This window comes from Aulonocara sp. 'chitande type north' Nkhata Bay, linkage group LG4, assembly GCF_057382095.1.
Source record: "Aulonocara sp. 'chitande type north' Nkhata Bay isolate Kocher_YH1m ecotype deep benthic linkage group LG4, A_spYH_male_GT1.1, whole genome shotgun sequence".
In the NCBI taxonomy this organism is placed as follows: Eukaryota; Metazoa; Chordata; class Actinopteri; order Cichliformes; family Cichlidae; genus Aulonocara; species Aulonocara sp. 'chitande type north' Nkhata Bay.
This window is the reverse complement of record NC_141347.1, coordinates 3,050,594-3,122,682: the sequence shown is the minus strand read 5'-3', so window position 1 is coordinate 3,122,682 and position 72,089 is coordinate 3,050,594. Positions and strand designations below refer to the sequence as shown.

Sequence of the window (72,089 nt, the reverse complement as noted above, 5' to 3'; positions counted from 1 at the left end):
ATATCTGTGAGGTCAGACACTGATGTTGAGCAAAAAGGCCTGGCCACATTCTCTGCTCTAATTTATCCCAAGGGTGTTCTGTCGGGTTGGGGTCAGGACTCTGTGCAGGCCAGTCAAGTTCTTCCACACCAAACTCACTCATCCATGTCTTTATGGACCTTGCTTTTAACACCGATGCACAGTCAAGCTGGAACAAGAAAAGAGCCATACCCAAACTGTTCCAACACAGTTCAGTGCATGAAATTGTCCAAAAATGTCTTGCATACCTAGGTGTTTGATTTTATACACCTGTGGCCAATAATTTGCATTCTCCACTTATACTGTAAAGAGTTGGGGAAACAAGGATTTGAAGCTAGTTAGTTGGCGTTATTTAAGTAGAACAGAAATTTTACCAAGTGCAATTGGGATCTCTATCTGGGTTACTTGCTGTCTGACCTAATAATCCTGCAGCTGATCCGTACAAGCCCAAATTCATATTGTTTTGAGCACCCCTTGACCTATAGAGACCCAGCAGCCATGTTAACATCAGGTTTAACTATACAGGAATTATCCTTTAGTTATTTTGAATTGTCCAGTTGAAGTTCCTCTTAACGGGCTCTTTCCTTGCATGTTCCTGTACATCTACAATTACTTTGCTAGAAACAGCAGGGACAGTTAGGAGTTACTGTATTCCCCCAAGTAAAAGTCCTTTTTTTGTTGCTGAGACGTTGTGATTATTACACTGTGTAGTGTTTTTTCTTTAAAGTTTCTATGGCAATGAGTTATTTTGGAGTAAAACAGAAAAGAATTCAGTGTATCCATGAGGTGGTTCTGCAGCTGACACGGTCATTTTGATGTATCCCTATACAAACAAACATCGGGTTCATGGCTACTGTGCCTCATTAGCTGGTTGTTGTTTACATCTGCATTGCTTAATCTATTGGCTGACCACCCAGATGGAACACACACAGAAACACACATTTCATTACTGACACAAAACCTCATACGGCACAAACACAAATGGTCAGAACGAAGTGAACTCTGAAAAATACAAAACACACACATACAAACACACACATACAAACACACACATCCCTCCAGTCATAAAGTCAACAGACCAAAACTACACCATACAGCAGAGTTGAGATCAGACTCTAGATGTGCCGTGCTGATCCTGCTTCTTGTTTGTGTGTGTCTGTGTGTGTTAGTTTAATCAAATGCTAATTAACCATTCATTTGTGTTTTTACTCTGTTTTACCAAATGTTATTAAACAAGTACAAACTGTGGAACAATGTCAGAATAATGTTCCTCAATGTAAAATTGTGAAGACTCGAGAGAATTTGGAGAAATTTTTGTGCAGAAGGGAGAATCGTGAAAATCTGTATTGTGATCTGCATTAAAAACAGATGTGACTGTGTCATGTAAATCACTTAATGAGCTCAGGAACACTTCTGGGATTCACTGTCTGTGAACGCAGTTCACTGTGCAATCCACAAATAAAGATTAAAGCTCTGTCATGTAAACATGATCCAGAAACACTGGATTGGGCCAAAGCTCATTTAAAATGGACTGAGGCAAAGTGGAAAACTTTGGTCAGAAAAATCTATATTTGATTTAGATTTTTGGAAAACATGGAGAGGGACTTGTTATCAGCACTCAGTTCAAAAGCCTGCATTTGCGATGGATGGATGAATGAATGGATCTCAAACCAGACAACACCCCAGGTGCAGGCTGTGTAAAGATACCCCTGGCCAGGTGGCCAGCATTGTATACAGAAACATCTGTGCCAAATATGGCCTGGAAGTCCCGAGGTCAAAATAGGAGACGCCCCCAAGGGTGGTGGAGAATGACCGAGCTAGGATCCTGTGGGACTTTCACTACTTATGGAGGGAGTGAACCTTCAGTCTTGACCTGAGCGTTGAAGTAACCATGTTACTGAGATGTGTCTGTTGCCTTTCAGCCTTGCCAATTACTTACTTGTTCCTCTCTTCTGTGCTGAAGCCCCAGAGTTCCCCTTTTGAGAGAAATCTGTGTGAGAGAGAGCAGCTGAGGAGATTCTGTCCCTGTTCATGTGTGACTGGAACTCTGAGCTCATTAATGGACTTTCCTCTCCTAGGACCTTGTAATTAGAGATGTTGGATTTGTCGCCTCATGAAGATTGTGTAAATAGTCACTTTTCATAAGCACTGTAAATAAACTCACTCAATCTGATCTGCAACATCCTGCATATTGAGTTTGTCTCATTTGTTATGGTAATTTTAACAAATTTTTGAGCTTTTTCCTACTGACGTTGTCATTCATAGAATTATCTATTTTTATGGTGGCTCCACAGTAAAAGAATAAATAACAAAATAACGTAAATGATTAGCCAAAACTTTTATTATTACACTACAGTCTGAGCAATGAGCTACCAGAACTTTTTCTGTAATTTTCCACATTTATTTCTTACAATTACAGTTTAAGTCCACAGTGTCATGCTGATGGATTTCTTCTAGAGTTGAGTGGATTGATCCCAATGTCGGATCCAATACCGATGCTGGTATTGGCATTGGACTGATACTTTGTCGTAGCCCACTGAATTGTGTTAAATAAAGTTTAAATGTTCATTTTGTAGCCTAAAGCACATTTAAGCAAAACAGTGGTTGACCCAAAGCGTTTTAGAGACGGACACATTTACATTCCAGGTGTCCAAAACCCCAGTTTCAAAATAAATAAAAAAGGTGAAAGGTATGTTTTGTTGTGTTAACCCTTTAAAGCCGGTCGGAGCGGACACTCTCCATTTTGCGCAACTTTTTTAAAATCCCGGTAGCACTGCAACCGCTTAAGCTAGCGCAATAATCTTTTTGCATATGAAACCAGAGGAGTTGTACTTACATCTTATGCCATCAGCTTGTCCTCGGTCACGGTTTCCTTCCACATATAGCTTTGCAAAAACTGCATAAAAAGCACTTACAGCAACAAAAACATAATATTCCAGAAACACGCTTTGCCGATCCGATCAGCTGTTTGTAACACTTCCTACGTCCATCAGCGTGAACTATCGCATGACCGCATGACCTGCCCGAAACCGGAAGTGACGTCATTTTGCGGAAATGTAGTTTTTTACCATCGTGGCCTTATGAGCCTATACTGGTGTTTTTAAAAGTTATGTTTGACTTCATGACTTTCTGTGTCGTTTCTGGGATGCTGAGGACTCATATTGCACTGCTGGAAAGTTTATTTTGATGCACATGCTGTTATTTTGCAAATTTGCACTATAATATATTTTTTCGTTTTTCCTGCAGTATATGAAATTTGGTGTATCTCAAAAATAAAACTATGAAGACACTTAAAATAAATTTCCTTTGGTGGGAAACTAGTTTGTGCAACTTTTTTGTATTTACAGTTTTGAGGGATAAGCCTCTTAAATTTCTCTAACTACAAATATATGTTAAAAAAGCAAAAACGATTTTCAATTTTTTTGTAGTTTATTGCACTTTTTTGCAATTTATGTAATTACTATGCACTTAATGCAGACATATTATTAAAATGTGGGCTATAATGGTTGTATTGATGTATAGCAACTTGAAATGCTCCAAAAAATGGCTCCACAGCATGTAAAAATATAATATAAGCTCTGGCGGACTTGGATCTATGGTAGGTCTTAAAGGGTTAACTAAGTATTGTGGAAAATGATTTAGTGATCATTAAAATATGTTCACACTTTGCAAACTGATGTCTCATAAATCATGACACACTGATCTCCCCGCTGCCTCTGTAGGTTGAAAATATCAGTATCACTACTGGCAATATTGGTCTCATATTTACTTGGATTACTACAAACATTTTCAGTATTGCACAGCACAGATTTTTTCCCATTAACTTCGGCAGCATTTCCCAAAAGGTTGATTGTGTTCATCTGGATGTAGCGTTTGTGGGAGAAACGTTTCGTCACTCATCCAAGTGACTTCTTCAGTCTCAGCTGACTGCAGGTTTCCCCAATCTTATAAACGGTATATTTGCATAATACCTGAAACCAGCGCACTGAATGAACAATGGGCTGTGAGGTCAGTTAATCATCATTAATCATCATTAATATGCAAATTCTCATGACCATTGATCAAAGACCATTGGTCAACAGTACCATTCACGGAAAGTTGGGAAATGGCTGCAATCACAGCATTGTAAGATGGTGACAGCTGTACCCTCCTTGATTTAGAGATGGTCTTTCCCTTTTCACATAAATGGCCTCCTTGACTCCAGCGTTCCTCCCTGTCCAGGATGTTACATCCTCATCCTTGGAAGAGTGTCCACTGGCCTGTAGGTGTAAAGACTGCAGAGTCCTGGCCTCACGAGGTAGCTCTTCTGTGTTGTGCCATCCTCTTAGCCAGAGGTTGTTTGGTTTCCCTGATGTATAAATCCTGGCAATCCTCCTGGCACTTAACAGCGTACACTATGTTACTCTGTGTCGGGGGACCCGATCAATGGGGTGGACCAGTTTTTGGCGCAGCGTGTTTTGGGGTTTAAAGGGGCTTATAAGGTTGGGGAAACCTGCAGTCAGCTAAGACCAAAGAAGTCACTTGGATGAGTGATGAAATGTTTCTACCACTGAAAACGCTACGTCCACCTTACCTGGATGATTGTCATCAAGACATTCAGCAACATTTCTTTATCATGAAGAAAAACTGAGAAATACTCCTGTAAGTGCACTTATCTGAAACATTCAGTATGTAATTAAACACTAACAGAAATGTTTGCTGGTCTGGCCCTTTCAAGGTAAAGAGGGCTGTATGTCACCCACAATGGAAAATAAGTTTGGCTTTCCAGATTTATAGTTTAAAACAGTTTTGTTTTTTTACCATGGTTAGAAAAATAAACATATAGTATCGGTTTAATCGCCCCAATCTCTTCTCGCTTTCCTTTCCATCCACGCTCAGCCCCCTCCTGTAGCTCTAGCTTAATGGCTAGATGCTGAAGATAAGTACCACAATGCAGACTTTATTGACATCTCCAATTTATCTTCCCAATACTCAAAGAGCTAGCAATGCCTATGGTTATGCCAAACACTGAAAAGCAGACACGGAAGCAAATGATTTTTGATGATTGCAAACAAAGCTGAAGTGTTGTGGATATTCCACTGACGTAATCTTAGCCTCTGTGACTTGCCAAAACTCCACACTCAATACGCACACATGCACAAACTTCTGCACATGCTTTATATTTTGACTTTTTCCTTCCCTGCCTTGTTTCTCTTTCCTCATAGTCGTCACAAACAACAGTTGCTGATTTTTCACTGTCTGTAATATTGTTCTCCAGCAGCCTTAAAAGACGCGCCTACAGTGTTTGTGTGTGTGTGTGTGTGTGTGTCTGTGGTCGTTGTTGGCACAGCATATCTGCAGTGGAAAGAGCTGCGGGGAAATTTTGACACTTTTCCCTCCATAAAAGAGGCTGTGAAACCTGGAAGTCTCTACTCCCTCCTGAGGTTCCACTGAGCATGTCTGTCTTTTATCCCACCTCTGCAGAGTTTCTTCTAGTTCAGCTCTTCCACTGTCAGCACAACAAAAGTGAATACAACTGCCCTTTCTCAATAAAAAATCCTCGGTATGCCAGATAATCCTCACAATATACTTAGATTAGTTTTCACTGAAAATGTTTCTTCAGTGGAAAGTTTAGTTCTAGTTACAGCTGATCCCCCTCAGTACTTAAGTAATTAATTCTGTCGTTACCATTAATCAAAGAGCAGCAAATTGTTAGACAATACACGTTATTTACTATATTAGGTTCAGTCATAAGTTTTTTTGAAATGATTTACCTCATCATTAGTGGTTTTCTCAAACAGACACAAATTCAACAAGGTGCAGGAAGCACTCCTCTGAGATTTTGGTCCATATTGACATAAAAGCATCAAACAGTTGCTGCAGATTTGTCAGCTGAACATCCATGATAGGAATCTCCAATTCCTCTGACTGTGGAGACCATTTGAGTGCAGTGAAGTCACTGTCACGCTAGTTGCTATTTTGAGATGATTTCAGGACTGATTGTGGTCTGTGAGAGTAAGGAGCAGAAGACAGAATGCATGTGTGAATAAGAAGGAGACAGGTGTAACAGTGAAGCTGCAAGGAGTAGAAACTGAGATGGAAGAGTTTAAATATCTGGGGTGAACTACTTCAAGCAACACTACACAGGTGAAGAAGAGAGTGCAGGCAGGGTGAAGCTGGTTTAGTGAAGGGGGTGATAGCAGCAAGAGTGAAAGAGAAGGTTTACTGCAGAGGCCTGCTGTGATGTGTGATTTGGAGACACAGACACACAGCACTGACAAAACAACAGGATTAGAAATGAGTACATCAGATTGACAGCTCAGGTTGAGAGCTTAATAATTTGCAAATCTTCGATATAGTCAGCAGCATGGTGGTTAGCACCGTTGCCTCACAGCAAGAAGGGCCTGAGTTTAATTTCATACTTTTAATGACTTTTAACTTTAGGTTTTACAGGAAGCAAGTGAGTTGGTGATGTGAATCATGTTTTGAAGTTTATTGTAGGTCTTTACCTTCACAATATAAAAAGCTTTGAGGCGACTCTTGTTGTTTATTAGCACTGTGTAAAAAACGAATAAAATTAAATTGAATAAAACTGAATTTTCACTTTTATTTTAGTTTATGATGAGCTAGGAGTAAAACTATAGGTGATCAGTAATACTGATCAGTAATAGAAGGTTTAATACAAAAACAAAATAAAATGAATCATTAATCATATAGTTTAACACAAAGTAACAGATATAATCATATTTTCAGCCCAAAATTATAGCCAACGTCTAATAACAACAGCACAGTGTGCTTGTTTAAGGCGTGCAGGTGGTGAGAAGCAGCGGGGGGACCAGAGTATGTGCTAATGGGCTGCTCTCAGCACAGACAATAATAACAACAACAAAGTGCAGAGCTGAACGGGCCCCCTTCAACCGTTTCCAAATGTCATTCCAGGCCTGGGTGTAATGAGGCTCAGAACAGAGTTGAATGGTTGGTAATTGCTGAACAGGGGAAATGGTTTGTCACCATAGCTTCCTTTAGTTTCCCAGCTTCCTCTGTCTGTGAGTATGTGTGTCTGTAGACATCTGTCCTCTCATGTGTCAGATTTCTATCACCGACCTGTAAGCCTCTTGACCTGATTGTTGGCATGCTACAGGGAATGGGCACAGTGCAGTTCCCCCTAAACGATAGCAAAAAGAAAGAAAAAAGAGCTTACGCATAGTTTTGCAGATCAGACCAGCAGATGTCTGAGTTGTCCTGCAGGTGCAGAGGGAAGATATGTTTTTGGCGAGGAATGATGAGGAGGAAAGATAAGAGGAAAGGTTAGAATACTTATAGTAATAAAGTAGTTGGATAAAGCATGGATCACTGCTGCCAGTGGTCACCGATGGTATTGCAGTAAAGGTGACTACAGATACCCAAAGAAAATCTTCCATATAGACCTCTAAACAAGGTCAATATATTATTTTATTTCATGCATCTTCTCTGATAAAAAAAACATTCCCACATTTTCCAGGATGTAAAGTTATGGGATGAGCAGAAACCATCAAATATGTGACGATTAGTCTAAAAAGAGAACCTTCATAACAAATCCCTTCTGCACTGCAGCCTTGTCAGAAAATCTTACATTAAAAAGACGGAAGTTCTGTTCCAAAGAATGAAGACTGCAATACCAGCTCAATGTTAAGTTATTGCTTGTCTTGTTTTTTCCACGTGTGTAACATGACGTTCATCAGCAGAGGTAATTTGCAAAGCATCTCAAGGTCTCAAGGTTCTTTATTTGTCACATGCATAGTTATACAAGTATAACACACAGTGAAATGTAGCCTGACACGCTCCTCGACATGTGCAAAAATTGGGGGGGGGGGGGTGTAGAGGAAGAACATTATATATATATATATATATATATACATATAGTATATACACTGGGTGAATGTGCAGTAGTAGCAGCAAGCAGGTGAATTCTGTACATTAATATGAATAGACATCTGACTATTTTACAGGATAGACAATATAAACATATTTAAAATTAAAGGAATTGAAATGTACATTGTGCCTTGGTTTAGAGTGTCTGGAAGAGTCCTGTCTCAGTCAATTATATGGTAAATGGCCTGTATTTATATAGCGCCTTACTAGTCCCTAAGGACCCCAAAGCGCTTTACATATCCAGTCATCCACCCCTTCACACACACATTCACACACTGGTGATGGCAAGCTACATTGTAACCACAGCCACCCTGGGGCGCACTGACAGAGGCGAGGCTGCCGGACACTGGCGCCACCGGGCAACAGGTGAAGTGTCTTGCCCAAGGACACAACGACCGAGACTGTCCAAGCCGGGGCTCGAACCGGCAACCTTCCGATTACAAGGCGAACTCCTAACTCTTGAGCCACGATCGCCCTGATAGGTGATGTGAGAGGGCGGGTGTGTGTGTTTAGGGCACGGATGGCTTGGGGATTTTAACATTTGCTTGTACAGTCAAAGGTGGAATTACTGGGACATCCGACTCTCAAAAGGAAAAACCGCACTAATTCAAAAGACTAGCTTGGGGATAGAAGCTCCTCTTGAGTCTCTCTGTCCTTGCCCGGAAGATGCGGAACCTTCTACCAGATTGCAGAAGTTGGAACAGTTTGTTGCCAGGATGGGACGGGTCCTTCAGTATCTGCGCTGCTCTAGTCCGGCATCTCCTGGTGTAGGTGTCCTGGAGCGGGGCGAGAGCAATCCTGCAGCAGCGTTCTGCTGTACGGATCACTCTCTGGAGAGCTTTTTGGTCCTTCACACAGCTGTTCCCAAACCACGATGTCATGTTCTGTGTGAGGATGCTCTCCACAGCGCCTGTATAGAAAATCCTGAGGATCTTTGGAGAGACCCTGAACTTCCTCAGTTGTCGTAGGTGATACAGGCGCTGCCTAGCCTTTTTGGTCTGGACCTGAATGTGGGCAGCCCATGTCAGGTCTGAGGAGATGTGGACACCAAGATACTTGAAGGACTGCACCCTCTCCACTGGAGCTCCATTGATGATGATGGGCTTGTAGTCTCTGTGCTGACCCCTTCTGAAGTCCACCACCAGCTCCTTGGTCTTGCTGACGTTCAGCTGGAGGTGGTTGTCCTGGCACCACGATGCCAGATTCTTCACTTCATCCATGTAGGCCGCCTCATCGTTGTTGGAGATGGCACCCAACACCACTGTGTCGTCAGCAAACTTCACAATGGTGTTGGAGCCATGGGTGGCCACACAGTCTGAAGTGTAGAGGGAGTAGAGCAGTGGCGAGAGGACACATCCCTGAGGTGCTCCTGTGTTGATGGTGATGCTGTTGGAGAAGCACCTGCCCACCCTCACCACCTGAGTTCTGCCAGTGAGGAAGTCCAACACCCATGCACACAGACGGCTGTTAAGTCCCAGATCCCTGAGCTTTGTGAACAGTCTGCAGGGCACTATTGTGTTAAACGCTGAACTGTAATCAACAAACAGCATTCGCACATAGTTACCCTGTTTCTTGTCAATGTGGCTGAGAGTGGTGTGTAGGACGTGGGCGATGGCATCCTCTGTGGATCTGTTGGATCTGTAGGTGAACTGCAGCGGATCTGTGGTGTCTGGGATGGAGGAGGAGATAATGTTCTTCAGCAGCCTCTCAAACACCTTCATTACTACCGAGGTCAGTGTAACTGGCCGGTAATCGTTCCGGGATGAGGGTTTGCTGTTCTTGGGCACAGGGATGATGGTGGATCTTTTGAAGCATGTGGGGACCACAGACTTCGCCAGGGACTCGTTGAACATGTAAGTGAACACACCTGCTAGCTGGTCAGCACAGCAGCGCAGCAGACGGCCGGTGATGCCGTCTGGCCCCGCCGCTTTCCTTGTGTTCACTCTCCTCAGTGCCGCTCGGACGTCATGCTCCGCGATGCTGGTCACCGGTCTCTCGCTGATGACGTCACTGTCCTCGGTAGTCAGGCGGTAGATAGCATTAGCCGCCTGGCTAACCTCGAAACGGGCGTAGAACTGATTCAGCTCGTTGGTGAATGCAGAGTCGGCGTTGATCGGCGCAGTGTCCCTGGCTTTGTAGTCCGTAATGGTGCGTAGTTCGTGCCACATACTCCGTGTGTCGCCCTGGTGGAAGCGGGACTCCACACGTTCCCGGTACCGGCGTTTGGCATCTCTCACCGCGCGCCGCACACCGTATGAGGCCGCTTTGTAGGCGCTCATATCGCCAGTGGCGAGACCCGCGTTGTAGGAGGCGGTCCTGGCGTTTACTGCAGTGCGGATCGATCTGTCCATCCACGGTTTCTGGTTTGGGAATGTGGTGACTCTCGCAGTGGGGATAATCTCCTCCGCTAGCATATTGACGAAGCATACTGCTACTTCCGTAAACTCGTTGATGTCGACTGCGCATGCTCTGAACATGTCCCAGTCTACGTCGTTGAGTGCGTCCTGTAGCGTAGCTTCTGATTGGGCAGTCCACCGTTTTACCTCCCTCTTGGTCACGTCTTCCCTCCGTATGCTTTGTTTATACTGGGGAATGAGGAAGATGGCGTTGTGGTCAGACTTCCCAAAAGCCAGGTGTGAGACAGCTTTGTAGCCCTGCTTGTATGGCGTGTAGCAGTGATCCAAAATCCGATCCCCTCTCGTTGGACACGAGACATGCTGGTAAAAGTTTGGCATGACTTGTCTGAGGTTCACTTTGTTAAAGTCTCCTGCTACAATGAGGGCTGCGCCCGGGTCCTTGTTTTGAAGCGAGCTCAGCACATCATGTAATTCGGACAAAGCCATACCTGTGTCCGCTTGGGGTGGGATGTAGACTGCCGTGGCGATGACTGAGGTGAACTCACGGGGCAGATAGAAAGGGCGGCACTTAATGCTCAGGAACTCCAGATGTGGTGAGCAGCCGCTGGAGAGAGTAGAAATGCTCCTGGCATCACACCACTTTCTGTTTATCATGAAACACACTCCCCCACCTTTGGTTTTGTTCGACTCTGCCGTTCTGTCCGTGTGGAGCACAAAGAATGAATCCGACGGAGTTACGGCCTGGTCCGGCACGGTGGGGGTCAGCCATGTCTCCGTGAAGCACAGAATGTTGCAGTCCCTCATGTCACGTTGGAAGGTGACCCTTGCTCTTAGGTCATCGAGCTTGTTCTCCATGGATTGTACATTGGCCAGTAGGATACTGGGCAGTGGTGCGCGATGCGCCTGCTGTCTCAGTCTGTTCCTAATACCAGCGCGTTTTCCCCGGCGCTTCTTTGTTCTGCGCCTCGGATGAGCGGCCCGTCCTTTGTTGTTCTCCGCGCCGCGTAGAATCTCTGGCGGCCAGGAAGGGTCAGGTTTAAAAGTGTCCAAGATTAGATGTGCAACCTTGGCACCGATGTTTACAAGTGATCCACTGTCGTATACTATAAGACTAGAGGATTTTGGGATGTAAACCAGAGCAAAAAATTGGTAAAAAACAAGAAAAGTGGATAGTCGGAGCGGAGCGGTCAGGAAGGCGTCCGGACGTGGCCGCGCCATCTTTCTTCACTTCTCAGCATGCGGTGCTGTGTCACAGTGTTCCCAAATATCCCTGTTTGTGTGAAACCCCCCAAAAAACAACTTCTTCACACTACTAGACTGATTCATTTTCTGAACAGACGTTGTCCCATAGACTTTACAGCAAAATAAAAAAGGTAAATTGTGGTTTGTGTGAGGTGCTGATGTGAAACTGGAGGTTTGTAAAGAAAGGTGATGTAGAATATTTAATCTTAGAGCTTTGGTATTGTAATGAAGTCTCTGCCTGGGTGGTGTGTTTGTAAAGAGCAATTTCCATGTCATATTTGATCAAATGTGATGTTGTTGAAAGAGTGCTTCACTCGCGTCTCGAGTGTCTTGGCTGCCTTACACTCTCTGTAGTAGCTTCCCAGAAGAAAATCAAACAGCTTAAGCACATGTCAGCGACATCAGCACATATAAGAACCATATTTTTTTGAAAATGGATATGCATGTTAAAACTGGCAAGAGAGTTTTGCCTGTGTGAATTGGATGTATGAACTCAACATAGGTGCTTCAGTCTCTACAACATTTGATATGCAGCTTAAAACACCACTGAATACTTTTGTGTAGTAAAATGTAGCCAGGGGGATGTTAATGTTAAGACTTTCTCATAATTCAAAAAGGCCTTCGGATCTCCTCATCCCATCTATCATCTGTCCGTTGTCTTTACTGCTTATCACATTGATTGTGACCGTGGCTGGGCCAAGAGGTGGAGTACACCCTGGTTTTCTCACCTCTTTAAGGAAACAAAGTATTGCTAATTTCACTGAACAGAACCTGCAAATTTACCAAAGTGCAGGCAACAAAGTTAATGTTCAAGATGATAAACAAAGTTGACTAATTAGCACCTAAAAGTGATCTGGTTGAGACCTTCAGGAGACACTTTCAAATTACTGCTTAGTGTCCCCAACTGATTGCTGAAGGTTGCAGGCTGTCACTGTGAAATCAGTCGGTAAACCTATATTTACACAAATCTACAGAACTGGGTCTTATGGTACTATGTATCATTGTATATAAAAAAATATATAATGTCATTGGTTGTTGACAGTTGCATGATTTAATATTATTTATAATAACAAATAAAAACAAAATATATAAATAAAATTACTGCAAAAGGTGAGAAATTGTTTTTGAACTCTACAGTCGAATGAAATGAAGGCATCCACTTGTTTTTCTGATAAGATTAAAGTAGTCACTGTATTTGGAAACGTAGGTTTTGTTTGTTATTAAGAAAATGAGCGCAAGGCCATAATTTCCCATCCAATTGGGTCTATTTCTCTGGTCTTAGTTATTTTGTATCCGTGGCTCTCTTCCACAGCATGTCCTGTTTTGCTCCCCTCACCCCCACCCAGTAGCAGGAGATGGCCCTGCCCCTCCCTGAGCCTGATCCTGCTGGAGGTTTCTTTCTGTTTAAAGTTTTTTCTTCCCACTGTCGCCAAAGTGCCAGATTTTCTCTGTATTACTGTTCGGTCTTTAGCTAACAATATAAAGGTCCTCAAGGCAACTGTTGTTGCGATTTGGTGCTATAGAAATAAAACTGAATTGAATTGTTAGCTTTAGCTTTTTAGCAAGAAATTATACAAACCCACCATGTGCTTTTTTTATATGCAAAACTGAACATTTAAAAGCCAGCTGGAAAGATCCTCTTCAATCATTCTATGCATGTAATGTTTGGATATGAAAAAAGCTTTCTTTCTGTGAAATCTGTTTTCATTTAAAAACTTGTATAAATACACAGAATCTAGCCCCAGTAATACTGTAAACTGCATATGTGCCTGACTAAACATGCAACATCAATTACTTGACTTTCAGTATCCCGAAATTACTGATATGTAGTTTGGTGTAAGATCAGTCTGCATCACGTAGATCTGTCTGTCCAGCATATTGTTATTCTGAGCCCGTGTAAAAGAAGGCAACAACTTGGCGTATGAGAGAGTTGCCCAAGCACATCTGGTCTTGTGTGTTATTGCAGGTTCATACACGTGTTGGGTCTCTGTAGTCATGGCCTGTGTGTGTGTGTCTGGAGCAGAGCTGCAGGTGAACGCCAAAGGCTACCATAATCACAGGTCAGGGTCATTACGTTTTTTGGTGTGTGTGTGAGAGAGGGAAATAGACGAGGGTGTTCTGAGGGTGAACAGGTGGTGAGCTGGTGTTCAAAAGCAAAAGAGAGAGTGTCCAAGAGACAAACGGTGCTTAGCTGCAAGTATACCATGAACTAGATCAGATTTTGGTGGTTCTAATAATAATTAGTCCTTTGCTTTTATGTATTTGTTTTTTTGCTCTTGCCAATGAATTGTGACAATATGTGCTACAGTAAACAGATAAACCTTTTGCAGGTAGCCCCATGAGATCCTACTTTTGTAACACCTCCGCCCCATTCATGCTTTAGCTACCTCAGTGCTCTAGTGCCACAGATTAAATCCAATGTTACTTAGAATCAGTCTCACTGGAGACCACAAGTGCAGCTCTTTGCAACACTCCTCAGCAAGCTCTTGAGACCAGAAATACCTGGCACTGTGTCTTATGAAATGATTGTTTTAGTGTTTGGTGCCATCATTCTTTGTTTTCTCTCTTTCATCTAATTCAGTTCATTTTCTCTCACCCTGGATCAAGTACGGCCATTCATCAAAGCAAACTGGTGCATGACTGTCCTTGGAACAATCTGCTCAATAACTAGCAGATATAGAGGCTGGAGGGGTCGCAGTAGAAGGTATAAGTTTGAATTTGTCAGCCAGACGACTCTGCTTCATGTCCTGTTTGGGAACTTTGCTTTTAACTTAGTTTTGTCTCCAGTCATTCTTTTTTTCTGCTTTTACCCACTAGTAAGATAAAGATAAAGGCCCCACAGTAAAACAAAGAAAACCCAACAATCACACGACCCTCTATGATCAAACACTTGGAGACAGTAGGAAGAAAAAACTCCCTTTTAACAGAAGGAAACCCAGCAGAACCAGGAGACATGACAAAAGACACGCTGTTCGAAAGAGCAAGCGATGAATAAAAACTAATGATTAAAAAAACCCTGGGAAACCCTGAGCAGCATAAGCCTAATGCAGTGCAACTAAGGGAGGATTCAGGGTCATCTGATCCAGCCTCAACTATAAGCTTTATTGAAAAGGAAAGCTTTAAGCCTGAAGTAGAGAGGGCGTCTGAACCCAAACTCTAAACTCAGGGCTGGTTCCATGGAAGAGAGGCCTGAAAGCTGAAGGGACTGCTTCCCATTCTACTCTAAAAACCCAGGAGCCACAAGTAAGCCTGAGACTGAAGTGCTCTACTGCTTTTGTAAGTGTGCATACGTGAAGAGTCTTACCATTGTGCATAATTTGGGGATTCCAGGGGATTTGATAAGTATTTACAGTGTTTGACAGTGTTTGACAGTGTCAAATGTTTCAACTAGATGCAATGTGTTTAACAAGAATGAATGATGATGAATCAATGCTTGTCAGTACAGCGAAGTAAAACAGAGCTGTGCTATAAAACTATAAACTGTCTCCTACTCTCCAAGGAATGCTTCTTAAAACGTTAAGGTGGATGGAACCCGTTGTAAATCTACCTAACCTGCTGCATTTCTAAAACAGCGCAGCCCATGCAGATATACTGGTAACATTTGGTAAAGGAATTCCAGTAAGGCCATTTGCAAATATGGCAGTTTACCCTTAAGACCCATATGGAAAAAAAATATTAAAAACTTATATGATTTACTCATGAAAGTGGCCACTTTCTCATTACTTTCATATATTGTTTTAGTAAGTATCCAAAACATACAAGTTTCATTTACATAATTTTTCAAGGGATCTTATATCTGTTTTCACTCTTGTATACGTTTCATACAAGTTTCACACAAGACAGATACAAACTTTATAAGCTTTATATATATCTTTTCCATATGGGGACCTAGCTTGAAAACTGAATTTGATCTGAAAATGAGTGCAAGGCCATAATAAAATTGGTGTATACAAAAAGAAGGTAAGACATATTAGCAGGTTTACCTTGCACATTGTTGTCTATAATATCTAATCCACATGGTTACCTTTGGTTTAATTTTTGTGTTTTTTGATGTTGCTCAAGCATTTTTTTTCTCTAGGGGAGTAAAATGAACTGCAAATTTACCACCAATCAAATACAATAAAAGATAGTGTGAAAAATACCTAACTGTGCTTTTGCTTGAAACAAAAACAAAACACTCTCTTTAAGATTCAGGTTCAAGGTTGGGGGAAAAAAAGAACCACCTGCTATATTTAGCATCAGGACCAATGCCGCCAAACTTTGACCTTTCTGACCCAGGGCCAGGTGTCAGGGGTCAAATGTCATCAAGCTGAAATGACGGTTTATTTTTAGTGCAAACAAGACTGCTATTTAAGGCTACATAAAGAGGCTGGTCAGATAATTATACCACCGATTGGTCGGCTGCCATTTATCCACCCACCATACAGGTCAATTGCAGCCATATGTGGACAGAGTAGGGGGTCTGCCCCACTGCCACCATCTCTGTGTGTGTGTGTGTTTGCATTAATTTTCTCCTGTGTAAATGTTGACATCTTTCCTGTGTTGCAAATGCACACAATGATCGCATCGTCTCTGGATGTATATATATATATATATGGCTGCACTGTGTTGATGGAACCATTTCTCTTAGGCAACCTTGTATCACAGTACGTGTGTGTGGTTTATCCGTATAAATCTTAGTATCTCTCAGTTGCTCTGTTGTTATTGCAGCTTCAGCTAACGCTCTTCAATTTGGCTTCAGAACTCAAAACATGCTGTCGACCTTGAGGCAGCTGTCCTCCCACTGTGGTGGAAATCAAATCTCTCTCAAAGGTTTGTTTACGCCGCGCCCTCTCGAACCACCCAGACTCTGGGCTGACGATGACAGTTTACAGTATGTTCCAAGGTAGGATACGGATTAAACTGTCCGCCAGTGTGACTGAAGAGCATGACAGCCACATGAAAGAAAGCACATCAGTATGTCACTCAGTTTTTGAAAAGTGCATTTCATAAGCAAATTCAAAAAGAAATACAGGGATGAGTGAAGAGTTTCAGTATCGATGTAACTGCATAATTTAAGAAAACTTTCTCACCTGTGAAATAACTTGAAACAGCTACAACAGCTATTACTGACAAAATTATGAAATTATGTCACAGTTTCTTTTTACAGGTTTAGTCTTCAATTCAATTTAGACAAAATAAAATTGCTACATGTAACATGTGAAAGGCCACAGCCGGAGAATGATCAGCAGCAGTTTCAGTTCTGTCTCATTACAGTGATTTTTATATAAATGCTCTGATAAAGTCACAAAGTTAGTAACTTAATGTCAAACACAGAATGAGCCTTGCTGAGCTAAAAAACTCTGAAAATGAATCCAAATAAATGGTCACGTTTCTATGCTTTCAAAAAAACCACCTTATTAGTACATTTTAGGTTTGTACATTGCATAGATTGATCTTAACTCTGGTAAGATTTTTTTTAACTTTAATTAATGGTATAAAATGTGACCTTTCCAAAAAGGTGCACAATTAGCTGCATTGTATTGACTAAATTTTCATTCATAAATTTAATAAATAAACCCGTGCCTCAATTTATTGTACTTACAAGTACCTACGAGTTGGAGGAGACACAAACCAAGCCTTAGGGAGTTCTGGTATAAAATTTGCACAAAATCAACATGTGGATCCATCTGCTGTGCAACACCTCGGTAAATAAGTGAACAGCTAAAAGTGCCCACTCTTACTGCCCATGCAGAGTTTGATCTATTTTACATAAAGATGGATTTCAATTCAGTTCCTTTCAACGTTATTTATATAGCACCAAATCAAAACAATTGGTTCAAGGCACTTTGCACTGTAAGAGAAAGACTCTACGATAATACAAGCCCACAGCTAACCAACCAACCATAAATCAAATAGAAAAACTTGTCGATGCATGAAAGGTTTTGCTTCAAGTTGGATTAAACAGTCAAAACATAATAATCAAAGAATAAACTAAATATGTCACACAGTTTCTTTCTTTTTGTTTATTTATTTTATGTTTTTTCTGGATCATCATAGCCCACCTCAAAATCTGCTACGGGTGTTTGAGTTTTACAGCTCGCAAACAATGGCTGTCAAAAAGGCACACACACACGCATTGACACTAGAGGATACACTGGTTTAGACTTTTACTCACATTTCTGAGATGACATTGGAAGTGTAAATGAGACTACTAGTTAATATTAGCTTGTTTGCTCAGCCAAACTGGCAAATATTTCTACATTTTAGTCTTGTAGCTTGGTCTGCTATATCTAAGTTGCTTCACATCCATTAATGGTGTTGTACCAATCCATCCATTTCATCCTTAAATTGTGCCTCTAGATTAAATATGAAATGGTTGTACTCTCTCCTTCTTAAAGACTTCTTTGTTGAATCACCACAGTTAAAAATCACATATTAGTCAAGCAAGCACAGTTTCTTTATTAAATAAAGTAATGAATAAATAAAAGACATTGTATACACAGTGTAAAAGTAAATAATAAACGGTCATATAACTGAGTATGCTGGAATAATGTGCGCTGGACAAACAACTCTAAGGTAATTTTCCAAGGCAGGAGAACCTTATGCTACCTATGAGGCATGGTGATAGAGGTGTCATAGTTTAGGGTTTGTTCACTATCTCAGGGGCTGGACCGTTAGCACTCATGGATTTAGCTACTGAAAACGCATTTGTAATCCATTCTTTCAGCCGTTTCCATTTACTGAGAATCCGTTCTTGGGCAAGAGAAGGGATACACCCTGGGCAGACTGCCAGTCTAACAGAGGGCTCCATTTAGGATCGGTGCATTAACAAGATAAATATTCTTTAAATAAGCTAGTAAATCAGTGCAAATATAGCAGCAATATACTTTTTCCTGAACCATGAATTAAGTTTATATAATAATATAAGTACAACGCATACAAATGATTCGCCATGTGTCCTGGATAAATCTCATCTTGTAATGTATGCTGACAACTCCACCATGTTTTATTCAGCCAGTAGCCACTCTCAATTGACAAGCATATTACAACTAGATTTGCTGAACGTGTTTGATTGGATAAGTAAAAACAACATGATTTTAAACGTGTCTAAATCCAAATCCATGTTAATAGGAAGTAGAGTACGCTTAGTCAACAGCCCACAACTAAATCTTTCCATAGCTGGATCGGTATTAGAACAGGTCACCCTGATTAAATTACTTGGTGTTACCATAAACCACCACCTTTCATGGTCTCAGCACATCAACTCTGTTATTAAGAAAATGGGACAGGGCATAGCTATAGCTAGGAAATGCTCTTTTTATATCACTTCTTCAATTATGAAAGATGTCATTAATGCACTAGTATTATCTCATCTAGAGTATTGCTCAATCATTTGGTCAGCAGCTAATAAGACAGATCTGAACAGACTTCAGTTAGTCCAAAATAGGGCGGCCAGATTAGTGTTAAGGTGTTCATATTATACAAGTATTGATAAAATGCACGATAAACTTTCTTGGCTTTCTGTACAAGCTAAATTATACTATGGCTTACTTGTATTTTTAAAGAAAGCAATACTGGTAAACACACCACACTTTTTTTATGCTCAGTTGCAGCATCCAGATGATATACATAATCATGCTACACGATTCTCAACCACAATTTAGTAACTCCTCGAGTTAAAAGAGACTTTTTGAAAAACTCTGTTATATTTAATGCAATTAGAGAATTGGCTTCTATTCAGAATTTTAAAAATCACCTAAAAGCCTATTTAGGCAGTTTTTAATTTATTTGTAAAAATTGTAGAGGGTAATGTCACTTGTAATGGAAATTGTGTATTTTGTTTGGGTGTTTTTTTTATAATTTTTTAATATTTACATGTTTACATTTTCAGAATTTTAAAACCTTATTGTGGATGTAAGAGCCAAATTATGTGGACAATTTACATCCAACTCATTGTGTAACATTTTATTTGGTGGTATTTGATGGTTTGGGCCCCAGGAAGACTGGCAACCACTGTTGTGGAAGCTAATGGGGTTCCTTATAAATAAACAAACAAATAAACAAACATTATATATTTTTTAACATATATATACTGGTTTTGTACTAGTTTTTATTTAATCTGATCATGAAATATCCCAAATGGAGTAGAGCTGATTGGGATTCAGTGATACAACAAAAATTTCACCTTTCCAGAAACACTCTTTATTTCTCTGGACAATCCATGGCCTTTGAACCAGAAGTGGACTTTGCTTTTAATGACACTTCTTTCTACTTGTATAATTTTGTAAAGTCTCTGAGCATAAACCTCACTGGACAGCGCCTCTCCCTCCTTATGAATTCCAATGAAATCCCAGAGTTCATCCATAATAAATGTGTAGCTGTATGGTATACTTGCAAAATGTCTTTCCAACTCAGCCAACTTGACTATACTGGTTTCTCGTCACAGCTCAAATTTGCATATTTGCAAACTGCATCATCGACCCTGAGCAGTGAGGCTATATTGGACAAAAAAAAGTATGGAAAACACCTAGAAAACACAGAAACACACAGAAACACAGAAACTCCTTAGAATACCAGAAAGAGCTGCCTGACTGAAGTCCCACAACACTCTAGAGTTGAGTCATAATTTTACTTCACAGGCTTTGTAATTTTGGTCTTTCTCTAATTTTGTTTTCTTTGGTCAGTCTTTATTTCATTCTCTTTTCCGTTGTCTCTTTCCCCTTTTAGTTACATCTTATTCATTTGGTTTCTTGATTCTCGGTTTCACTTGTTGCCTTCACTCTCTTTACGACCGTCATTAGCTATAACTGCCATTCTCAGTGTATAAATCAGCAGTCAGTTTCACACCAGAAACACAATAAGAAGAAATGTTGCTCTTATAGTGGCAGTTTAGTGATTCTAAATATAGCGGAGGACTGTCTCTCATTAATGACAATGATGGTTCTTTTGTATTAAAAATATAAACAGATATATGACAGCACAGAATTATATTAAATGGAAAAGACACAAATAAGTGAGTGAAAAGGTTGAAATCAGCTTGTTAGATCTGCTATTATAGACAGAATATTGGCAGCTTCCCCTTTTAAAATATATATAATATAAATCTATATATTTGTAATATTTGACCCCTGCTTTTTAAAAAATACCTGAGTAAAGGTACCTCTCTTTTCTCTAACAACATCTGAACCTGATTACAGTTTGAAAGAATAACTTTTAGCACATGACAGCAGGGTCACTTTCAGCAAGAGTGTCTCTGACATGAAAATGAAAAGCTCATAGCCTTAGTGGTGTGTTTTAATCGTTCTACAACTATGAACCTGATGGTCGAGCCTCGAAAAACTAAATAAACCTCACTGAAACTCAAGTTATCAGCTCTGCCAGCGCTGCAAGTATAACCTCATAGTGGAAGAGATACTGCAGATGAGTCATTTTTTGATACAGAAAGACAGGTTTTGGAAATTACTGTTGTTATTTTAAGGCTCTGACGGTTATGGAAGCAGAACTTTGATCACTGAAGCACTGAACTGAGGGGCTTACACCCTGCCAGCATCAAACAGGGAACAGGGACTCTAAATAGAAATAAGCAGGTGGCCATTGGGTGGAGGTGGTGAAACTTTGTTTGCATGCAGCACAAAAAGGTTTGTCAATAACATCGAGAGTAAAAAGAAAGTCTCTATTACAGATTATGAACATGAAACTTTTTTGTGACACTACACATGGCAACTCCAGTTTAAGCTTTAATATCACAAATGAAACAAATACTTATTCTTTTCTCATGTCAGTACGTACACAACTGATGATTTGTTTTCACACGACTCTGTACAGTCTTTTAAAAAACTAAGTACAGCCTTAATGCTTCAATCAAGGAATCTAAAGTGTCATTAAATCAAATGCACCTGATTGACTGATCATCAGCAACTGAGACCACCTCCACAAAAGCAGAGGTTTTGGAAAGTTGCTGGTCTGAAGCATTCAGGCATTTGTATTTGTTAGCACAAAGACATAATATTCCCAAGAGTGGACCTTCTAGCAAATTTACCCAAAGATCAGACTAAGCAATGGTCAATGAAATGGCAAAATTCAGACTTTTAAGTCTTACTTTTATGTTAAAAGTTCCAGACAGTAGGCTACAAATATAAAAACACTGATCAAATCTCTCTAAAATCAACAACAGTCAACAGGATAGCTTTCTCTAACAACCAGAAGTTTTATGGCAATGCACCCAACTATTGGTGAGTAACATTAATTACTCTGTTAGATCAAAGGCACCTCACTTCTTAAATTTCTACCAAATGTTAGCTTTGGGAATAAATTGCACACTGTCCCTGTGGAAAGTGGGCTGCAACTTGAAATGCAGCAGAAAATTAACACATATATGTCTTTAGTATACCATGGCTGCACTTTAGAAATGCTTGACTATACTAACAAAGTATGGAGCCATTCAAACATGTATTTTTGTGCTAGAACTGGCAAAATTGTAAATTGTAGTTTGAACCTAATTTGCAAATGATCGTAGCTTCGTTTTAAAATGGTTTGATTTCAGTGTCAATGTACAGTGTAGATCCTGGCTCTTCAAACTCCATCCACTATGGCTTGTGGTTATGGTTATGTAAACAGTTATAATGACATTAAAAAAAGATCTTTGTTTGTTCATGCTCCATAAACTTTAAAATGACCTCAGTTGCAACAATGAATGCAACAACTTATTATCATATTAACTGACTCCTTTAGAGGCAGTGCAATGTCGCAAGTTTAGGCCAGGGTGGCAAAAAATGATGTGTTTGTGCAAGTTCAAATGTTTGTGCTTGAATGAAACTTTGGGTGTATCCTTTGGCTTTTGAGAGTTCTGATATTAGTCAGAGGCTGAACTAAAGATAAACGGCTACATGGCTTGCTACAGCTAAAGTTGGTACAGTTGATGGATTGATGGAAGCAAATAAACAAAAATAATCCAGATGCCAAATTCTCACAAATGGTCCAAGGCAAAATAATAATTAAAACTGCCTTCATTGCACAGCTTTCTATTCCATCTTGTACCGAAAGCCTCAATCTGCTGTAGCAGAATCTCCAATAAGAAAAACGAAGTGTTAAGAGGGGAAATACAAGTTTGTAATAGTTCCAAAAATATTTTGAATCAAAGAGGAAACTGTTGTATGTTGTGTTCTAAGGTTGTGCTGAGTTCTACTTTGCCCACTGATCCCTATCAACCAAACAGACGGCTGGCGCTCAGTAGCTCAGCTTCCGCAGTAATTACTGTGTCCCCCGAGACACTGGGAGAAACTCAGAGCATAGGCAGCGTCTCACTGGGTGCACGAATGAGTGAGTAAGAGTGACTGTGCATGGGAGGAGAAGGTTGCTATGTGTAGATAAGATCCATGTACATCCTTACTGTATGCTACAATAGGAATGCGTGCTTGCACTTGTGTGTGTATCAAATGTGCTTCTGCTCTGAAGTGAAACCCCAAAGAGACTGTGCCAGAAAATTGAACCCACAGAAAACTGAAAATACCCATAATTCCCTCATTTGCCCACAGAAGGTATTTAGTTTCCCCTTTACAAACAGCCCCCAGCTCCCTGCCATCTGAACACTGAAAGCTGATACACACTGAGGTTAAGCCAGTGAGACAGTAACCAGTGTGACAAATATCTGATGTGTCATAATTGCGCTTTCTTCCATTAGCCTTGTAAAGTAGGTGGGGACGACCTGAAGGGCAAAGCAGGCCGCGTGATTGGTGGATTAAGGTTAAATAGCTTGTAGAAATATCTGTCATTGGATCTGCATCCAGTCCAGCGTGTCTTAGTGAATTATATTCTGGGGTTTTAATAAATAAATAATGAATGATCAAAATATTTTGCGACATAATACATGGTATGTAGAGTCTGTGGTTTTGTGAATCTAACATAAGTCATTTTCACAGAAGCCCTGAACTTTTCACCTAAAAGAGGTGCACAAGTGAGAAGGCGTATGTGTGATACGGTTGGATTGCACATTAGTCAGTTTTTAACCTGCTGGCTCCTTAGTGAAGAGTCTGTGCCATGTTGTATTGCGCCAGTGTGCAAATAGCACAACTAATCGTCCGTTTCATTCACCACTAGCGTCATGTGCTTTGCTTCCTGCACTTTATCCGGGCAGCTCCCTCGCCTAAATCACACAGAGTACTTCGAACACGTCTGAAGTGAACCATTTCCAGCTGTGTGCTTCATGTGAGAAAAGGACTGCAACAAAAATATCATTACCCGTTTTTCAACAAAATGACCAAGTTCATGCTATAAAGTACTCTGATATTTTATGTAATGTGGAAGCCTCAGTACCTAACAACAGAAATACTCCATTGAAATCAAATGAAGTACTTGTTATTTCCACTGTGAATCAAAAATCACCATCCATCCATTTTTGTAACCATTAGTTAACTGGAATTGCAGGAGTCTGGAGCCTTTTCAGTTTACATTAGGCAAGAGGTGGGGTACCTCTTACCTCCAGGAGAGGCTGCCAGTCTATCAGAAGGGCAACACAGACACAGACAGCCATTCTAACTCACATCCACACCTACGGCCAATATAGAAACACCAATTAAACACGGACATCTTTGGACTGTGGACAGAAACTGGAACACCCGGAAAAACAGAAAAAGAACAGACATACACAGTAAAATGTGGCAGCTGTGGCTCAGGAAGTAGAGCGGCTCTGTGGTTTGATCCAAGGCTCCTCCAGTCTGCATGTCAAGGTGTCCTTGGGCAAAAGATTGAACCCCAAATTGTCCCTGATGTATCCACTGGTATGTGACTAAAGAATAAAGTGCCGTATGAGTTTGTGTATGTGAATGGGTGAATGTGGCTTGTACTGTAAAAGTGCTTTGAGGTCACAGAGTCATAAAGCTATTTAAGAAGCAATCCAAAACATACAAAGTGGACACAAAAACTGGCCAGTGCACTCAGATAGATCTTCTAAAAGAGTGTACATCACTACGTAATTAAGGTCTCCGTATAGTTGTAGAGCAACAGCATAATGTGACAGTCAACGCAGACATGAATGAGCCTTCTCACTCAGCATAGAAAGTGCTTCAAGAACTGAGGTTTTGGGAAGAAAACGATAATTTGATTTAGCTGGATTAGGACTAAATCACAGGTTATTAATTACCCAAAGCAAAAAATTGTGAAATCATAAAATCTAGTTTTATGTTATGCTAACATTTCTGCTTTATACAGAGTGTCGAGATGGAAAACTAACTTTTCTGTGCCGGCATGCAATACTGAGTGTGTAAAGCCATACGCAGAAACGTGTGTGAAGCGCAACAGTGCATGTGCACTCATCAAAGTGTGTTTCTCTTCAACTAATTGCCGAGAGCTTGGAGTCAAGGCTCAAGGATAAGATAAGATGGCAGAAACCAAATGCTGCTGCTGTCGGTAAATAACCACGCAACTGCAGCTTTCCTTCCTCAGAATCCAAGTTTTCCTGTTGGTCCGTGCATCGAGTGAGCGACCGACTCTGAGCTATTCTGCAAAAAAGAAAGAAAGAAGATACATTATGAAATTTCAAAACTGAATTGGCATAAACTGAAGCAAAAGAAAGCATTTGTGAGGGAAGCATTTCCTTTTCCCAGTCTTGAAAGATAGGCTGACTTTGTGCAGATACAGGGTTTTTTTGGGTCCGACAATGGCGAGAAGCATCTGGTAACACTTCTGTGTAATTGCTGCTGAGAAACCCTGAAGATCTGAGAGGAGAAGAAAATTCCAACATGTTTTTCCTCCGTCCGTCTCCTGCCCCATTCGCCTTGTCTTGGAATTTCACTGGAGTTTGGGCAAAAACAAAAGAGACGGGTGTTCTAAGTGGAAAAAAAAAACTCTTGGATTAAATACAAGGAGGGTGTTTTTCAGCAGCTTTTCAGGGTGTGTGCACTCAGGAGGAGATTTACAAAGTGCAGCCGTGACAAGAATTAAGTTGGTACCAATTTCTTTTGTTGCAGTCACTGCTCCTTCTAGAGCGGCGCTAACTGAAAACAAATGATTTTTAATGAATAATCGCTCAAACTTGAACTGATGTCTTTTTGTGTTTCGGCAGCACTGTGATCAAGCAAAGTTCTGAAGTTTCATTACTACCTACAAATTGGGTACTTTTAAGATTTTTGAGTGTACTTTTCAAAAATATGGTTACATATCTTGACAAATGGACTAAACATAAGAAGTGAAAAAATGTCTGCTACTCTTGTTTAACTGCTCATAAAAACAACAATTTTTAACATTTTTGATCAGTTTTTAAAACATATATAACAGTTTTTTGTCAGTATATTATAATGTTGTTGCATTGCATTAATAGTTGAATTTCACAGAAAGTCTCCTCATCCACAGAATGATAAGTGTTGTGCAAGTTTTGCAATATTATATATGCATTAGATTTTTTTCCCGTTAGTCGTCGTGCAAACCTTGTTTAAAACTAGCAAACTAATTACCTGTTTAAACTAATTACCTGTTTAAACTAATTACTGGTTTAAAGAGCTTCAGTATGAAAAGTCTTCATTATTTATTGCCCATGGTGGCATTTACACATTTAATTAATATTGTACTTTTTTATACTTAAGAATTCATCCTCTGATGCTGATGGGTGTGTTGAAGTCCTCAGACTGAATATTTTCATTTGTTCCCACTGACCCATTTAATCAATCCTGAACCAAAGTACATGGTTTTCACTTCAGTAATATTAATTTTTGTCGTTGTTGTGAAGCACTAATTACTAATGTGCCTGCCTTCCTGGGTGTCGGCTGCTGTACTTCACAGTGCTTTCCCACGCTGTCAATCTCAATACTGACATCATTACTCTAGTCCAATCATCTTCTCGCCCGCCTTCTTTGAGCCAATCAGCCTCTGCTTCACGTGGTTTAAATCTGTGCTCTTCATCATGCTTCCTTTCAGACTCTCAGACTTTCAGACTCTCTGTTCTATCACCGTTGGGATTTTCATTCTGCTGTGATGGGTCATTGGAGTCTAATCGCCAAATACATTCATTTCTCTATCTCAATAAATCATCTTGAATTCTTCCAAGTGATCTCTCCTTATAGAAACTGCTGGTTAGGATAAATATAAATGAACACAGTTGTTCCTTGAATCCTTGCCAATGATGATATACCTGTAGATATAGTAATATTTTGAATTTTTATATATTTATTTATTTTATTTTTATTAATTTCATTAGATATTTTTTTCTTAAAACTCTTATTTTGAAATTAGCCATAAAGCATTTACGAGAAAGTACCGCCAGGTTGTAACTCAGGGGTGGGCAATTCCAGGCCTCGAGGGCCAGTGTCCTGCAGGTTTTAGATCTCACCTTGGGTCAACACACCTGAATCACATGATTAGTTCGTTACCAGGCCTCTGGAGAACTTCAGGACATGTTGAGGAGCTAATTTAGCCATTTAAATCAGCTGTGTTGGTTCAAGGACACATCTAAAACCTGCAGGGACACCGGCCCTCGAGGCCTGGAGTTGCCCACCCCTGTTCTAACTAGTCACTGGTCCATTTTCTTATCCGGGTGCCGGTCACAGGAGCAGTAATCTAAGCATCTAAAATCAGAGACACACAGATTTTCTTTTGCCCTAGCCACCTACTTTAGCTCTTTTGAGCCTAGGACATTCCCAAGCTGGCTGGAAAGACAAATTCATCTAGGAAGCACCCAGATATCATCGTGCTCAACAGACCCCCGTAACTACAGCTCTGCCTGTCAATCTCTCACTCTGTCTCCTACCTTGTGAACAAAAACCTGAGATACTTAAAATTCTCCATGTCCTTCCCTCAGCTCCTTCCTGACACTTTTCCAGCTAAGAGCCATGGCTTCAGACTTTGCTACAAACCACCCCAGTGTGAGACGGGGGTCCAATGAAACTAAAACCTTGTAGACTTGGAGACAACTAGAATAATCCAACTACAAGAACTCAGGATCACAAATGAGTGCGCAAAGAAACAATGTTAAGCTCTAGTTTCCACAATGACAGCGCTAAGACTGTGCAGTGTATCCATGGACTAATGTAATTAGTCCATTGCAATAATGTAATGTAATTACTGAATTTAAGAAAAAGGAAAACTTTAAAGGTCTTGCTTAACAAACTACAGAAAAAACTGTGCATATGTCAGTCAAACATTTCTGCAGTTTTATAGAAAATATGATGTGAAATAAAAGACAGCACACCAAAAGCAAGAAATCGTATTTCAATTTGGATGAGTTCCACTTTAAGGTAATCTTCCCGTGTAATCTGCGCTGCTCCCAGCATGGCTATTTATAGGTCTTGCTGTGGAAGTTCTAATTCACGTCCAGTATGCACGATGGGTAAGGCACAGGAAGAAATGCTATACATTTTTGTATCAATCTTATACCAAGTAAATATTTTGCCAGTACCAAAGCTGATACTTCTAACTTAAAAAGGCAGGTTTAGGGGAGAACAGTGTGTCGTGACTTATGAGATGAACTGTCTGCAAATTGTGAACATATTTAAATGACCCCTAAATCACTGTGATTTTTACTTTCTATAAAAACAGAGTTTTTTGGAGACCTGGACTGTGAATGTGCCTATCTCTAAAGGACTTTGGGTCAACTTTGGTTAGAAAAGCCTCGATCCTATTGTGCTAGTATCACTTCAATAATAATGTCACCATTGGGGTTTTTTTGTTTCTTTGTTTGCCCTCAGTAAAACTTTAAGATCCTAACCGAATACAACCAGTTTATGCAATTTTGGTGTTTTTAAAGAAAAAACATTTATTCCATTGTTTCATTCCATTTCACTAATACCCAACAATAAAACAGAGTGGGGAGATAGGGGTCTTTTTTACTCTGGTGTAAGATATCCTGTGACTCGATCTGACGGGCTGTTTAGCTCACAATCTGCCTCGTAGTGACATTTTAATCATGAGATCACACGGTTGGACAAAGACTAGACCTCCTTTCAACACACACACAGACACTGACCACACACACACAGATACAGCCCGCAATCACCAAAATAAATACTTTGTGCCCACACCTAACCACATTTCACCAACATAACCAACCACACCAATGAGCCCACCCTGACTCTGCATCCAAATCTGCCAGCCCAACTGACTCTAATTTACTGTTTCATGTCTCTGTGTGGCACCAGGGTGGCAGAGTGGCAGGGTGGCACCACTGGGGATTTGTGGGTGTCTCCGTTGCTGCAGGGGGGGGAGGGCGGCATGTGCCCACAAGCTGTCTGCCAGGCATCAAAGACCGCTTTCATTTTGTTTGGTGAAAAATGCTGATTTTTACACACTGTCACTTCTACTGAGAGCTTTGGGAATTACTGTTTTTAAGATGGGGTTTAACCCGTTATCACTTTTGTTGTACAGTTGCCAGAAATCTGCATGAATGCTGGCAAGAATGTGGATACCTGTTTTTTTCCTTTTCAAAATAGTATTTATAGCAATGGAAATGCTGAGAGAAGAAAAGAAAAGGGTGGTCTTTGGAAGAGAGGCCGCGAACCACTCAAAACTAACAAAGAAGTATCTCTAAAGTTCTTATCCAAAATAGTTAGTTTACCAAAATGACAAAAAATGTACCTTATCCTCCAGAGCACTAAAGGGAATTTAGTGCTCCGGCATCCGGCAGGATGTACGATTTAAAACTTCATACAGAAAGAAAAGAGAAAAAAGAAGAAAGCTGCTGTTCATTTCTGATATATGCACATTGTCTCCATTGGTGCTGGTGGCATGATATAGCAGTATAGGATCCCAAGAACATATGGCCATGTTTAAAAATTCAGACAAGACCGCATAAGGAGGTAGAAACTTCCTAAGATTACTAGAAGATTGTAATTTGTGGACCTTTTACTAGCACTTGGGGAAACTTTGAATATACAGTGGGTCGTATATTTGTGACAGGACCAAAAGCTCACCCCATCTGTCAGTTTGACATGTCGTAATGTCAAAATACTAAACCCAAGACAAATAAGGTACTGTATGCATGCTATAAGGAACAGTATGGATGTGTGTTTGAATGCAGCTTGTAGAGAGAATATGCTTTTGAGTCTGTTTACCTTGTGTGTTGCATTTTCTTTGCTTTTAAATACAGTTTGGTTAGATTTAGGAAAAGATCACATCTTTTGTTGACCTTTTTTTTTTAAAACTCTGGTTAAAAATATAAAGATACATAAAGGTGCATTCAGATGACAAGCGTTCCTGATCAAGAGTCCATATGTTACACACTGGGAGTTAGACTGGACTCAATATTGGTGAGGCAGCAATAGTTAGTAAATCTCAGGTCTACTGAATCCCAGATTTACATGTGAATAGTGGAAGTATAGATTGGTATTGGATTTGATCATCACCAGGGCCTCAAAAACTATGAGTTAACTCTGAGATGAGGGAAACTAAGAGTTTTCTCTTCCAGATAGAGACTCGGTGACTGGGGTAAGAGACCCTGTCAAACTAACCTACCTGCTGTTAGTTTCTCTCTGACTCCTCCACTCCTGCTGCACCAGAACAAACTGACAGCCATTTAGCGTTTAATTTCCTCAAACAAACAGTCAATGTCAAATCACATATCTGACTGCATAATTATCTCATACAAACACTATAGTCACACTATTGAAAAGCACAGCATGATCAAAAGTTTTGGAAATATGTGCGATTAACTTGCAGTCTTGTTATCTTCAAAGTGGTAATTCGAGGATGGGGTCTGCGAGACAGCTGCCATCATCAAAGCAACTTATGGATCAGTAATGGATAAAATGGATCAGTTTGCAATTGAATGGGGTCAAGTTGGCAATTACATCCAATCTTTTTCCAAATCACAACAAGGTACTTTATATTGTAATGTAAAGACCCTACAATAATCCAAATCCAGGCTAACAGATTAGATGTGATAATCTTCAGAAATCATAACATTTCTCCACAAAGATTGATTGATGTAGTTAGAATGTAACTTCAAAGTAACATGAACACTGTATAATAGACACAATGCAAACACATACAACCAAGCAGCAATTGGCTACTGGCCAAGTTCCCAGTTGCAAAGTGATGCATTGGAGACAAGTTGTGCTCAGTGTTGCAGTCCGACTCAGATTGTTAGCAACATGTTGGCAATCTGTGTTAATACATTAGACAGCAGTTATTTGCAAACTGTCACCAATCCGTGTGAGAACGATTGCAGCCAGTATGAGTTGGATCATAAGTGTTTGAGGACAGTGTGTTCGACCTTTGGGTGACCTTTTAGGACTAACAAGTCCCTAAAAGTACTTGGAAACTGTTGCTGAATGTGAAAAATTCAGTGCAGTCCTATTTTTACTGTAGTGTCACTGAACCATTGGCTTATTATTTCTTAGCATGAATTTTTTTGGGCCATCAATTTGTCCTTAATGTGACAGCAGAGCTGGTGAATATTGCAGATTTTATACTGACTCCAAATAAGATGTATAGATTGTATATTTCTAACTCTGTGACTCTGGAAAGTAAAGCATTCATCAAGTTGTCCACCAGTTCATAAATCACTGATCAGTGAATAATTTATTGGTTGAGTTGTAATCGCTTGGATCTCTAGTGATGGAAAAATATGTCACACTGTAAATATATGATGTTGAACAGCATTTAATCAATATCTACAAATGTAAAGTTTCAATGTCATATCTGCAGTTGTTGTCACCTGCCGCCTGTCTCTGTCCAATTACAGCTGAATGGTTTAAATGTAAACCATTCATCTTACTAAACCAAATGAAAATCTGGTTGGATTCCAGCTTTAATCTGTTAAAGAAAATTCCACTTTTCATCTCGCTCTCTTTTTTTAAAGATATGATGGTCAGCACTGATGGAGATTTACATTTCAGTTCAGCTGGATTCAAATTTTGGCTCTGCTCTTTACTTCATTATAAAATCCACGCACAATATGCTCAATATGCATGTGCTTAACTGAGAGTAAACTTTCTGTAACAGGGCCCTATATAGTTTGTCAGTTGGTGCTGTAACAGTTTAAACATTAATGTTAGTTTACCATCTTTAGCGTGGGTTGTAATTTTGATATAATTAAGTTAGTTGCCATCTGTTCCACTGTTTAGGTAGCACTAGCTGTGGGAATTTTTTTTTAACCTTTGCTACTGTTACAGTTGTGTTTTAACAACGCTGACCTTCATCTTTTACACAGGGTGACTGAGCAGGAGTTGATAATTCCCTTGATTAGAAAGACGTGTAGGAAGCAAATAGTTTTCACAATAAAAGCATGACTGTACTAATTAATTACTGCTGTATAGCTTAGCTTTGAGTGTATATGCTCTGATGCCAAGCAAAATATTAAAAACAACCTACGAGCAATATGATTCCACAACAAAAACATTACAGACACATATACATTTTCAGTGTTGCTGTCTTATCTCTAAGAAATGTTTTCTGTTAAAATTGTACGAATGTCTTGATTGGTGTGAATTTATCAAAGCACAATTTCACTTAGTTCCAGTGATTTAGAATTATGAATATTCCAAAAATATAAACTGAACTTTAATTATGTTTTTTTCTTTGTTTGTTTTTTGTACCCATTTGTAATTTCCATTAAAAGACCGAAATCTGCTTTTATAACCTGAGAGTAGAACCAGCACCCGATGATTTCAGCTACCGAAAAGTCACAAGTGCATATGTTTTTTTTTTCCTTTTTCTCGTTTATTAGCAAATGTTCCTTAAACAGGAGCAAATATTTGACTGTTGGATGACTTTCAGGTGTAATTACTAATTATCTTTTGATCACTGATTAGCATTTACAGTACCAGGATGTAGAGTTAAAACAAACTACAGAGTGTGCGTGTGCTGATGGAAATAAAGTAACACGTCACACTGCAAGATCTGGCTTCTTCAAGTGTTTTAATGTTTTTGTGAGCTCAATGGTATATTAAATTATATATTGGTGGAAACCTCAGATTCTCTGAAATTTCAAAACTGTTTTCATGGCTTGATATTAGTAAGGGTAAGAGACAATGTAAGCTGGAAAACTCAACCTGACATTTAAAAATTTTAAGGCACCCAAACTTAGTAGTTTGCTCCATTGACCAGATATTTCAAATTATAAAAACTTTGTCTGTTTTAAGCTGAAATATGTTGATTTTTCTTATTTGTCTGTGCTTTGGATGATACAGTTATTTAACCACGACCGAGTCAAAATTAATACATACTTTTAATTACATTATTTTAAAAGAACTTTATGATCAAAGCTTAAAAAGATATTCAAACTCATTAATAATTACCCCTGACACGAATAAGATTTTAGATCACAATTAGCCATTTAGAATATTAATAATAACACACTTGTGTTAGCTCTATATGTTATACTGGAACATATTTCTCTTGTTTACAGTCTAGTGTGTTTAAGGAACATGAAACTGTAGTACCGAAGAGAAATTGCCTCATTACACCCACTGTTGATGGATCTGTACACACACAAACTGCTGCCTGTCTAATCAGAGATGCTCTAAAGCTCTAATTTTATCTGCCCTCTCGGCCTCAGAAGGATGGAGGACCACTTGCACTCTGTGATTAAATGACTGCCCACACAAACAGACAGACACATGTGCAGTCAGGCAGACAGGTAAGAAACAAGCAGGGTAAGCATGCAGGTGGGCAGAGACAGACAGGTTTGGTCTTCATTACTACAACCGCAGGCTTTTGGGGTAAATTAGTGTTTCTGTGTGCTTGCACAAACAGGAGATCTTTACCTACAGTAACTGGAGGATTGTTGCAGTGAAACATGTAGGGTTGTACAAAGGTTCAGAAAAACCTTGTTTTCTGGATCAGTGTGTTACAGATAGAAAAGGTGATGCAAATATGGTGTATGGGCAAAAGTACTGGGCCATACCTCTTAATCACTTAATTAAAACAATGCCACTGAAGTTGTTTTTTTGGAGTTGGCCTGATTAATTGGTTTCAAGTTTCAGTGAAGGGAAACTGTAATGCTTCAGCTTACCAAGACACTTGAGATAATTCCACGCTTCCAACTTTTATGGAACAGTTTGGGGAAGGCCTTTTCCTGTTCCAGCATGACTGTTCTCCCGTGCACAAAGCACTTTATAAGATAAGATAAGATAAGATAACCTTTATTAGTCCCACACGTGGGAAATTTGTTTTGTCACAGCAGGAAGTGGACAGTGCAAAAGTTATGAGGCAAAAATTAGAATACAATAAGAATAAATACAGTACACAACTGTACAGAATAGAATAAAATACTATATACAGTAGAATACAATAAAATAAATATACAATAAGATAAAAATAGAATACAAATACAAATACTATATACAACTGAGTAAAAATACGATGACAGAAAGGATTATTGCACTTAGTATTATTGCATATGTATGGATGTGTGTGCTTGATCAGTTAAAGTCTTTATTATGGAGTCTGACAGCAGTGGGGAGGAAAGACCTGCGAAATCTCTCCGTCCCACACCGTGGGTGCCGCAGTCTCCCACTGAAGGAGCTGCTCAGTGCTGTCACAGTCTGCTGCATGGGGTGGGAGACGTTGTCCATCAGGGATGACAGCTTAGCCGCCGTTCTCCTGTCACTCACCACCTCCACTGGGTCCAGAGGGCATCCTAGAACAGAGCTGGCCCTTCGGATCACCCTGTTCAGTCTCTTCCTGTCCCCAGCAGAGATGCTGCCGCCCCAGCAGACCACACCATAAAAGATAGCAGAAGCCACAACAGAGTTATAGAATTTCTTCAGGAGTGGGCCCTCCACTCCAAACGACCTGAGTCTCCGCAGCAGGTACAGCCTGCTCTGCCCTTTCCTGTAGAGGGCGTCTGAGTTATGAGTCCAGTCCAGTCTATTGTTCAGATGAACACCAAGGTACCTGTAGCTGTCCACAGCCTCAATGTCCATACCCTGGATGTTCAGTGGTTGCAGTGGAGAATGCTTGTGCCTGCGGAAGTCTACCACCAGTTCCTTGGTTTTACTGGCGTTGATCTGGAGGTAGTTCAGCTGGCACCAGTCCACAAAGTCTTGGGTCAGACCTCTGTACTCCTTGTCGTCCCCATCAGTGATGAGGCCGACTATTGCAGAGTCATCAGAGAACTTCTGCAGGAAGCACTGGGTGGAATTGTGGGAGAAGTCTGCAGTGTAGATGGTGAAGAGGAACGGAGCCAGAACCGTTCCCTGTGGGGCCCCCGTACTGCAGACGACCCTGTCCGACACACAGCCCTGAGTCCTCACATACTGTGGTCGGTCGGTGAGGTAGTCCAGGATCCAGGTAGTGAGGTGATGGTCCACTCCAGAGTTCACCAGCTTGTCCTTTAGAACCGAGGGAAGAATGGTGTTGAAGGCACTGGAGAAATCAAAGAACATGATTCTCACAGTGCTTCCAGCGGTCTCCAGGTGAGCGAGGGAACGATGTAGGAGGTGAATGACGGCATCATCCGCTCCAATGCCAGGCTGGTAGGCAAACTGAAGTGGGTCCAGTGATGAGCTTATTAGGCGCCGAAGCTGAGCCAGGACCAACCGCTCCAGGGTCTTCATCAGGTGGGATGTCAGAGCCACCGGCCTGTAGCTGTTGAGGTCCTTGGGGCGTGAAGTCTTTGGCACTGGTACAACACAGGAGGTTTTCCAGAGCTGTGGGACTCTTCCCAACCTCAGGCTCAGGTTGAAGAGGTGCTCCATCACCCCACACAGTTGGTCCGCGCAGGACCTGACGACCCTCGAGCTGATGCCATCTGGACCCGCTGCCTTCTTGCCATTAATCCTCCTCAGTTCCCTCCTAACCTGGGTGGTTGAGTGTGTATTGGATGCTGCAGTTGGGGGTGGGGGGGAGTGAGCAGGGTGAATAGAGGAGGTGTGAAGTGTCTGAGGTGGAACAGCAGCAGTGGGGGTGGGTGAGTCTGCAGCCGATGTTGCAGACTGCCTCATGGCTGAGTCAAATCTGTTGAAGAAATGATTCAGTTCATTTGCCCATCTCACATCCCTCCCAGGCAGAGAGTTCTGCTGTTTGTGGCCCGAGATGGTTCTGAGGCCTCTCCAGACTTCACCAACGTTGTTTTGTTGAAGCTGGTTCTCCATCTTCTGCCTGTAGCTCTCCTTCCCATTCCTTATCAGTCCCCTCAGCTCTCTCTGCACCCTTTTCAACTCCTCTTTGTCTCTGGATTTGAAGGCCCTCCTCTTCTGCTTGAGGACGGTTTTAATTTCTGGGGTAATCCAAGGTTTGTTGTTGGAGAAACACCGTACAGTCCTGGTAGGTACAGTGTTATCCACACAGAAGTTTATATAGTCAGTAATGCATGTAGTAAGGCTGTCGATGTCCTCTCCGTGGTCATCACAAATCACCTCCCACACAGTCGACTCAAAACAGTCCTTAAGAGCCTCCTCGCTCTCCTCTGACCATCTCTGTACTGTGCGGGTGGCTGGTGGCTCCCTGCGCACTAAGGGCTCATACACAGGGACAAGGTGCACCAGGTTGTGATCAGATCTGCCCAGGGGAGGGAGAGGTGATGAACTGTATGCCTCTTCTGCATTGGCATACAGTAAGTCCAGTGTTTTATTGACTCTGGTTGGGCAGGTCACATACTGGGTGAAGGTGGGCAGTGTGGAGTCCAGTGAGGCATGATTGAAGTCCCCTGATATTATGAGAAGGGCTCTCGGTGATTGTGTTTGCAGTCTGCTGACCACAGAGTGGAGAGAGTCACAGGCTGCATCCGCGTTGGCCGAGGGGGGGACATACGCTGTTATCGCGATAACATGCGAGAACTCCTGGGGCAGGTAGTACGGACGCATGCTAACGGCTAACAGCTCAATGTCTCTGCTGCAGAGTTGCTCTTTTACAGTGATGTGCCCAGGGTTACACCATCTGTCGTTCACAAAAACTGCCAGTCCCCCTCCTTTCCTCTTACCGCTGTCTCTGGTCCTGTCCGCTCGCAGCAGCTGGAATCCCGGTAGTGTCACGCTTGTGTCCGGAGTTAGCGATGTTAGCCACGACTCCGTTAGCATCATGATGCTACATTGCCGGTACTCCCTCTGTGACCAGGTTAGCGACGTGAGCTCATCCATCTTATTGGGCAAAGATCTTACGTTTCCAATAATTACAGGAGGAAGAGATGGTCGATATACGCTCTGGAGCCAGCCAGTCAAGTTCTTCCACTTTGGTATAGAATAATGTTGATTGGCCAGCTCAGAGCTCTGACTTAAACCCATCAAATACCCTTGATGTGAGCTAAGACAAAGATTGGTGTCAGTCCCTCCTGGCCAGCATCAATGTCACTCACAATCTCCTGGATGAATGGGCAGATTCCCACAGAATCTTATAGAAGGCCATCATAGAAGAATCCACCTGGAACATATGCAAGAGAGGGGACCAATTCAGACTGGGATGCCAACAAACTCCTGTAGGTGTAATGTCTAGGTGGCCCAATGCATTTTTCCATCTAGTGTATTTTGGATCTTTTTAGGTTATATTCTAGGATTAATCTATTTTCCTCCACAGAGGTTCTCTCACAGTGGGATGAATGTTTAATTGAGTCAGTCTCAGTCTGAATACTCTGCATGCATGCACATCAAGTCAAAGGGTCAAACTTGTTTGGACATGAACTATTAAGAGGAGAGCTTAAGTACAACTCCCAAGGACCAGTTTAAACAACCTTGGTGCCAATGAAGCAATAATGAGACTTAAAAGTCACTCAACTAAGCTGTTAATAGCAATCTATTGACTCCCTTAGCTGCTATTTTGGGAAGTAACAAAAATGCAGAACATTGTTTAGTTAACTTTTACCCAAGTTCCAGCATTCGCCTCCTGGAGTTTGTGTTTTTTCCCTGTATGCTGATCCCCCAATTATCATCAAATCATCAACAATATATCACAGTGTTTCAACCAATCTGCCAAGTCAAAATAACAGAAGCAGGGGGGGAGTTTAAGCCAAAGAAATGGTGAACTTGTTGGTGACTACCAGTATTTCAGGTGGTTTTGCTAGCAGTCCTTTACATGAGTTTTACGTGGGAAGTCTTTACATAAACCTTTATGAACAAAACATCCCCACAAACAGTCCTGATGTAGAATTTTTAAGACCGGTGTTCGACCAATATTTGATGATTTAATCAAATATTGGTTAAATCAATTGGCCAACATATCAATTGGCCAGTTGATATGTTGGCCAATTATTCTTCTCTTTAAGACACACAACATACACACAAATTTCCCTAACATTTCTTATTAGCACATATTTATACGTCCTTACTAGGATATTATGATACTACAGTTTAAAACCAATCCTGTTTCATGGTCACAGCAAGTTGAAGCATAGCATGGTTGAAGCATGGTTGAAGGGTGTTTCGCCAGTCTCTTCCTCACTTTTCTAATTTTCATTTACAGGTAGTTTTAAATATTGATAGCAATATAGAGCTAATGTCGCAAATATCAGTTAATCAGAAATGATGAAGACGTCATTGTTTGTGACAGATTATTCCGTTTTTCTACAGTCAATCATAAAGTTTATGAAAATCCAAAAGAGGGGTGGAGGTGAAATGGGAATATAATTAAGGTGTTAGTTTGTCAAAAAAAAACTTAATGCATAAATGACAAAGAAATCAGAAAATCAGATTTTTCATCTTTACAACAATTAGTTCATTCAGTTCATATTTTAACAGATTATATATTTATATTACTATATAAAGGTTTTTCTATGGCAATAAAAACACAATTGCTAATCTAGAGGAAGAGCTGAAGGAATATGAAAGTTATTTGACATTAAAAATATTGATCACAAACTCAAAGGGACATTACAAATGATGGGGTCCTATTTATTAATCATTTATTAATGAGGGACTGTTTTATGTACCTAAAAAAAACCCTACATGCACATAACCTTAAAAGTGGTGCACAAGTTCTCCATTGCTAATCAAGTGAAACTAGTTATGATCACATGAGGATTAGTTTATTGGCAGTTTATTAACCAGTTGTTATTATTTTCTTTATTATAGGCTCGTCTGGCTTTAAAAAAAACTATAAAATAAGAGTTCACAGAGACATCATCACAGTGCTTGTTCTGTTTTCAGCCAACGGCTCACAAACAGCTATCCATAAAAACTCAGATTTATTAAGTTGGAGCAAAAAAAGTTGGCATTTTTGCATCGAAATGAACCAAACCACTCTGGTTATTTTCTGTAATAAACACTTAATAAATTGAAAGATCTACTGACATATTTCTAACATATTATCATACTGTAGAAACTCTTCAAATATTCTGTATCCACAATGGAGGATCCAGCTACCTACAAAATACTAAATAGTAATCTTCCACCAGGAGTTGAAGTATATTTATTTGGCACATTTGTTTGATTGAGCAAGCCTTGGCTACATCCCTGCTGAGCGATTTGAGCTCTGTGAGCTTTAAATTGCTGACAGAACCAAACGTTTGTCATTTTACAATTCTTCAAAAGCAAAACAATTTTATTTTAGCGCAGAAAAAAAAAACACATTACAGTTTTGTAGTTTTATGAAAAGATTTTAATGATTTCAAGATTCTTAGTGAAAACACTCAGCTGTATGAACAATGATGAATAGACTGAGAGTTCCACACTTGCCCTCATCTAGACCTAATTATAACCTAAACCCCAAACTTCAAAGTGCTCCTCAGAGTAAGGGCAGAGATGTGAGAACCAGATAAAAATGCCTTAAATGCCCACAACTTTGTGTCTATTCTATTCTATTCTATTCTATTCTATTCTATTCTATAACCAGCCACAGTTTTTCTGCCACTGGATTCAGGGTGTTACATTGATTTGCATTTATTTTAAAGTAACTTTACTTCACACAACCTCAAACTTTAAACCTTAGTCTCCATATTAACACTGAAAAGTGGCTCCCCTATGTCCCCATGACAATAACAGAAGTACATATGAACAAAAAATTACACACACACACACACACACACACACACACACACACACACACACACACACACACACACACACACACACACACACACACACACACATTAATTTTATAGATTTTACTTAGTTCTAACCATAAGCACTATTTGCTCAGACTTAATTTTTACACATCAAGTCTCTAAATGATGGAATATTGATTTCTGCCCAAAAAGGAATTGTGGTCATCAGTGTCTCCATAGCATGTGTAGTACATACACATACTACAGCGCTGGTGTCTACTGCCCTCTACTGTTCATTCCAGTAGTTACATTGAGAAAAGACAACTACCAGTAAGGACAGTTCAATTCAGATGCACATTGTTTTGATGAAGCAGATTCATTTTGTTCAGTATCAGCATGTTTGATGAGTTGGGCATAACTAGTACTGGACTCCATTAGTTTTTGAGTATATGACCCAGTTTCAGTTAATTGTCTTTAACTTATAGCTTTAGTAATTTAAGCTGTTTCTAGCTCCAAGAAAATACTGTACCACGTTAACCGTTATCAAAAAAACCTTTTAATATGTACGTCGATCTTTGCTGTATGATGCATTTTTTTCACTTAAAATCATGGACGTGGTACTGCAAATAGTAAAATGCAATCCTGTAAGTTCAACTTCTGCTACAGCTCCTCTTGTTTAAGGTTTAAAGCAACAAGTTCTTCACTGTGATCTTCATTTAATCCCAGTGAAGAATCTGATGATATTTGCGCCTTGAGGCAACTGTTGTTCTTTGGGGCTATATAAATAAAACTGAATTGAATTGAGCTGAATTTGGTAGAGGCTAATCCACTATGTAATAGATCAGTGGAATTCAGTGTGTTTTGATTCTTATACCAAAAACAGTGGGAATAATGAAAAACACATTAGTGTCTCATCAGCATAAACGGTCATATAGTCATACGAAACATACTTAGCTGCATAGTCCCCATATTATAGAAGATTTTAAAATAAAAAGAAAGATATAAAGGGAAATATAAAAGTCTGATATTTAGCATTTAATATAACTGTATTTTATGGCATTTTATAGTTTTTTTATTTACAAATTTCAACTATTCAGTACAACGTCTATACTCTAAAAAAGTAAGAAAATGTAATACTGCATATAAGCTGCATTCAGTCACACAATGTTCCTATGAATTGTTATAAGGGAAGCATGAAGGAGGCAGAACTGCCCACTTAAAATACAAGTATATTAATACTTGAATACAGTCTTGTAATACACATATTTATTTCCTTTTTTACCCTTTCCAACTGCTACAAAGACACTATATTATAACAACAATGTTTATTTGTAGCAATTTAATGACTGTTCCCTATCAAATTATGTTATCTGTTAAAAAAAATGTTTCCAAGCAACATTTTTTAACAAAAACAAGCACATTTTAAAAACAATGTTTAAATCCGGACCTTTTTAAAAAGATGTTTTGGTGTCCGTTGTGTAGAAGAACTAGAAGAGTTACACATGAGGAAACTGTCCATCCTTCACCCTGAGGGGGGACAGAGGAAGGAATGTTTTCCCCTCATACAAAACCTTTGATCTCACACCCCCTAATCACTTCCTGAAGATTATACAGTACGTGCACCTCTGCACTGCCCACACTGTGCTTGTGTGCGCAGCGTGTGTTAATGCCTGAAGGCAACCAGGGCAGATGTAGTCTTCTAGCCTGATGACAGACAGAGATAGGGAAGAAACAGAGACAGAAGAATGATGTCATCGTTCATCAAAGAATGAAAACCAGGAAGAGTTTTAAACACATTTAGCAGCCGCGCTGAAGTGCATAAAATGTGTAAACTAAAACTAAGAAGAGTCAGCACATTTTTAAGCCACAAACACTTGGAAAAGAGTTGGAAGTGCTGGCAAAGTCATTTATCCCAGTCGTCAGTATGACTTTGGCAGGTCTTTGTACTATTATGGTTTGTGGGGGCAGTGAAGGCATCTCAGGAATAGCAGAGTCAGAACTGAGGATGCAAAAGTTAGTAGGACCTTTGCAAACTCCTACTGTGGCTATTATCTGTATTTAATTTAATTTAATTTTAATTACTGTACAGTACTCTGTTTTTGGTAACTATCGTCCATGATGTAAATAGATAAACATTTGTTTCTGTTTCTGTTCTGTGTCCTGTGTACAGTTTTTTTATATGTGTTTTTCTTGCTGTTGTTACAACCAAATTTCACTTTATGGGAAAATTAAAGGACTATTCTATTCTATTCTATTCTATTCTATTCTATTCTATTCTAATCTTTTAAAGCCAACAAAGGTCTATTAAGAGACACAAAACACAAACAGAAGTACTTTAAATGATATCAAACCAAAGCAAAGCAACCACAAATATGTGCTGTGTTCAAAAACTAGTAAAATAATAATAAAAAAAATTATATATGATATAAATTTGGTTGCTATCCTCTTTTCTATCCTCTGTGCAGTGGTCCTTCCAGGGTTTCTGTGCCAGAAACTAACCAGCAAGTGAAAGTAAAAGCTAAAACTGAGTGACAATGATATTAGACCCATGTTTTTACACAGCAAGTGCAAAAACACAGGTCCAAACCATGCAGAGACTTGACATGCCAGGCAAAATTTGAATATTTTCATAAAAATATCTAGAGTAGACGACCAGTATTTGAAAGTTATTTCCTTAAGAAAAACATATCAAGCAAAACCCTAACCCTAATCCATGAACTGTTCACAAAAACCTCTCCGAAATGTTTGCGATGGTAGGGGGAACTCATTCTTAAGGAAAGGAAACAGAGCAAAAAGGCAGCGGTAAGACAAATTACACATGAACTGAACTGAAAATCAGTGACAAGTTTCATGTAGTGAGTAATTCATGTTGGAAGTTTTCAGTTTAAATTGTCACCAGTATGACCAGAAAACAATGCTGCCCCTGCGACCTGGATAAACTGGAGAAAATGAAACCTGAACAGAAACCCAAACTTAAAAATATAACTGTGAATGCAAAACTTTCATACCAGACCCAACAACCATGGCAGATGTGAGCTGCCTTAATAGGAAATGGCTACAGGTCCCTTGAAATTGTCATACTTTATAACCTTCCTCTGCTGTGCTTGCAGAGAAGAACATCTGGAAGCAGCCCTGACTGAGTTTGTCGTTCAGAATAAAGTGACACAGGGGCAGGTCTTAATAGATGCCTATAAAACTTCTGTAGCAAGCAATGAAACTATAGATAGGCACATGTAACTCTTTTTCTTGTACTCAGGGCCACAAAAAAGTGACTGCTTCTTTTTATACAGCCTCATATGGAGTTTACTTGCAGGCATTATGGTTGCTTTATAGCCTTTCTAGATAGGTTGTGGCTGTTTAGGACATCACATACCACATCATTTGAGCACAAGAACTAAACTGGATACTGGTGGATGCTGTAGCTCCTGCTCATAGTACTCAAAGACATCAACCACACTGTTGCTAAAGAGTTGGGTTACAAAACACTACTGTGTATGTATCTCTCCTCAGAGATTACTTTCTTTGGTCTTCGTCATCTTCATCCTCCCCATCCTCCTCCTCTTACTCTCACTCCTCTGGCTCTGCCTCTTTTTCCAACATTGCCGTCCATTGCTCCAAAACAGAAGAGCTAACCTGTTGCCCTTTTATAAAGCTCTGATTTCTTAATTGCAATTATGTGTGAAAGGTGTTTAGCAATGTGATGAGTTAGCATGCAAAATAGGGCAACTGACTTTACAACTTTGAATGAGAGTGTTTCTTGCGAAAACAAGAGGTTTTCTTCATGAAAATTCTGCCAATTGCAGAGGCTTATGTGTAGTGTTTTGACAAAAGCGCGTTTTAAAACTGCTATTTGAGTGTACAGCAGGAATTGCCCTTGTGGTTTAGCAGAATTGGTTCAGGGGATGGTGCATCAGTTACATGTTGCAGTCATTGTGTCTGAAGTACAAGTAACTGTGTAAATAATTGGGAAAAAAATCTTTATTTTTATATTTGTCCACCAGGAGGCGCTACTTTCTACCATTCAAAGCATGCAGCAAAATTTCAAACTTTTTTCTGTTTTTTGCAAGGGTGCTACTGAAATAAAATGGCAAGTGTGTGCTGCCATTAGGTACTTCCGGTTGCGGCGTAAGATGGCTGCACCGACAAGAGCTCCCAGTCATCTCAGCAAAAATGTTATTATTTATTTTGTACTGCTTTCGATTTCTGTGCGCACAGCGCGATCATACACTCGGTATGACAGACAAACGCTTCTGGAGCTACGTTCGTCAGCCAGTTCGGACTTTACAGCGGGTTTCGACTCCGTGGACACTCTGCTGCCTGGGATCCTTTCTTTACTTGCGCGACGTCGAGGGAAAACAAAGAGGGGGAAACGCGCCGGAGTTTTGTGCCGAACGCGACAGAGAAACAGCAAGCCACCTCTGCCCAGCATACTGCTCGCGAATCTCCAGTCTCTGGACAACAAACTTGACGAGCTGCGTGCACGGATTAAACACCAACAAGACACCAGGAACTGCTGTGTTCTGGCCTTCACAGAGACATGGCTGGAGCCCAGCGTCCCCGACTGCGCCATCACGCCGGATGGATTCACTGTTTACCGGGGAGACCGAACGAAGGACTCAGGCAAGAAAAGGGGAGGAGGGGTGTGCCTTATGGTTAACTCGTTGTGGGCTAGAGATGTGTGTATCTTAAAAACTTACTGCTCTCAGAGCCTCGAGCTGCTGACCATTAAAGTCAGGCCTTTTTACCTCCCGAGGGAGATCAGCTCAGTTCTCCTCTCAGCTGTTTACATTCCCCCACATGCTGATAAAGCTAAAGCTATGGACGAACTGTATGACATCATTATTGGACTTGAGAACAAAAATCCAGAAGCTGCCTTTATTGTGTTGGGAGACTTCAACAGAGCCAACATGAAGAAGGTTCTCCCCAAATACTATCAGCACATCTCCTTCCCCACAAGAGGTGATCAAACACTGGACCATTGTTACACTCCATTCAAAGAGTGCTACAAACACCTCCCCCACCCAGCTTTTGGTAAGGCAGACCATTGTTCCATACTGCTGCTGCCTGCATACAGACAAAGACTGAAACAGGAAAAACCAGCTTCCAGGGTTATTTACAAACGGGACAGTGAGGCTGAGGAGGTCCTGCAGGACTGCTTTGACACAACTGACTGGCAGATATTTGTGGATGCAGCTGATGGCAACATCAATGAACTCACAGACTCTGTCATTGGATATATTGGAAAGTGCATGGATGATACCATCACAAAAACCCCTGTCTGCATATATCCAAATCAGAAACCCTGGGTAAATAAAGACGTTCGCGCCAAGCTAAAAGTGCGGACCTCTGCCTTTAACTCCGGGGATGCTGATGCATATAAAGCAGCCAGGTACGACCTCCGAAAGTCCATAAAAAAGGCCAGAAAGGACTACAGGGACAAAATGGAGTCCAGCTACCACAGCTTTGACACCAGGCGACTGTGGAATGGACTGCACTGCATCACTGACTACAAGAAGGTCAACACAGGCAGTGTTCAGCCCGCTGCATCTCTTGCAGATGAGCTCAACAACTTCTATGCTCGTTTTGACGCAGACAACAGAGAGCAGATCCTCTACCCTCAGGAGGACAGTGAGGCTGCAACTCTAACTCTGAAAACAGAAGCTGTGAGATGGACTTTTAAAAAGGTAAATCCTCACAAAGCTCCAGGACCAGACGGCATCCCAGGCCGGCTACTCAGAGTGTGTGCCGACCAGCTGGCAGAGGTGTTCACCAACATCTTCAACCTCTCCCTGAGGCAGTCAGTGGTCCCCACGTCCTTCAAAGCATCCACCATCATTCCTGTTCCCAAAAAATCAGTGGTCTCCTGTCTGAATGACTACCATCCTGTTGCACTGACATCATGAAGTGCCTGGAGCGGCTGGTCAAAGGTCACATCTGCTCCTCCCTCCCTGACACACTGGACCCTCTTCAGTTTGCCTATCGGACAAACAGAGCCACGGAGGATGCCATCGCCCTGGCAACGCACACCACCCTCACTCACCTGGAGAAAGGGAATGCATATGCAAGGATGCTCTTCATCGACTACAGCTCGGCATTTAACACCATCATCCCCTCAAAACTTGCCATGAAGCTCGTCGACCTTGGGCTGGGAACACCGATCTGCAGATGGATTCTAAACTTCCTCACAAACAGGCCCCAGGTGGTGAGAGTTGGTAAGCACACCTCCTCATCACTCATCCTGAACACAGGTACGCCACAGGGTTGTGTGCTTAGCCCCCTCCTATATTCCCTGCTCACACACGACTGTGTTGCTAAACACGAGTCCAACATCATCATCAAGTTTGCGGATGACACAACCATCATAGGCCGTCTCATCACAGGCAATGATGAGACGGCCTATAGAGAGGAGGTGATGGCGCTGTACGAGTGGTGCCTGGAAAATAACTTGACTCTCAACATCAGCAAAACTAGAGAGATGATAGTGGACTACCGGAAACGACCAGTCAGAGAACACCAGACCATCCACATCAACGGTGTCAAGGTCGAAAGGGTCAGCAGCTTCAAGTTCCTTGGAATCAACATCACTGAGGACTTCTCCTGGACCCTTCACACAGACGCTGCTATCAGGAAAGCTCGCCAGTGGCTTTACTTCCTGAGGAGGCTGAGGAAGTTTGGCATGAACTCCAACATCACCTCAAATTTTTACAGGTGTGCAATCGAGAGCTTGCTGACGAGCTGCATCACAGTTTGGTACGGAAGCTGCTCTGCCAGCAGCCGTAAATCACTACAGAGGGTGGTGAAGGCAGCAGAGCACATCACTGGCACGAGGCTTCCTGCCATTCAGGACATTTATCTCCAGCGATGCCTCCGTAAAGCACACAGCATCATCAAGGACCACAGCCACCCAGCACATCAGCTCTTCTCCTTGTTACCATCTGGCAGACGTTACAGGAGCCTGTCTGCTCGGACTATAAGACTCAAAAACAGTTTTTACCACCAAGCCATAAGACACCTCAACCACAACACTTAAACACACACAACACAGCACTCAGAAGCTACCCTGCAGCTTCACAAGTACTCTGTTTAATCTGCACTGGTCACTCCACTTTATTGTCATTGATATTTATATTTAAAAGTGCAATATTGTAATTTTCTGCTGCTCATTCCTGTGCAGTATCCCATCTGCCCTCCCGTCATATTTCTTTTCAAGATTTTCTTATTTAATCACTAGTGTACATATATTTATATTTATAGATACATATATATTTAGTCATCTTTTCTCTTTTACCATGTCTCTCTAATATTTGCTCCTTACTATTTTTCTATTTTCTTTACTATTTTCTTTTCTTTTATTATATTTTCTTCTACTGTATCATGCTGCTGAGTGACTGCTGCTCGTCAAACACATTTCATTGCAATGTTGACCCTGTGCTAACTTGCATATGACAAATAAAACTGAAACTGAAACCATTAGTGTAGAATAATGGTGTGTGAGTGTGTGCACATGGGTGTACATGTGTGTAATCTTCACCTTTGATGATTGTGCACTATGAGTGTGAAGATGGTGCCTAATCCTCCTCTGTGGACTCTGAGGCTTCCTCCATGTCCGCCTCAGAGGAAGAAACAGACCAGCTGGTGCAACTCCAGTGACAGGATGGACTTTTCCATGGGGATTACCATATTTTGGTCACAAAGACTGCAAATTCAAATTCACATTTTTTTATTTGTCACGTACACAGTCATACACAGTACGATATGCAGTGAAATGCTTAGACAACTGCTCGTGACCTAAAGAGAAAAAAAATTTGCTCTGCTACATCCCAGCTGCCACAGGTTTGATTCCAGGACCCCAAATCCTGGAGCAAATTGTGGCCATGACAAACCTGCACCACGTTCAGCGGCTTATGTGGACACAGAGGAACTGCAGGCTTATGTAGGCATGCTCATTTTGGATGGTTTACAGGTCAAAAACGTATCCAAATCAGCTGCAAGCCCCTCCAACCAGCAATTGTGAGGGCAGTGTGACTTGCTCAGACAGAGAGAGAAGAACTGGCCTCTGCACCACCTCAGCTGGAGTCCTTCTTCTTTAAGGTGTTAAAAGCAAAAAACTATAATTAATTTTTGATATTTATATTTCAGGCTGAAATAGTTTGAAAAGACTAAGCCATTAAAAGTGGAAAAACATAGAGCGAGAGTCATTATTGTTGTACTGTAACAAGGCAAGCATGTCTAGAATCTATTGCACATGCTACATTGTTGGTTAAGATACAACATGGCTAGAGGTTAAATAGCGCCATAACAATCTGATAGTCCAGACAGTAGGATGGCTGTAGCTCAGTAGGTATAGGAGGCCATTTACTAATCAGAAGCTTAGTGGTTTGATCCCTGGCTGCTCCAGTCTGCGTGCCAAAGTGTTTTTGGGCAAGATACTGAACCTCAAATGGTTCTCTGATGCATCCACTGAACAGTAAATGTTAGACAGAAAAACCTGGGTGAATAACACATGTTACATAAAGCACTTTGAGTACTTAAGTAGAGTAGAAGAGCTGTATAAGAACGACTCCATTTACTTTCAATTAATGGGTAATTACGACACATGATGGGCAGATTAGTGCATTGTACGGAGTCTCAGTATCTTAGGAAGACAATTAAGGATTGCTTAGTCAGTGATATTTTGGTAGGTGACAAAAACTGCAAGTTACATTTTATATGTATTGTTCTAATTAGCCTTGTGTGAGATTGGTGCCTGTCCAGGGTGTCCTACCTCTTACCCTATGGTATCTGGAATAGGCTGGATCTGTGGATGATATAGAACATATAGTATATGTTATGTTTTCTGACATGTTGAAATGTCCTGTCGACCAAAATGAAGACAGTTTAGCACAGGTTAGTTTGCAGTATTGTGGTGAAGTGTACAGTAGTGCATAATGCACCATGGACTGGTGCAGAGCAGGCTATGTGGTCAAAGTGAGGTTACATCAAGGTAGCAGACATCAATTTAAATGTAAGTTGATAATATTAGTTAGATTCACTCAGCAAATTTCACATTTATACTGTCTTGGGGCTGCAAATCAGCCATGATAACTCAATGTACCATCTGCATATATTTTACTGAATTCCAGAGGTGGCAAAAGTACAGACATGTACAGATACTAGTTTTGAAAAATACTACAGTAAAAGTTGTACTAAAAATGAAATGTACTCTTTGCAGCTCTTTGGAGGACCTTTCTACCAGCTATTTTGTGCAAAGCTAGCTGAGACTGCTGTTTTTCATGCAGTCTTTAAACCATAAACCTTTACCAATGGAATCCCTTTGATATTTAGCTTGACTTCACGGAAAAACGCGACAAAATAATTGTTGATGTCCAAAGGTGGGACATAACAATGCATAAATAATTCATTACTGTTCTTTAGTAGGATTCTCAGGTATTCTTCATTGAGTATTTATTTTTCTGACAAGGTTTTACTTTTTCTCTTTCCATTTTTATACAAGCATCAGTACTTTGTACTCCTTACATTTTCAAAACAGGCTGGTCATTAATAGCTCTTCAGTTAAAGGGAAGTTGTGCAGGTGTTTAGAAGTTGTGATGGCAGTACTTCACCATCGAGCTAGCACTGAATTCCACCTTTATACCAGATGTATAGGTCTCGTATAAAGAGAGTAAACAGTATACTGGTGAACTGCTACAAAGGATCTTAGGATTCCCCCACCTGGAGCTGGATTTACCCTCTACAATGTAGGCAACTGAAAATAGTTCAGATTCAAGCTGAGTAAATTCATTAGAATTAGAATTTCGATAAGAATAACATTTGTTTTCTCATTCACTACTAATATTTTTGTATTATGGTAAATGGCCTGTATTTATATAGCGCTTTACTAGTCCCTAAGGACCGCAAAGCGCTTTACATATCCAGTCATCCACCCATTCACACACACACTCCAAACTGTATTATGTTAATATAACACACGATTCAGTTACATTTGCATGAAGAGCTGGTATAAATGGCGAAGACGCCATCGCCACAGCCCTCCACGCTGTGCTGAGTCACCTAGAGCAGCGGCAAAGCTACGTCCGAATGCTCTTTGTGGACTACAGCTCAGCCTTTAATACAATCATCCCGGACATCCTCATCACCAAACTGGTCACTCTTGGCCTCCCTCCTCTCACATGTGCCTGGATAAAGGATTTCCTCACAAACTGGCCCCAGACTGTAAGACTCGGCCCTCATCTCTCCTCCACTCGCACACTGAGCACCGGCTCCCCACAGGGCTGTGTGCTGAGCCCCCTCTTGTATTCTCTCTACACCCATGACTGCAGTTCGACCCACAACAACACTCTCATCATCAAGTTTGCTGATGACACCACGGTAGTCGGACTCATCTCGAAGGGAGACGAGGCAGAGTACAGAGAGGAAGTCCTGAAGCTGGCAGCATGGTGTTCAGAAAACAACCTGGCACTGAACACTAAGAAAACCAAAGAGCTCATTGTTGACTTCAGGAGACACAGCACCGACTTGGCCCCCCTCTACATCAACGAGGAGTGTGTGGAGAGGGTCCACACTTTCCGGTTCCTTGGTGTCCTCATCTCTGCTGACATCTCCTGGACAGGAAACATCTCAGCGGTCATCAAGAAGGCCCAACAGCGGCTGCACTTCCTGAGAGTCCTCAGGAAGTACAAGCTGAACTCCAACCTGCTGCTGACCTTCTACCGCTCGTCCATTGAGAGCCTGCTAACCTACTGCATCACGGTATGGTACGGCAGCTGCACCAAAGCAGATAGAGCGAGGCTTCAGAGTGTGGTCAAGACAGCACAAAAGTTCATCGGCTGCCCTCTCCCCTCCCTGATGGACATTTATTCCTCCTGCTGCCTCAGCAGAGCAGCAAACATTATCAAGGACAGCTCCCACCCTGGCTTCAACATGTTCAGCCTGCTTCCCTCAGGGAAGCGCTACAGGTGCATCAACACAAAAACCGACAGACTCAAAAACAGTTTCTTCCCCAAAGCGATAACCACCCTGAACTCACACATGCACAGATAACACAGCCCCCCACTTCCCAATTCCTCTATGGACCACCACTGTGCAATACCAATTCTATGTGCAACAACTCAACTGTATATACATAACACTATTTATTACATATTACTTACGGCTTGTATATTGTACATTTTATATATATATATGTTTTCCCTATGTAAATACTGTCCATATGTACATAGCGCTGCAGAACTGTACCCCCCCAGCATGTTTACACTGAGTAGGAGATGCTCTGTATCTCATTGTACAACTGTATAGTGACAATAAAGGCATTCTATTCTATTCTAAATGTCCTTTAACCCTTGTGTGGTGTTCATATTTTTGTTACTCAGCCAGTGTCTGGTGGACCCGCTAGAGTTTTGGCTTTCCAAATTAACACTATCAAACAATTTTATGTTAAATTACTCAACAGATGTTTACTTCATCCCAATTACAAGCCATATGAACAGCAAACATGGTTATTTTTTCCCTTTACCTTTGTTAGATCACATTTATGAATGAATGTGCTTCTCGTTTTTTTTTTGTTTTTGTTTTTTTTTTATAAAATGTTATAAAAAAATAAATCAGTTGTAATCAAGTGGAGTGAGTGGAAAGACAACACATTTACACGTGAAGCAATATGTTTCACAACTAAATGGGATCAGCTGCTCATCAATGGTGACATTAGGCCCAGGGATGTAAAACAGGGGGAGGTGGTGCACACACTTAAATCCCACACTGTCCTGATGGCAGCTAGCTTGTCTCTCTGCCGCCGAGCTGGTCTGTCGTCTCGGTTATCAAAACGGATAATCCTGGAAATTTTGTGGAGGTTTTCCAGAGACACTGATGCACGGAAAGGTTCGTGCCGGTTTCTGCATCCCACAGGGATTCTGTGGATTCCCCTTTGGACCTCAAAACTCCTGCAAGGATAAGAACCCCAAAGTAGGCCTTTGGGGTTCTTAGATGAATTTGGTCCATCTCCTTCCACCTCTCTCCAAAAACACACCTTCCTTCTAGATTACTGCAATCCAGAATAATTTTCTGGATGGAATCTGGGATGAAAAGCTAAAATGAAGACTTGATGTCCTGCACATGAGTAACTGTCAGCCGTGTTGGCCCTGGCTTATCACAGTAACAGCTCTGCAGGGTGGCTCATTTCTTGGCAAGAAGACCATTCAATTTCACCAGTTATTGACATCCATATTTCTTCACTTGCTGTCTGGTGGGCTTGTTCTGGTCCTGGAGCTGGCAGCAGATGGGGTACTCGTCTTCGTTTTGTTACTAAATGGTGCTCAACCTCATCCTCTTCTTCAAAGTCACTGTCAGACTCAGAAATGTGAAATATTCTGAAACCTCTTTGTCAACATCATCATCCGAAGCCTCTCTCTCTTCCAAAATCAATTGGACGGCCCTCGCAGCAGATAATCTTTTGCCATCTTGATCAGTTGTGATAAAGAACCACACTGGCAAAGTCTTATTTATAGTATTATGCCCCTAATTTGCAGGTGGGACAGGGTATGAGAAAATAAAATTTGGATCCCTCAAGAAAGAGGGTAAAATGTGTGGGAATGTCAGAGCAGACGGTGTTGATAGTTGAATTTTCAACAATGTTGCAACTTTGTGCGGGAGCAGGAGGGGAAGAAAACACTATCAGCAGCACCAGAAAGGAGGAAGACAGAGTGTGGGAACACAGGACCTACACTTTCAACACTTTTATTAGACCTGGGTCCAGTGGACCCGAACACCTTGTGTGTAATGTAAATGCGTGGGGGGAGGTACAGTATGAGGTCATTGAAAATTAGTTCGGATTTATGTTCTTCACAGAAAATAAGCCAAAGCCAATGAATTTCAGATTGAAAAAATAATTCATTGTTTAATTTTTCTTTTGAGAAAAACTGAAAACGGGTCTCACAGACCCGAACACCATACAAGGGTTAAAGAGCAAATTTTACTTTCTCACTCTAAGTGCATTTCAGTGCTTGAACTTTAACTTAAGTATTTTTTTAAAAGTCAGGAATCTGTACTTCTACTAAGGAAAGAATGTCTGTACTTGTCCTGAAATCATTTTTGACCCCAGAGGAGGAAAGGAGTATGACGGTGGGAGGACATAACGAGGATTACTGTACCTTTAATCTCACACAATTACACCGATTTCTGGCTGTATGGAATAGCCAGCGGACCAGCTGAACTCTGTGACAGTGAGCCTTTCATGACCCACAGCGGATAAATGTCAGTGGAAAGCATCCCAGCAACTCCACCGCGTGTTGGGGTCTGATGCAATCTGAGAAGTGTCGACTCAGCAACCACAGCGCGGTGAGTGAAATTTGGCTGAGCTTCCGGTGCCGCTCAGCTCCAGCCGTTACCGCCACCGTCAAATTACGACTGTCAACATGTCGAAAGTGAACAGGGGTTCTCATGGATGCCGGGCCATGGTAATAGCAAGAAAGTACCTATCGGGTCCGTCCTCCCCGGTCCTGACGCGGAGCTCCAGCCAGCGTCAGCGGAAAATGCTGAGCCGGCAGCACCGCATGGCGAGCTGCAACGCGGCCGGTACCGAAGGAAACCCCGCGGCGCTGGCCCAGCAGGAGCACCTGGGGTATTTCTCCACCGGTGGACGACACGCGAAGACCAACCTGAATCTGATTTACCGGGACGTGAAAGCTTTCCTCAGTGAAGTTGGTGGAGATCCCCGGGAGGCTCGGTACTGGTTGACCCAGTTCCAGAAAGCGACTTCGGCTCATTCTCCCGCCTTTGCTGTTCTGGAGGTAAAGTTTTACTCACCAAAAGACAAAAACAAACAAAGATATTAGAATAGGTTTCATGTTTGTGGACATGAACTCCATAACGAGGAAAGAAATCACCAATGATACGTGATTAAATTAAAGATAATTATCAAATTAAATAAACTGAAGACAAATACATAGAGTTTGTACCTGCATAGTTCTTACCTGGCAGTTAGTCCATACTCAGTATACACTACAGTATACACAGTTTCATGAACTTTCTCTCTTTCTCAAAGAAAAAACAGAAATCAGGTGGTTTAAAAAAAAAAAAAAAATTCTAGTACACTACCTAAACAAAAAATGAATAAATACAGCCAAAAATATAAGCATGTACTTAAATAATCAACAAAAAACTGATAGCTCTGTAAAAAACCTATTCTTATTAGACTGAAGCAGATCCCGTGTCAGCCAACTGGATTAAATTCTAGACTCTAATACTCAAACACCGTGTTTTTCATTTTGCACCAGGTGGACAGATCAGTGTTTGACAGCAGGGAGATGGTTCAGAGCCTGGCTTTTGGCCTGTCCTTCCTGCAGCGGATGGATATGAAGCCTGTGGTGGTTATGGGCTGGTCAGATCACCTGGAGACAGGGCTTGCCAAAGCAATGTTTGGGTCTGAGTGCATGAAAGGACTAGTGAATCGGTGCCAGCAGCTGACTGAGGCGCTGCAGCAGCACACTGCCAGCGTCCTGCCATTCTTCTCTGCAGAGTCACTCCTACTTCTGCATGAAGCACCGCAGGGAAGCAGGTGAGAACTGAGAGATACCAGTTCAATCTAAGGGAACTCTTGCTTATAAATTGTGAATTTAACTTCAGTATTTATTTTACTGTTCAGATATCAATGAAGTAGGTAAATTATCTGTAAGTCATTGGCTATAATCACTGTTTATGCAATTAATCTATGCACCTGTTTTATCAATTATTTAATGGAAATAATAAATCATTATATCTGCTATAGTTATTAATTAGCCAGCTCTTATTCTTAAGGTGTCAAATACTGTGATTTAGTCCAGGCTACGGTTTTTGTACCTGCAACACTATGTACAGGGTGCCTGTAAATGGTAAATGGCCTGTATTTATATAGCGCTTTACTAGTCCCTAAGGACCCCAAAGCGCTTTACATATCCAGTCATCCACCCATTCACACACTGGTGATGGCAGCTACATTGTAGCCACAGCCACCCTGGGGCGCACTGACAGAGGCGAGGCTGCCGGACACTGGCGCCACCGGGCCCTCTGACCACCACCAGTAGGCAACGGGTGAAGTGTCTTGCCCAAGGACACAATGACCGAGACTGTTGGAGCCGGGGCTCGAACCGGCAACCTTCCGATTACAAGGCGAACTCCCAACTCTTGAGCCACGATCGACCCATCGTGCAACTGTACTCTACAACCAGTTGCACTTTTACCTTGTTATTTAACCATCAGTTTCCTAATGATTAATCACTTAAACTCCCAGAGACCAGCCATTTGGCTAACGGTTATTTTAAAATGTGATTTTTAAAGGTTCTCATTATAAATATATTTTAAATACAAGTATGCTTTTAATGATTAGTGTGGGTGAGTGAATGGCAGTGGGGGAGGTCTTCATCAATAGAGAAAAACTGTAAAAGCGGTGAGAACACAGTATAAAGTCATAAGGCAATGTCCTCTTTCACATTTTCCCTTTGGGCCTTATGTTTCACACCCTGGTTTAGACAGTTCTTAGTAAGGCTGGGCCATATCATACCGTTCACGGTAATACCAGTATAATGATGGGCAATGATAAGAAAATGAAATATCACGATAGAATATGGGTAAAACGCGCATGCCCAGTGCCTTTGTTTTCGTACGCACATGGCGGAAAAGCACGGCGGCGACGGAGAATGAGACGGGTGAAAGCGGATCGTTGAGTGAAACGGATGAACCAGAATTGGTTTGTAAAAATGCTGCAACTTCACTGGTGTGGAACTGGTTTGGCTTTCGTTCATCAGATACACAACAAAGCACAATTTTTGGTAGAGCATGCTAGCGGGCCGTCGTTAATTCCGTGTTTTTTGGAAAATGAGGCACTCTTAAAATCCTTTGATTTTCTGAAAAATCGACATTGACATCAGCAATCTGTACAAAAATCTTTTAGCACGACTTTGCTAACCTACGACCCCGCACCGCTTAATGGATTGTCAGAGCATACGGCTACTGTAGGCAGGAGCCTCGTGGAATACTGTGCTTCAACTTAATATTTCATTAATGTGTGTGTATAACCACTTTTTAAATTTTGTGTGGCTTGTTTAAATTAAAATACATTGATGTGTGTGGGTTTTTTTTGCATTAATAAAGTTGTGGAGTATTACAGTATTATGTCTCGCGTCAATTATATCGTTAGTTATATTGCTATCGCAAATTTTCAAATGTATATTGTGATAAATATTTTTGGCCATATGCCCTGCCCTAGTTCTAGGTGCTCATGAGGTTAGGCCCTTACTCTTCTTCTTTCCCTCTCCTTGCAGTGCGCCTCCATCCATTGCTATGGATACCAACCTTCTCCAGTGGAGTCTGAACTGTGGGGCAATCCCACTGGTTTGTCCGGTAGGCAGGGACGCGCAAGGTTGCTCGGTAATGTTGGACCCGACAGAGGTGACGGCGGCAATATCCCGAACCCTGCATCCACACAAAGTCATGTTCCTGAACAACTTCGGGGGCCTGCGAAGCCAAGAACAAAAGGCACAACATCTGGCTCCCACGCTGACTCTGCTATTATTGTCTTAATTTTTTAATCATTTATATTTATATAAATCATTTATATGCTTTCTATCTTGGTGCAGGTGCTAGGTACAGTGTCGCTGCCTGCTGACTTACCTCGCCTGTCCACTGCGACTTGGTTAAGCGCACCAGAACGCCAAAGAGCGACCGCCATAGCCAGACTTCTCAATCAGTTGCCAGCTGAGTCCTCTGCTGTGATCACATCGGCAGACACGTTGCTGACCGAACTGTTCAGCCACAGAGGTGAGACAACCGACTGACTTCTGTGGGTGCCACATGTACACATGCAGCCATGTATGGAGACACACCTGTTTTGAGAGGCACCATATTTGTATGTGTGTGAAGGTTGTTTTGGCGACCACCTCAAAAGATTTTAACATAAGTTTTTTTGTCTGTTCTGTTTCTCAGGGTCTGGAACGCTTTTTAAAAATGGAGACCCCATACACCGGTCAGTAGATATTACACAAACTCCGCCAGTATGAATTCAAACCAGGTCATAATCCAACATTAACCCCAAACAAGACATTACTTTTACCTCCACACATGTACCAGCATAAAAAAGAATACACTGCTATACAGGGAGTGCAGAATTATTAGGCAAGTTGTATTTTTGAGGAATAATTTTATTATTGAACAACAACCATGTTCTCAATGAACCCAAAAAACTCATTAATATCAAAGCTGAATGTTTGTGGAAGTAGTTTTTAGTTTGTTTTTAGTTTTAGCTATTTTAGGGGGATATCTGTGTGTGCAGGTGACTATTACTGTGCATAATTATTAGGCAACTTAACAAAAAACAAATATATACCCATTTCAATGATTTATTTTTACCAGTGACACCAATATAACATCTCCACATTCACAAATATACATTTCTGACATTCAAAAACAAAACAAAAACAAATCAGCGACCAATATAGCCACCTTTCTTTGCAAGGACACTCAAAAGCCTGCCATCCATGGATTCTGTCAGTGTTTTGATCTGTTCACCATCAACATTGCGTGCAGCAGCAACCACAGCCTCCCAGACACTGTTCAGAGAGGTGTACTGTTTTCCCTCCTTGTAAATCTCACATTTGATGATGGACCACAGGTTCTCAATGGGGTTCAGATCAGGTGAACAAGGTGGCCATGTCATTAGTTTTTCTTCTTTTATACCCTTTCTTGCCAGCCACGCTGTGGAGTACTTGGACGCGTGTGATGGAGCATTGTCCTGCATGAAAATCATGTTTTTCTTGAAGGATGCAGACTTCTTCCTGTACCACTGCTTGAAGAAGGTGTCTTCCAGAAACTGGCAGTAGGACTGGGAGTTAAGCTTGACTCCATCCTCAACCCGAAAAGGCCCCACAAGCTCATCTTTGATGATACCAGCCCAAACCAGTACTCCACCTCCACCTTGCTGGCGTCTGAGTGGGACTGGAGCTCTCTGCCCTTTACCAATCCAGCCACGGGCCCATCCATCTGGCCCATCAAGACTCACTCTCATTTCATCAGTCCATAAAACCTTAGAAAAACCAGTCTTGAGATATTTCTTGGCCCAGTCTTGACGTTTCAGCTTGTGTGTCTTGTTAAGTGGTGGTCGTCTTTCAGCCTTTCTTACCTTGGCCATGTCTCTGAGTATTGCACACCTTGTGCTTTTGGGCACTCCAGTGATGTTGCAGCTCTGAAATATGGCCAAACTGGTGGCAAGAGGCATCTTGGCAGCTGCACGCTTGACTTTTCTCAGTTCATGGGCAGTTATTTTGCGCCTTGGTTTTTCCACACGCTTCTTGCGACCCTGTTGACTATTTTGAATGAAACGCTTGATTGTTCGATGGTCACGCTTCAGAAGCTTTGCAATTTTGAGACTGCTGCATCCCTCTGCAAGATATCTCACTATTTTTGACTTTTCTGTGCCTGTCAAGTCCTTCTTTTGACCCATTTTGCCAAAGGAAAGGACGTTGCCTAATAATTATGCTCACCTGATATAGGGTGTTGATGTCATTAGACCACACCCCTTCTCATTACAGAGATGCACATCACCTAATATGCTTAATTGGTAGTAGGCTTTCGAGCCTATACAGCTTGGAGTAAGACAACATGCATGAAGAGGATGATGTGGACAAAATACTCATTTGCCTAATAATTCTGCACTCCCTGTATATGTATGTGTGTGTGTATATATATATATATATATATATATATATATATATATATATATATGTGTGTATGTATGTATGTATGTGTGTGTGTGTGTGTGTGTGTGTGTGTGTGTGTGTGTGTGTGTGTGTGTGTGTGTAGGTATAACTCTCTAGATGGAATTGATGTGGATTGTTTGCTGGCGCTCATCAACAAGTCGTTTGAGAAAACTCTGAAGAAATGCTACATTGACTCTCTGAAAGGCCGACTCCACTCCATCTACCTTTCTGAAGGGTGAGTGCAACTATTCAAATGAAAGAATACCCAGACCGAAGGTAAAAAACACCACTTCATTAATTCCAGGTCTTTTTCCCTTCTACTACAATTCTCAAAAATGATTTTCACTGTCAGACAGGAAAAAAATCACTGACAAGCGCAAACTACTCTTTACAATCAGTACGGATTTAGAACAAGCCAGTCTACAACATGAGTGTTAACAGGTCTCATAGAAGAAATGACAAATTGACGAGACAATGACAAAATACAATAAGAAATTCATGGCTGGGGTATTTCTTAATCTTAACAACACATTTGATACGATTAACCATGAAATATTATTAGGATGACGGGGAGTGGGAACCAGACCTTGTGAAAATGGGAGAGTATAAATCGGAACGTTTGGACATTGTGTGTGGTGTACCACAGGGATTCGTCTTGGGGCCACAATTATTTATTATGTTTATCAATGATTTATGCAAAATGTCAGATTGTTTAATATTTGTTTTATTTGCTGATGACACAAATATCTTGGGTGTGACTTCTGAAATGAGCAAAATTTAGAAAATGGTTTGATATAAGTAATTGCTCATTCTGAAAATGAGAAAATTCATTCAAAAGTCACTTTACAGTTCTTGTACTTAGGATGTACTTTAGTTACAGTTAAAATTGAAATATTTTTTCAATCTTGTAGAGGTATTAATCACAGTGTGGAAAATGCAATGTATAAATGTTTGGTTTTGTTTGGTTTTGTAAAGCTATATTTCTTTATGTGTTATTGTGTGTATATATGTATATAGTGAATAGAGATTTCCATGGCAACTTGTTATCTTTTACTTTATTTTTTTCAATTTACAATGAATTTTGTTGTTTTAGTTATATTTACATGTTCAAGGTAAAGCAGAAAATTAGTCAGTCAGTTTATATATGTCCAAATATGGTTTGAAATAGTTATCAGCATCACCGACTGTGAGAATGTCAGCTGTTGGACATCTGTGTCCTTCCAGGTACAGCGCAGCAGCTATCATCACCATGGAGCCGGTGAACAGCGGCACTCCCTACCTCGACAAGTTTGTGGTGAGCAGCAGTAAGCAGGGCCAGGGCACCAGCCACATCCTGTGGGAGTGTATCAGACAGGACCTGGGTAAACTCTTCTGGAGGTCTAGAGCCACCAACAAAATCAACCCCTGGTAAGACGTGAGCTTTTTAGACTTTCACACTGGCATTTACATTACATGAACCACACTATGAACAAACATCTAAATATATGTTAAAGACTGCAGAAAAAAAAGATGACAATGTGATGATGATGCAATGTGCTAAAGTCTTGCTCCTTATTGGCTGCTTTTTCACTCATTTTTAGTCCAGTCTTTTCGTTGACCATTTCAAGAGAATATTTTGTTTGTTTGACATGTGTTCTCTCTCTTTCCATCAGGTATTTTAAGCATTGTGATGGCAGCTTTGTTAATGGTATGTGGACTGTGTTCTGGTTTGGCCTGACGGACATCAGAGATTCATACGAGCTGGTGGAGTACGCCAAGAGCCTTCCTGATTCATTCCACAGTGCTCCCACCTCCTCCCAGCAGCCTCCTCCACCTGCTGCAGGATCCTGACTCACCTGCTTCCCAGCAGTTCACTATGTAGCTCTTCAACCTTGAAAAATTGTGAACATTAAAACTTTTAGGTCTAAGGGCCTGGAATTTCATTTTGTTCAACTCTGCACCATCAAACACGGTGTTCTCAGTTTTTCTACACCTTGAAACCAGAACCTAAAGTTATGTGAAGACTTTATTAGTGCAGCTTTTCTCACTTACAGGGAAATGTGTATGTATGTGTATCCATTCAAAGCTGGGTCCACACCACACATGGAGCAGCTCATTGTTTCGCTTTCTCATTTTGTGCTGCTCATTGTAGTCCCCACCCAGTTCTGCAGTCACTGTCAGCTTGACCACGTGATGATGAACTGAATGAACCAGGTTATCATCTGCTGTAAGTTCTGATTAGAGTTGTTTTCCAGTTCACACCAGCTGCACTGCAAGATGACCTGAAGAGGCAGCAAACTGGCCTGCTGATATGGGAAATGTGAGACAGGAACAGCTGCAGCTCTTCCAAAGACAAGAGTGAAAGAAATTATCCACTAGTAAAATAATCATTTTTCTTGGACACATAAATTAATTAATTAAAATGTGAAGTGAGTCACCAAATACACTCGGGCATCAGTTAACATAGCATGGTAGCCTGCTCAACTAAACTGTGTGGAAAACACCACAGTGTTTTAACAAAATATAAAGAATCCTCTTTTTAAAAAGAAATATGGCCACAATCTAAATCATTCTAGAGACATGAAGCTCAGGTTTTCCACTTTGCTAAGGCATACGGACATCTACACACAGGGGGCTACTTTACTTGAAACCAACCCCTGATGTCCAGAGTGGACTCTGAAACACTGCCAGTGCTGTGTAGCTAACAAGTTCAGCACTTTTAAAAACTGCTGATATATCTGACAGCACAGTAATAAAGGCGGTGTTGAAGTTCAGACCATTTGGCTCATGCCAAATGTAATTTCTGGGGACCAACATGATTTTATTAATAAACACATTCCTGTGATCGAGTCATCAAATACATAAATATGTCCAAATGACTTTAGAGTACACAGTCATATGTATGGGGACCACAGTTGGTGATGAATCTTAGTGCCCCATGAAAAACACTATCCAATTAATGAACAGAAGCACATCTACAGGGAGTGCAGAATTATTAGGCAAGTTGTATTTTTGAGGAATAATTTTATTATTGAACAACAACCATGTTCTCAATGAACCCAAAAAACTCATTAATATCAAAGCTGAATGTTTGTGGAAGTAGTTTTTAGTTTGTTTTTAGTTTTAGCTATTTTAGGGGGATATCTGTGTGTGCAGGTGACTATTACTGTGCATAATTATTAGGCAACTTAACAAAAAACAAATATATACCCATTTCAATTATTTATTTTTACCAGTGAAACCAATATAACATCTCCACATTCACAAATATACATTTCTGACATTCAAAAACCAAACAAAAACAAATCAGCGACCAATATAGCCACCTTTCTTTGCAAGGACACTCAAAAGCCTGCCATCCATGGATTCTGTCAGTGTTTTGATCTGTTCACCATCAACATTGCGTGCAGCAGCAACCACAGCCTCCCAGACACTGTTCAGAGAGGTGTACTGTTTTCCCTCCTTGTAAATCTCACATTTGATGATGGACCACAGGTTCTCAATGGGGTTCAGATCAGGTGAACAAGGAGGCCATGTCATTAGTTTTTCTTCTTTTATACCCTTTCTTGCCAGCCACGCTGTGGAGTACTTGGACGCGTGTGATGGAGCATTGTCCTGCATGAAAATCATGTTTTTCTTGAAGGATGCAGACTTCTTCCTGTACCACTGCTTGAAGAAGGTGTCTTCCAGAAACTGGCAGTAGGACTGGGAGTTGAGCTTGACTCCATCCTCAACCCGAAAAGGCCGCACAAGCTCATCTTTGATGATACCAGCCCAAACCAGTACTCCACCTGCCCTGTACCAACACAGAGCAAAGCAGCTATCTGAACGCTACCCCAACAGAGGTCGATTATCTTGTTAATAATTTCACCTCCTCACTACGTACGACTCTGGATACTGTAGCTCCTGTGAAAACTAAGGCCTCAAATCAGAAGTACCTGACTCCGTGGTATAATTCTGAAACACGTACCCTAAAGCAGATGACTCGTAATCTGGAGAGGAAATGGCGTGTCACAAATCTAGAGGATCATCATTTAGCCTGGAGAAATAGTTTGCTGCTTTATAAGAAAGCCCTCCGCAAAGCCAGAACATCTTACTATTCATCACTGATTGAAGAAAATAAGAACAACCCTAGGTTTCTCTTCAGCACTGTAGCCAGGCTGACAAAAAGTCAGAGCTCTTTTGAGCCAACCATCCCTTTAACGTTAACTAGTAATGACTTCATGAACTTCTTCACAAATAAAATTTTTATCATTAGAGAAAAAATTACCAATAATCATCCCACAGATGTAATATTATCTACAGCTACTCTTAGTACCATTGATATTAAGTTAGACTCTTTTTCTCCAATTGATCTTTCTGAGTTAACTTCAATAATTACTTCCTCCAAACCATCAACGTGTCTTTTAGACCCCATTCCTACAAAACTGCTCAAAGAAGTCCTGCCATTAATTAATTCTTCGATCTTAAATATGATCAACCTATCTCTAATAATCGGCTATGTACCACAGGCCTTCAAGCTGGCTGTAGTTAAACCTTTACTCAAAAAGCCATCTCTAGACCCAGCAGTCTTAGCTAATTATAGGCCAATCTCCAACCTTCCTTTCATATCAAAAATCCTTGAAAGAGTAGTTGTCAAACAGCTAACAGATCATCTGCAGAGGAATGGTTTATTTGAAGAGTTTCAGTCAGGTTTCAGAGCTCAGCACAGCACAGAAACAGCTTTAGTGAAGGTTACAAATGATCTTCTTATGGCCTCTGACAGTGGACTCATCTCTGTGCTTGTCCTGCTAGACCTCAGTGCAGCGTTCGATACTGTTGATCATAATATCCTATTAGAGCGATTAGAACATGCTGTAGGTATTACAAGTACTGCGCTGCAGTGGTTTGTATCATATCTATCTAATAGACTCCAATTCGTGCATGTAAATGGAGAGTCCTCTTCACACACTGAGGTTAATTATGGAGTTCCACAGGGTTCAGTGCTAGGACCAATTCTGTTTACATTATACATGCTTCCCTTAGGCAGTATCATTAGAAGACATAGCATACATTTTCACTGCTATGCAGATGACACCCAGCTCTATCTGTCCATGAAGCCAGATAACACACACCAATTAGTTAAACTACAGGAATGTCTTAAAGACATAAAGACCTGGATGGCCGCTAACTTTCTGCTTCTTAATTCAGATAAAACTGAGGTTATTGTACTCGGCCCTGAAAATCTTAGAAATATGGTATCTAATCAGATTCTTACTCTGGATGGCATTACCTTGGCCTCCAGTAACGCGGTGAGGAACCTTGGAGTCATTTTTGACCAGGACATGTCCTTCAACGCACATATTAAACAAATATGTAAGACTGCTTTCTTCCATTTGCGCAACATCTCTAAAATTAGAAATATCCTGTCTCAGAGTGACGCTGAAAAACTAGTTCATGCATTTATTACTTCCAGGCTGGACTACTGTAATTCATTATTATCAGGATGTCCAAAAAACTCACTGAAAAGCCTTCAGCTAATCCAAAATGCTGCAGCAAGAGTCCTGACAGGGACTAGAAAGAGAGAGCATATTTCTCCTGTTTTGGCTTCCCTTCATTGGCTTCCTGTTAAATCCAGAATTGAATTCAAAATCCTGCTCCTCACATACAAGGTCTTAAATAATCAGGCCCCATCTTATCTTAATGACCTTGTAGTACCATATCACCCTATTAGAGCGCTCCGCTCTCGCTCTGCAGGCCTACTTGTTGTTCCTAGAGTATTTAAAAGTAGAATGGGAGGGAGAGCCTTCAGTTTTCAGGCCCCTCTTCTGTGGAACCAGCTTCCAGTTTGGATTCGGGAGACAGACACTATCTCTACTTTTAAGATTAGGCTTAAAACTTTCCTCTTTTCTAAAGCATATAGTTAGGGCTGGACCAGGTGACCCTGAATCCTCCCTTTGTTATGCTGCAATAGATGTAGGCTGCCGGGGGATTCCCATGATGCATTGAGTTTTTCCTTTCCAGTCACCTTTCTCACTCACTATGTATTAATAGACCTCTCTGCATTGAATCATATCTGTTATTAACCTCTGTCTCTCTTCCACAGCATGTCTTTATCCTGTCTTCCTTCTCTCACCCCAACCGGTCGCAGCAGATGGCCGCCCCTCCCTGAGCCTGGTTCTGCCGGAGGTTTCTTCCTGTTAAAAGGGAGTTTTTCCTTCCCACTGTCGCCAAAGTGCTTGCTCATAGGGGGTCATATGATTGTTGGGTTTTTCTCTGTATCTATGAAGCGCCTTGAGGCGACTTTTGTTGTGATTTGGCGCTATATAAATAAAATTGAATTGAATTGAATTGAATCCACCTCCACCTTGCTGGCGTCTGAGTCGGACTGGAGCTCTCTGCCCTTTACCAATCCAGCCACGGGCCCATCCATCTGGCCCATCAAGACTCACTCTCATTTCATCAGTCCATAAAACCTTAGAAAAACCAGTCTTGAGATATTTCTTGGCCCAGTCTTGACGTTTCAGCTTGTGTGTCTTGTTCAGTGGTGGTCGTCTTTCAGCCTTTCTTACCTTGGCCATGTCTCTGAGTATTGCACACCTTGTGCTTTTGGGCACTCCAGTGATGTTGCAGCTCTGAAATATGGCCAAACTGGTGGCAAGTGGCATCTTGGCAGCTGCACGCTTGACTTTTCTCAGTTCATGGGCAGTTATTTTGCGCCTTGGTTTTTCCACACGCTTCTTGCGACCCTGTTGACTATTTTGAATGAAACGCTTGATTGTTCGATGATCACGCTTCAGAAGCTTTGCAATTTTGAGACTGCTGCATCCCTCTGCAAGATATCTCACTATTTTTGACTTTTCTGAGCCTGTCAAGTCCTTCTTTTGACCCATTTTGCCAAAGGAAAGGACGTTGCCTAATAATTATGCACACCTGATATAGGGTGTTAATGTCATTAGACCACACCCCTTCTCATTACAGAGATGCACATCACCTAATATGCTTAATTGGTAGTAGGCTTTCGAGCCTATACAGCTTGGAGTAAGACAACATGCATGAAGAGGATGATGTGGACAAAATACTCATTTGCCTAATAATTCTGCACTCCCTGTATTATCAATAAAAATGATCTCCACCTGTTTCTGTTTTACATAAAATGAAAAACAGGAATTATTTCTATAACCCCCCCCCCCAAAAAAAGTTTCAGTTTTCTTATAATATACTAAACCATAATCACTTGGAAATCCTAGATATTTAAAAGTAGACACCAACTCAGTTTGTTGACCACTTTTATCAAATTTTAATATGACATTGCTGATCTCACAACGTCTGAAAACTAGAGGACACATTTTTTGTGTGCTGAGGCTGTATAATATATGACAATAACAGCAGTAACAGTACTGCAACTTTTAATATAATATGACTGAAAAGGAGACCATAGAGATTTAATCTGTTCAAAGATCCGAGATTGAAGTACGTTTACCAAAACTGAAAGTTTAGATTAGTGTATAATTAGTTAAAATAATATGATCACCCCCTTTTAATAGAGGAGTAAGAATGGCAGATTAGTGCAAGGGAACCTTTAGGAAAGGTTAAAAATAGATGCAACCGTGTAGCTGAGATTATGGCTGCTAGCTTTAGGAATCTGAGTACGCTGATTTACGAGGATTAAGTTCTTTTTCTAACCTCTGTTGTGGTAAAGTGAATAAAATTTAAAACCTGAGTATTCCTAGTGGTTCTTTCAGGAGTTTATGTATTTCAGTAGATGTGCCAGAATTACATTAAAATATTTTAGTATTCAGTTCTTACACACTCTGACACCAGCTTGATTCTGGAACAAATCAGGAAGGCTCTTGGCGTACTCCACCAGCTCGTATGAATCTCTGATGTCCGTCAGGCCATCACCATTAACAAAGCTGCCATCACGATGCTTAAAATACTTGATGGAAAGACAGAGATCACATGTTAAATGTCAACATTTATATTTACTGCAAGTGGTAAAAAGATTACACATTGATGTGTTATGATATATGCATTTTTTCTTGCACAAAAGAAAATTTTCCCTGATCACAAAGATGAGTGAATTATGTAACACAAAGTTTCATGGGAGCTGTGCAGTTTTGTCTTTGACCAGCAGGTCGAGCCCTGTGTCAACAAGATTCACAATAATAGATAGGACATATGTTAAATATTTTGATTTGGTGGCAACAATCACTTAAAAAAGATAGCACGTATTTACCTCTGTGTCACATCCTGTCTTTCTTTAGCAGCAGTCAATAAGTGTCTGAGATCTCAGGAGACCTTTAGCAGCATTTACTGAAATACGGTCTGTAATCTTGTTAGAACTTGTAGTTAATATAAATGCTTTCCAGCATGGCAGGTTAATGCTTAATGAGAAGCTCGTACACAGCAGTAATTATCTAATGGAAAGCTTTTACTTATTTGCTTGGTTGGATCCAGGGGGTGATTTTTTATTTCATTTTATTTATTTTTTTGTCAGTTGGGTTATTTTTGTTCTGAAATTGTCAGTCTCACTGCATTTGCTGCTGTGTTTTGGATATTTGCAATTTTTCATTTGATAAAAGCCAGAATATTTACATTATGCGTGGTGATGAAAAAAAATAGGTAACACAAAGTGTCACTTTAACTCTGAGTGCAGTTCCGTCTTTAACCAGTTGGTGGTACCGCAGATTAACTGTCTCTACAGTGGGAGGAGGAGGCTGTCTTCAGTTTTAAAAACGCGCCCTGCTCTGAAATATTCACACTAAAGCATTTAATCAGAAATTCTCCTCAACATTTGGTAAAGACCAAAATCAAAACTTGTAATGATAAATAATTTTAGTATTATTTGATGTCTTCTAATGTTAATGTTTTGCCAGCTTGTCTACTGGAGACAGTGCAGTGTAAAATGAAAACAAGTTTAACTGTCCAGTGTTTTTGATATCATGCTGTTACAGTGTGCCCACACAGAGCTGTTGTGTGCTTTAGCACAGTGTGGCTTGTCATAATAAGAAGGTAATTTAACACACTGAAACACACTTTACATGAAACGTTAACAAGCAAAAGTGCAAACTGTTCTGATAATGTGGGGGCGTGACACATAAAGAGATTAGTAGCTCATTTTAACCTTCTGTTAGCTGCTGAGGAGCTGATGTACTTTATTATTTTAGTGTGTTAAAAAATTATGTTCCTTTGGTCAAATTAGACATCAGTGTTTGTTTACAGTGCAGGTCCAGATCCAGGTGATCCCTCATTCTGAATACAATATAGCATATTGTATTATATACAATATAAGATTTATGTTATTTTCTAGTTTAACACTATACATTTGTGTGCAACTGGAATGGACAGAGAGATGGCAGACTGTAAAAGAGCAGGAAGGAAATGGGCAGATAGTGAGGTGGGAAAACAGAAAATAAGATTATGACATGAATGGTAGCATTTAAAAAGGTGCATATTACTCCAAACAGAGGCTACAAATCTATTCACCACTGATATCCTGTGTTGGGTCTGCACAGTAAATGGTAAATGGTAATGGCCTGCATTTGTGTAGCGCTTTACTCAGTCCCTAAGGACCCCAAAGTGGTGCCCCCCACCCACCCCAAACCCCACACCCCAAACCCCACCTCACCCCCACCCCACCTCACCCCTCCTCCACAAAGGTGGCAGTCATATACTACTGTTGTCCAACCTATTGAGTTGCTTTTAAAGATAACTTTGTAATCTAATGTTGTAATAGCAATTGCAAGGCATTGTTTGAGTGACATTATGATTGGGGGCTGAGCACCCCGACAAGTTTTGACCTAGGACCGTTCCTGACGGAATCAAATCCCCAGTTATAGTTACTGGAAAGACCTGCCCACATAATCCAGCAGGAGTAAAACAAAATAACTACAGAGTGATTGAGCTTGCATCAAGACAGCCTGCATGATGCAGTATTAAACTTTTTGCATTGTATTGTATTGTGCTTGTCCTCAGACAGGAGAATCAGCTGCATTACAGAAATTGAAGGTACAGTCTGTTAATAATAATAATAATAATGGATTGCATCAAAGCGCTTTACAATACCACTATTCATTCACTCTCACATTCATACACTGGTGAAGGCAAGCTACAGTTGTAGCCACAGCTGCCCTGGGGCAGACTGACTGTTACTGAGTTGTTAGAATGATGTGTGTGAGTGCCTGCCATATGCTTTGTGCAAATAGATCTGATGAGTCGAACTGATAAGAAAGTTATCAAAAGTGCAAACCCCCCACATTACAGATGGCTCATCAGGTTGTTTCAGTGGCTATTGTTTTTTCTTTATAAAAATCTCTGTTTAAAGGTATAAAAGAAGCCAAGTGAAAATACAAACAGCACATCGAGGAACACTTTCAAACAAACAACTCGAGAAATGTGGCAGGTGATCAAGACACTTACTGGCTACAAAGACAATCACACACAAACCACTCCCCGGACATCACCTCACCTGATACCCTAAACCTGTGCAGAGTCAACTTGAGGAAAGCAGCGGGTCCTGACAGAGTAGCCGGAAGAGTGCTTAACCCTCCTGCCATCCTTTAAAAAACTCACACCCATCACCCTAGGGACCATTCTCAGCCACGCCATAAAAAGACCATATATCCATATTTTATTCCACTTTAAATTAGCCAACCTTGTAAAACTACTTCTCCCTGAAATATTCATGTAAAGTTTTAATTATATTTTCGTTGTTTTAACCCTTCAAATCCCAGTGTTATTACATGAGCGCCCTGTGTTATAAGCCCCAAAAACCAAAAAACGAAACTAAATATTTCCACAAAAAACCAGTTGAAGTAATATGTGATTGTCATTATAAGTAGGCCTTTAGATGGACCAAAGATTGGCACCAACATACATTTTGACCTGCCATTATTTTTTTTGCATTTTTTTTGCAATTTAAAAATTAAAACTTCAAGGCCCTGAGTCTTCATTGACATCCAAGAAAAGAAGAAAAAATAAAATCATATGATGATAATTTGGGGTTGAAAAATAGCGTTTATAATGGAAGTCAATGGGCAGAAAATGGTCCCCAGGGTGATGGGTGTGGGGATTTCTGCTGCTCAGCCATTTTAGGCTGATTTAAGGAATTCACACTGGAATATTAACATTGACAGGTAAAAACTATCCTGTGGCAAGTTTGGTTATATTCCACTGAACACAGTGGAAATGGCAGCCATTTAACACATAGCAGTGGCACAAAAAGGTCCCAAGAAGGCAGGAAGGTTAAAGCTTGCATAAGACCAACTAGCAGAGGTTTTCATCCATCTTCAACCTCTCCCTTCTACAGTCTGTAGTACCATCCTGCTTTAAGTCAACCACCATCCTTCCAGTGCCCAAGAAGAACAGTGAGTTGCTTGAATGACTACTGTCCAGTTGCTTTAACATCCATAATTGCCAAACACTTTGAGAAACTCATCATGTTGCACATTAAAGCTGCCATCCCTGCAGACCTCGATCCATACCATTTTGCATACAGGGCAAACAGGTTGACAGAGGACGCCATAATAACAGCTCTTCACTCAACCCTCACACACCTGGACAGTAGTAACACCTATGTGAGAATGCTGTTTGTGGACTTCAGCTCTGCCTTCAATACAGTTCAACCCCAAAAACCGGTTAATAAACTAGGACTCAACTTAGGACTCAGCAGCTCACTGTGCACCTGGATATTGGACTTCCTGAGCAACAGATCTCAGAACGTCAGGATGGGAGAGCACACCTCCTGCACCCTCATTCTGAACGTAGGCATCCCACAGGGGTGTGTTCTCAGTCCCCTCTTTTACTCACTTTCCACCCATGATTGTTCTCCAATCCACACCAGTAACACCATCATAAAATTTGCTGATGACACCACCATCATAGGACTGATTGACAACAACAATGAATCAGCCTACAGAGAGGAGATTCAGCATCTGAAGCAATGGTGTGACAACAACAACCTACATCTGAACACAGCCAAGACCAAGGAGATAGTAACTGACTTCAGGTGAACAAAGTGATCTGAGCACTCTATCCTCTACATTGATGGGGAGGAGGTAGAAAGGGTAGAAAGCTTTAAGTTCCTCGGAGTCCAAATCTCGGCCGACCTTACCTGGTCCACAAACATTTCCCACTAGGTAGGGAAAGCACAACAAAGGCTGCACTTTCTCAGGAAGCTGCATTAGGCCCAATTACCCCAGAGACTGCTAGTAAACTTCTACTCCACCACTGAGAGCCTTCTGACCTACTCCAGCACACTCTGGTTCAACTGCTGCACTGTAGAGGACAAGAGGAAACTGCAGTGGGTGGTGAGGGCAGCAGTGCGGGCAATTGGGACTTCACTAACCCCCCTCAGAGACATTTATACTGGCAGACTTCAGCGGAAAGCCAGCATCATCATCAAGGACCCCTCACACCCTGGACACTCACCTTTTCCCCCCTTTCCCTCTGGTAAACACTAGAGGTCCATCAGGTCAAAGACAAACAGACTCAATAGAAGCTTCTACCGACAGGCTGTCAAACATGCCCTACCTTCAGTCTGATTGAAGGTTAACTGCACTGCCAACACTCAAGGAGATTACACTTTATCCATAAACCGTATTTTTATTTATACTATAATGCAACCAACATTCCTACCTCTACAAACTGTATTTATTGTAGTAGCAACAGCATCCCCCCCATTTAGATCAATATATATATTTGGACACTGACACAAGTTTTGTTTTTTTTACCCATTTACTTAAACATATTCCAAATATAGTTATATAATGGACATAGACTAATGTGCAGACTGTCAGCTTTCATTTGAGGTGTGGTTCTTGCATTTGGAAGATTTTCTGTTAATAGACAACATGTGGTAAAAGGAGCCCTCCGTGTAGGTGAAACAAGCCACCCCTAAGCTGCTAAAATAGAAAAAAATCCAATGCAACAAATCACTACAATATTAGTTGTGGCAAAATCTACAGTTTAGTACATCCTGAGAAAGAAAGAAAGAAAGCACTGGTGAACTAAGTTGATACGTAACCTGACGATGCCTCGGAGACTTCAGCTTCAAAGAACTGGTGACATTGGTGCAAAATCATCACTTGCCAAAACCCTCCGTGATTGTTCAGCGGTTTAAATTCCACACTCATTCATGCAAGCCAGGAGTTTCAGTGGCTGCGTATGTGGTGGAGCTGAGACAGCTATTGGAGCACTGTGAGTTTGGAGGCGTGCTGGATGACATGCTACGCGACAGGTTGGTGTGTGGTATAAATGTTGATGGCATGCAGCGTCGGTTGTTTGGGGAGCCCACACTGGACTTTAAGAAAGCTTTGAAAATTGCTCAGGCAATAGAAACAGCAGCTAATAACATTAAAGACATCAGAACGCTAACGACAATATGCACTCAGCTGATGTACATCATGTATCTCAGAGTGTGAGAGGCAAACCGAGGGAGCTAGTGGAGTGTTACCGGTGTGGGGGAGCAGATTTTGCCAAGGAGTGTGTTTTCAAAGACAGTACCTGCTAAAACTTCAAGAAAAAGGGGCACTTAGCCAAGAAATGCAGGAGCTCTAAGGAGAAACCAAAGAAGGAATGGAAGACAAAACCCAAACTAAACATGCATCACCTGCAGAGCATAGCGCCTGAGGAGGATGAGTGTGTTTTCAACATGTTTAATCTGGTTGGCTTAAATAAATGCCATGCAGAGCCCATATGCCACTACCCAGGTAAATGGGAAGGAGCTACAAATGGAGGTGGATACAGTGGCCTCAGCTTCCGTGATCAGCCAAGCCACCTACCACAGCTTATGGCACTCGGGCGGGGCGCCGGCTCTCCAAGCGACTGAGATAAGCCTGAGACAGTACACGGGTGAATGCATTCCCCCGCTTGGTGGTATAGAGGTGCATGCAGCATATCAGGGTCAAGAAACTGCAGCAACACTACTGGTGGTGAAAGTGGAGGGGGCTAATCCGCCTGAACTGGAGAGAAATCAGGTATGTAAGTGTAAGCCAAGATGAATTGCTGGGAAAGCATGCAGATGTTTTCAAGAATTAATTGGGCACCCTCTAGGGCACCACTGTGAAGCTGTGTGCGGACTCT

General features: G+C 41.1%; 2 protein-coding genes and 1 long non-coding RNA gene across 3 annotated transcripts; 2 read left to right on the top strand and 1 right to left on the bottom strand.

Moving 5' to 3' along the window:
• Positions 1-40,468: 40,468 nt before the first annotated feature.
• Positions 40,469-53,603, bottom strand: LOC147331745 (uncharacterized). Its single transcript, XR_015128721.1, has 3 exons — positions 52,470-53,603; positions 46,859-48,124; positions 40,469-41,031 (listed from the first exon to the last, which is right to left on the bottom strand). It is a non-coding gene; the product is annotated as an uncharacterized LOC147331745 (long non-coding RNA).
• LOC147331746 (uncharacterized) lies at positions 43,458-45,230 on the top strand. Its single transcript, XM_086290434.1, has one exon. It carries the CDS (start codon positions 43,458-43,460, stop codon positions 45,228-45,230), a length of 1,773 nt encoding a protein of 590 aa, XP_086146560.1.
• Positions 52,412-60,915, top strand: nags (N-acetylglutamate synthase). The gene is made up of 8 exons (XM_086287951.1): positions 52,412-53,108; positions 53,595-53,875; positions 55,617-55,830; positions 55,932-56,112; positions 56,278-56,317; positions 58,150-58,281; positions 59,271-59,453; positions 59,699-60,915. Exons 1-8 carry the CDS (start codon positions 52,734-52,736, stop codon positions 59,874-59,876), a joined length of 1,584 nt encoding a protein of 527 aa, XP_086144077.1. The 5' UTR covers positions 52,412-52,733; the 3' UTR covers positions 59,877-60,915.
• Positions 60,916-72,089: the final 11,174 nt, after the last annotated feature.

Bases quoted from the DNA above. Each gene is read 5' to 3' on its own strand.
- LOC147331746 (XM_086290434.1), top strand. From the start codon at position 43,458: ATGGCTGCACCGACAAGAGCTCCCAGTCATCTCAGCAAAAATGTTATT.
- nags (XM_086287951.1), top strand. From the start codon at position 52,734: ATGTCGAAAGTGAACAGGGGTTCTCATGGATGCCGGGCCATGGTAATA. The intron at 56,113-56,277 runs GTGAGACAACCG...TCTGTTTCTCAG, and splicing joins CGAACTGTTCAGCCACAGAG to GGTCTGGAACGCTTTTTAAA. The intron at 59,454-59,698 runs GTAAGACGTGAG...TCTTTCCATCAG, and splicing joins ACCAACAAAATCAACCCCTG to GTATTTTAAGCATTGTGATG.